Below are 72,089 nucleotides of genomic sequence, written 5' to 3' on the forward strand. Positions count from 1 at the left end.
GTGGCTAAAAAAAAAAAATGCTGTGCAAAGGATGTAGAGCCGTAGCACTGACCTTTTTTGGCCACTGGCCTGCGTGGAATAAGCAGCGAAAGGATGAAAATCTGGACCAAGTTAAGGTGAAAAGAGTACGCTTTCTTGTATGTCACTTGAACACATTATACCGATATAAAAATAAATAATATGCAAGAATATGTGTGTGGTTAAGGGTGAGATGAGGGTAGTAGGGTGTGGATGAGAGCGTGTGTGCTGAGTGAGTGAGAGGTGGAGGTATGGATGGCAACAGAGTGAAAATATGGGTGAGGATGTAAGTGTAGATGTGGGTGCTGGCAAAAATTTAACCCATTCAGTTCAAGGACGTCATCTGCAATTTATTCTTGTTTATTCTTGACTTTATTCAACTTAGGATAGATCTGTAGTAGTGAAAAGGATTAATTAAGCTATCTCTAACCCTCAAGTTAGAAAAATTGCTACTGAGCTGAATACAAGCATCATAAGGTAGCAAAAATTAAGAAGTAATTAACTGGAAAGAAAAGGGTTATTTTGGGTGAGAGTGAGAGGTGACTGACTATATGAATGGAAACAACAGGTAGCAAAGTTAGATTATTACAAAAGCATGAGACTCAAAGTAAAACAGGTGACATGTGAAAAGTATTTAAGAACTGGGGTAATAAAGCGGAAAGGAATTAGATAAAGAGAAAACAAAGAAGTGACGAACAGCTGAAAAAGAGAAAACGATAAGAAAACATGAAAACAAGTTTAAACGACAGAGAAAATTAAAAATGACAGAGGGAGGCCGTATCGGAAAACACAAGAAATCTGGAGGGAAAATAAGATAAACGGTTTATATGGAAAACTAAGGAACGACCGAGTAAGAGGCCAAAGAAGGGAAAAATTATAAGAAAAAGAAACGAAAGAGAAAGTAGAAAGACAATAGAGGATTCAGAGATCGAGGGAAACGTTCAGAAGAAAGGACAAAAAAAAAAAAATAGGAAACAGAATAAGGGCTGGACAAAAAATACAGAGAGAGAGAGAGAGAGAGAGAGCAAGGTCAAAGGAAAGATATATAAGGGAGACTGTGTACTGCCAGCTCACTTTCACGTCACCAGGAGGCACAGTGTATGGCAGTGTGGTGGTGGCTGTAGTGGTGTGCTTGAATGGTCTGGTGATGTGCTGTAGTGGTGTATTGATAATGGTGGTGTGGAGGTGCTGCTATAGTGGTGGTGTATTGTGGTGATGCTGCGGTGGTGTGGTGATGTTATGCTAGTGTTGGTGGTGTTGTGAAATGGAGGTGTTGTTGTGGTGATGGTGTAATGATGGGGTTGTGGTGGTGGTGTATCGTGGTATTACGATGATGTCGTCGTTGAGCTGTTGTAGGTACAGCAAGTGATATGGCGCTGTGTGTGTGTGTGTGTGTGTGTGTGTGTGTGTGTGTGTGTGTGTGTGTGTGTGTGTGTGTGTGTGTGTGTGTGCCGTGAAGGTGGTGTGTTAGTCCAGTATCTTAATAATAGCAAGTGGTATGGAAGCGCTTGCGTGTGTGTGTGTGTATATGTGTGTGTGTGTGTGTGTGTGTGTGTGTGTGTGTGTGTGTGTGTGTGTGTGTGTGTGTGTGTGTGTGTGTGTGATATTAGCAATCCTGCCTAAGAATGGAAGAAGGAAGGGATGATGAGTTGTGACAGACAGGCCAAGAGAGGTTTTTAGAATGACCACCTTTGACGAACTCTGAGCTTGGGTATCAGCAGCAGACAGACAAACAAAATACACTGTACAGAAAGACGGAGATATAAACAGGCAAAATGAAATCACTAAGGATGAAGTATTATAAATTCTCCTAAGCAATCGTATGCACAGCTTAAAGTAAAATCCCGTTGTGTTACAGAATGGATGCTGTGCGAATATTAATAGTGCTGTGCTGGGCGGGGGCTGTCTCGTCCCAGTTACAGCTCGGCAGTCAAGGTTCCAGCCCCCCCGCACCTGTCCCTGCCCCTCTCGATGCCCCGCCCTCAGGTGCAGCTCCCCCCTTCACACCGGTTGACCCTCCCAACGCCTCGCTCCCTGCAGGCCACCCAGGACAAACCAGGTATTTATTTATTTATTTATTTATTATTTTTGTTGCGCATTTTCCCCACGACACACTGTATAGTTTTAAAGTTTGTATTTGTTGATTAACTGAAGCGAATTATGTTGTGTATTTTAACTGGTTACTGTAGTGGTTTCATAATTCCCTTAATTCAGTGTACATTCTGTAATTAATCCTCCGTAGTTAAGCCAGAGTGCTGGACTGAATAGCATTGCTTGGTTCATCCAGAGTGTTACGATGCTTTCAGTGGTCACATAAAAACGCTGTAGTTATGGACTTTGGTTATTACAATTGCCACTCATACTTTGAGTTGGAATACGATTAAGAATTAATGGATATGTTGGTGTTTCATATTGCGGTTGAGGACTTAGGGCCTGTGTTATTCTGTATTAAAAAAAAAAATGTGACACAGGACAAACCTGTGAATAACTTGAAGATCACAGGTGCTCATGAAGAAAGCATGTCGGTACGGATGTGTCACGCTACAGTAAGGGACAGAATGCTGTGTCAGTAACAAAAGGACCCTGGGGTGATGAATGTGTTAATAGGTGATGTGAGAGGGCAGGCTAATGTAGTTCAAACATCTGATGAACAGTGTGAAAGTAGATGGGTGAAGTGCTGTACTGATCTGAACGTAAAGGAGACAGCCATTGATGGGGTTAGAAGACAGCTATTGAATGCTGCCTGAGATCGTGCAGCTTGGCAAACAGCCGTCATGTGAACAAGCCTCACCCATTTAAGCAAGAAACAATTTTTTTTTTTGTTCAGTTATGTATTTAAATATATTTTGGCATAGTACCCTCTTCTGCCATATTGTTATTTGTTCCGCGTTCTCTTATTTTTCCTATATCTTTCTTCTCTCGCCTCTACACCCATTCTTCTCTCTTCTAACTCATTCCCCTCTGGTCCCCATAAGGTTCAGTCCGGGCCTCATAGACAGTGTCGACGTGTTCGGCCTCTTCACCGACAAATGCTCCCGCTGCTCCCCTGCCGACCTCACCCACGCCGCCCACTGTTGCTCCTCCGGCCACGCCCTCTGCTGCTCCCTCCTCCAGGCGCCCGTCCGTCAATTCCCAGGACACGTAACGGGTCTCATACCAGGGGGACACATACCGGGTCCCTTCCCCGCTCAGATATCCGCGCCTCTGCCAGGACATGCGGGTGTGGGCGTGGGTTTGAAAGGAGGGGCGTGTCCTGTGTTCGGCGGGGTTCACAGCGGGTTCAATCGGTTCAGCGGTGGGGCGTGCGTGTCGGAGTGCCAGGGGGACTTCCATTGCCCCGGGGTCCTTAAGTGTTGTCCCGTGGGCTGCTCCGCTGTCTGTCGTACCCCTGTGGGAGGTTAGTGCTTTTCCTTGCTTGCTTGCTTATTTTCTTTCTTGCTTGTCTGCTTACTTACTTAACTTGCTATTTACTTACTTCCTTATTTGCTTATTTACTCATTCACTTACATACTTTTTCAGTGTGTCAATCATCCACTCACATATTTACTCACTCATTACTTGAACCTTCATTTACTGACACATTTTTTACAAATTCATTCACTCTACTCATTCAGTCACTCGTTTACATACCCACTCACCCACTCTAAGTGCGCGACCACACTTGCCCCAACCATGTGATCGACAAGAATAGAAAAGACTCAGGGATGCGTCAACGTTCAGTGCCTCCGCCTGTCTTCATACCCAGTCCCTGTCCTCGCTTCCTGGGATAGGTTAGGTTAAGTTAGATTTTACTCTCTGTTTTTTTCTCATCAGCGCCTCCTCCTCTCTTCAAACACAGTTCATGCCTTTGCTTCATGAGTCAGGTTAGGTTAGGCTAGTTTGGATTAGGCAACATTCAGCTCTCTACCTCTGTTTCTCCCCCTCCAGTACATCCGCCTGTGCTCAAGCCTGGACCCTACCTTCGTTTCTTGAGTTAGGTTAGGTTAAGTTAGGTTTCAGCTCATTTTACTCTTTATCTCCTTTTTATCTCTCTTCAGTGGCCTCGCCTGTCATCAAACCCGGTTCCTGTCCTCGCTTCCTGGGTTTGCGCTCCGCCGCCTCAGCAGCCGAGACACAGGAGGAGAAGCAGAAGCGGCAGGAGCAGAAGCAGGAAGAAAAGGAGAGGCGCGAAGACCGGAAGGAACGGAGGAGAACCAAGAGGGAAGCAGTGGGGGAAAACACCGACCTGGATGAAAATGGAAACCTGGAAGAAAACGGGGACCTGGAAGAAAACGGGGACCTGGAAGAAAATGGGGTCCTGGAGGATCTTGTGAGGGTGTCTCGTTCACCAGTTCACCGAGAAGACAGGAATGACAGGAGGGAAATTAGACAGAACCGACTGGCGAGAAAGAACAGGAGAATCATTCGTTCCCCTGTTCACCGAGAAGACAGGAATGACAGGAGGGAAATTAGACAGAACAGACAGGCAAGGAAGAACAGGAGAGTTATACGTTCGCCTGTTCATCGGGAAGATAGGAATGATAGGAGGGAAATTAGACAGAACAGACAGGCCAGAAAGAACAGGAGAGTTATTCGTTCACCTGTTCATCGGGAAGATAGGAATGATAGAAGAGAAATTAGGCAGAACAGACAGGCGAGGAAGAACAGGAGAGTTATTCGTTCACCAGTTCACCAAGAGGATAGGAACGATCGTAGAGAAATCCGCCAAAACCGCCAGGCCCGCAAAAACCGTCGTGTCCTCCGATCGTCGGCCATCTCTCAGCTGGACGGCAACAGTGACGAATACCCAGACTTCCCCCAGAGATCGAGCAGGCGCGAGAGAGTAGACAAACGCGTAACCAGGCAGACGAAAGACGACATCAAAGGTGAAACCAAGCGCGTGACCAGACAGACTATAGACGAAGCCAGGAACGAGATACAAGACGAGACCAAAGACAAGAACAAACGCGTGACGAGACAGACAAAGGACGAGACCAAAGAAGGAACACCAACACAGAGATTCTTCGTCCATCCTCCCCCCTGCCATGGACAGTGTTTCACCGACTTCGATTGCCCCGCCAGCTTCAAGTGCTGCTCCCAAGGTACAGGCTGTGCCACCTGCGTCAGTCCCGTTTTCCCCTGAGAACTGTTTTTGTGTTTTGGTTTGTTTTTGCACTCCGGCTTGACTCATTTGCATTAGGGAAGCATCCAAGGAGCTTTCTTGAACTTTCTTCTCCTGTTCTTTAAACAGTATACAAGTTGGTCCATATGCTACGCCCTTGTCTCTCTGTTTACAAATTAAGTGTTACAGAGACATTTCAGTCAACATTACCAGTGTCTGTCCTGCAGCATTTCCCTCTACCCATAACCAGTTTCATATCTAGGCTCCTCAGAATGAGCCTGCCCGCTGCATACAAGATAGAACCAGGGGAGTTATCAGGGGAGTGCAATATACGAACAGCCCTGTATTAGACAGCAAATTGTACAAATTCCTTTAGAAAAATCAGCCCAAATGTTGACAGAATTTTGAAAATCCCCTCAAATATTTCTAGCTTATACTTCCTAACGCCTTCACTACGAGGAGTTGTCTTCTAAACGTAAATAGAAACAGTATTAGGGAAGGAAAAAGAAAACTAATGTTCCACCTTACGAAAGGAATAAATGTGGATTATTTCTGACCTCGTCATTACGAGAATATAATAACGTCATCGCTGTGAAGGGGTTACTGATAATAGGTGTGTCGGTATATAAAAAAAAAATCATGTAAGAAAATATTAAGGCGCAATATGCAACAAAAATCTCAAACAAAGAGACGTTACAAAGCCCTCTATGCCATTCAGAGTACAGCTCAAGGTTTCTCCGTTGTGATGGTAAAGCCTGGTGTGTGGTATAATCCGTCCACCTTAACTTGGCAGAAGTTTTTTCGTCTCTTTACAGGTTATTTCCTGTAGTTCAGTGACCGAATAGAATAAGACTACCACCCTACATCCTCTGCATAACGCTTCTTCTTGACTGACAACTTTAATATTATCCTCTTTTTAAAGCTCAGTATTCAAGATGATGATGGAAATATTTTATGCCAAGTTGAAGTGGACTGAGCTTATTTATAAATTACCCATGCAAATAGAGCACATGTCAAGCTCCCTTTTTTTTAAGTATTTATTTTTGATTACTTATATCCATGAGCACAAGAAAATAATAACACATTAACACGGCACCAAATATATTGATACATATATATACATGAGCACATATACCTGTATTTATAATAAAATTTCATAACTTCTTGCAGTTCCATTTTATACCAATGCCTCAAAGTGGTTCATGCGGTACCACTTCAGTCTGATGACGTACTCTTCATCCATTCTTCCCTCCTTCAGACGATTTCATCCAGCGTAGGAGAAACTTTTCGAAATGAAGGGATTGGATACAGCCTGACCCAACATCTGTGTATATTTTAGCCACCTTTGTTCTGAGTTTTTGTAATGCATGAATCCCGGCTGTATAAGGTTGTGGTTTGGAATAGTTACCCCTCCCGCAACGTCCATCTCAGCCCCATCCAACCATTACCAAGGGAAGGGCTGTTAATCTAAGCACGAAAAGACAAGGTGAGGTAGGTGTGAGCAACCGAGTATAGATTATAACAAGGCGTGGTGGATGGTCAGTGTTAACGCGGGGTAGCCTACATGATAACCTTTTTTTTTTTTTTTATGTGTCCGACTCTGGGCATAGGCTTCACAGCCTGCTCTCAAGGCCCAGTAGTCCTACATACTATATACCTCTCTACATGTCACCACTTCGGCGCTAACACCCACCGTCCATATTGAATACATGCTAGGGCTGTCTCATACAGGACTGGTGTATTGGTATTAGCGGGGGTATTTTTACGACATGTCGGCGGGTCATATGGTAGATCAGTAAAGTCTGATTATATGAAATTCAAATCCTTAAACTGTTCCCTGCCCCAGCGGGGATTTGAACCTGGATCCGGTAGGATTGCAGGCCACCTTTCTACCAATTGAGCCACCGCCTCCCCCTGCAGGGATATCTTGTGTTTAGTCACAGGATTGAGGATCAACGGGAAATAAGTACCGATAAGTTAAAGGTGGGTTAGATCACATGAGGCTCTTAGCTGCTATGCCCATCTCCGTAACTTTGGCCTTTGACCCTGTAGCAGGTTATATACCCATTAATCTGGGATACAAGGCCACGGCATCATTCAGGTTAAGAGTTACTTCCCCTAGCTATAACCCTAGGTAAGCCTTTTCGCGTTACCTACCAACCCACAGAGGATGGAGCTGAGCTGCGCCAGTTGCTTTCACATGGCATTTGAACCCTGGAGCTGTCGGACGGACAGCTTCATATCTGGCAGTGCCAACCAGTTAATTGGAAGTTGCGCCAGTGAGTGGTTATGACAGTATCAGCCCATAGTTACACCTAAGGAACTTGAGACAAAACAGCAAAATATGGAGGTAAAATTACACATTCATGTAAGTTCCCAAGCCCGCCAGGGTAGGCCATATATTATGGGATTGTCCTTGTTTACTACTGGCTGATGTTGCTTCTATGCTTAGTTAGAGGAGAGTTATCCTCCTTGACAGGCCCGTAGCCAGACTTCTGGAAGGGAAGGGGGGTCGTTTCTGCTGAATCTGGACTTGTATTGCAGCCGGCTGGTCAAAGGTCTGCTGCATGCCTGGTATGGGGGGATTGGATGGTCGTATAAGCGACGCTGAGAAGTGACACAATATTTCTGAACAACGGGGAGTGACTTTTTGTACTCATATAAAAAAAAAAAAAAAAAAAAAAAAAAACAGTGAGACAGTGAACCTTTAGGCAGGTGTGGGAGTGGTCCGACCCACTCGATCCCCCCATCCCTGGCTATGGGCCTGCTTGTGCCCTCCCAACGAATCCCAAGGGAGTCGGTTGTGTCAGCCCTGACAGGGAGAGCATGCTTGAGTCAGAAAATCTTATCATAATCGAGCATGCAGATTTGCCCAGTTGCCGTGGGAAAAGAGTGAGCTAACTATTTCAGCAGCAAGTCTTTTGTTGTAGTACTCTGGCTGAAATTTACGAAGGCATTAAAAAGCTTCCATGGGTTGAATGGGTTTGAAACAATCTCAGGAAGAGTGTCAAGTAGGAGAGTACTGCATTTACTGTAGACTGGAGGGAAAACGAACTTGGTAGTTAAAAGTGAGTTTGGTCAGGGACGTATATTGTAGGAGGTGGGTGAATAAGAAGAAATGCTCATGGGGAGAGGCGACATGCCACGTTTTATGTAGTGACTCTGTAGTCCTTGTGGGAGGGTAGGACTGTCACTACAGGGATATGAGACGAACTGAAAGTAATATGGCTGCTGTACTTGACAGGACAGGAAGCTAACGTGACCTGTGTCGTTAGCAAACTAATGCCCTCCCTAACCCTTCCTCCCAGTGAAATGTCCAGTGTACAGCCACACTCCACCGCAGGTTGTTCTGTGGAACCTAAAGGCTCACAACAAGCGCAAATACCATACGTAGCCCAAAAAATATTTCCATAACATTATCTACGGCTATATAAAAAAAAAAAAAAAAAAAAAAATCAAGTTTTACAGCTAACTGCTATCAGTTACCCGTAACACGGGTTTTCTATAACTGAAAGCTCCCCGTTGCTAGGAAACGCTTTTTCTTGAAATTTCCTCCATCGTTCTCCTCTCTTCTTCCTCATTCCTTAAAAATAATAATTATAATAATAATCCTTTGTCTCACTCCTCGCACACGCTGCGGAGTGGGAGGCGGAGGGAAAATACTTGGCGAGGGTCTTTCACACCTTTTTCGTGGTAAAGTTAATTTTGTGTACTGTTATAGTTGGTGTGGAAAGTACCAAAATTCTCTCCGAATTAGTGCAGTATTCGCTCCTACTCCAAAGCCATTAAGTGCTATGCAAAGTATGGGTTTGGTATTTCAGTATATATGAGTAGATTTGGTAACTTGTTCTGAATCGTCGTCTTCTTCAAAACAGACCAATGTAAACAAATCTCGTCAAGACGGACGGGGACTCAGGATCTGAGGCAGAGTTTATTACCACGATACGTACACTGCATACAGCTCTCAAGGTTTGTCCCACATAAGAAAGCAAAGGAGATAATCAGGACCTGACAAATTACCATACCAGTATGACAGTTGCCGTTTAGTTGAGTATGGGCCCGAAGTTACAACCAACATCGTCGACAAGTTTTAATTCTGGATCCTTATAAGCTTGCCAGGCATTTTTTGCAGATATTTCGTTTATGGTATCACCATTTTGTATGAATCTGTTGTACACTGATTTTTTAAAGTTATTGTTTGTAAAAGAACTGCCCTTGTCCTTATTTTTTTTTTTTTTTTTCAATGGTGTGTGCAGTTACATTGTTATGTGGCAGGGTTAAGTTTCATTGGTAAAATTTGAATGGATTTTTTTTTTTTTTTTTGTCAGGTAAATTGGCATTGAGGGAGTTACCGTAATCTAAAAGCTGTGGTTTTTAAAGATATCATGACATAATGGTAGATTGTGACAGCCATTATCCACTCACATGATGTAATGCTGCCTACTTCCTGCACCTTTATCATTCTTTTTCTGTGTCTTCCTAGTTCTCCCATCTTTCCTGTCATTTCTTTCCTTTTCACATTGCTTTACAGTGAGTGACAAGTTCAATGATTCCCTGTAAGGCAGGAAACCACTTACAATGCTAGTTGGTATATAACCAACCCATATACTGTATGTCAGCAAGTTGGTTGGTGGAGGGTTAGTGCCCCTCTTTGTAAAACAACTCATTGTCAAACGGCCAGCCCGTACTGGATTAGGGCATCTGGCAATTGGTAGAAGATGTGAATTTGGCACTGGTAAATTCTGATCATGTGCCTTATCTCTTTTCAGATGCCTTACATCTTGAACTGTGTTAGGAGCAAACTTTATGGTGTGAGAATTTTGAGGATTAATGTATGGACTTCAAATTTACCCAGAAAAGTATCTTGTTTGATGTTTCCAAAAGAAACAGACAATAAGGTGTTGAACTGTGAGAGTACTTTAATGCTAAAAAATCAATGTGCCTTTTTAAATAACTCCAGTAGCATCTTGTGTAGATATTATAGTGATGAAGTTAAAAGCGGTATATTTGACTTGCCCAGAACTTGTGTTGATAAAGGAATAAGGCAGGCTAGGGAACGCAAAGAATCCCATGTATTTGCAAGTAATCATGGGGAAAATATTGATAATAAGATGTCCAGAGTGAGGTACAGTGACAGCAAAAATGATCAAAGACACAGAGAAGTCACTGAAAATAAAACTGTAGAATATATCAACAGAGAAACCTGTCATTCACAAACTTCCATGAAATCTCAAAGTGATAGTAATGCAAATCAGGCACTCACAAAAAATCCTGATGAAAATATAGATCCCCAAGTGCATACAGAGAATCAGACACACCCAAACCTCACAGACTACTCCATAGAAAATGAGAGTGTCACAGTGGTTGCTCAGGACCCTTCAAATGAGCTTCCCTTGAGTGAACTGGAAGGCGACTGGTCAAGGGAGATGTCCTGGGTAGCCAGCCAGGAGACTCGAGATGTTTTGTTACCTCCAATAGATGCAGCTGAAATTGACGTTTTTGCTCCAGAACTGAGGCCAAGCTTCAACTTTGCTGCTTACATCAACAAGTAGGAAATTACATTTTTTGCTGTGTGCAAGTTATTTCTTATATTAGCATACTTCTTTCCTGGTGATTTTCATTTCTAAAGTACTGTACATAGATTCTGGTCTTGTCCCATAATTTTTTTTTTCCCTCTCTTTTTCTCTAAAGTTTTCATAGTGTACAGCAGTGCCACATATTGCATTTAACAACTTAATTTTTTATATATGATATGACCATTCTGGAACATTGTTTTAGATTCAAGTTCTCCTTTATGTAGTGGCCTACCAGCATTATATGTAAGTTAAATTGTATGGTATGATAATAAGCTGCTGTGTAATTCATGCTAGATTACCACCTTGCAAGCACTTCAAACAATTTCATGAAATAAAGGTATCACTGTGAGTAATGATTGGCTACTGTACTGTGTTATTATTCACCTCTCCTTTTTCTCAGGTCCCCCACACTGCAGCAGATGGTAAAGCTTGGCGTTGATCTCAGCCAGTGGGAGAAGAGGAGAGAAGTCGGGAACTTTATCCTGAGGCTAGACTTTGAGGCAGACATGAAACATTACATCACGTGAGTGAGGGTTTGGCAAGAGTAGTCATTATGTGAGTGAAAGTAACCATTGCATAGACATTATGTGAGTAACTCTAGAGTTGGCATTACATGAGTGAGAGCAACTCAGAAGTAGACATTATGTGAGAGTGACCTAGAAGTAACATTCATGTGAGAATAACCCAAATGAAGCCATTCTGTGAGTGATGGTCATTTAAGAGTACCCTAGACATTATATGCGTATGAGTGCTAGAAAATAGTACGGTATCCAGTGTCTTTGTTTCCCATTTCATTTTTTTTTTGGAAGTAAGGGTAGGATGATGGTAATGTGTTTGTAAATAATCTGTAGCTTTATGTGAAAGTTAGAATTTTTATTCAGTGGGCTACATGCTGAACTGAAGCTGTGAAGCTTGGAAAGGGAAAGCAAACCCCAAGTTTTAACAATCGTATCTGAACCTCATGACAAATAAAATACTGTATCTGGACTCTAAATTGTTGATGGCTGCATGCTATAATTTGGGATGCAGGCTAAATGCATCTAATAACCTAAGATGTTTAGTAAATGATAACAAAAGAATGGGCCTTGTCTTTCCTTCCACAGCCTCACCTCAAAGAGTACAGCCATTACCGGTACATTAAATACTGGTAAGGGGCTCACCTTCCCTCTCACAGTTTCACTTTAAAGTATACTGTACGGCCATTAATTTACAGTAGCACATTAGAACAGCACAATTGCTTTCCAGGTTTCTGCATGATATCGGAGTACCTGCAGAAGGCCTTGGCCGCTGGCTGACTGTGAACCCATTTATATTCCGGGAGCAGTTGGAGGATCTAGAGGCTCGAGTCAATTACCTGGAGGTCATGGGATTCACACCTGCCCAGATCACACGGATTGTCACTCAGAACCCTTACTGGCTGCTGTTCAGGTTATTTTATGGCTTTTAGTTATGAAAGTTTAGGACTGCAGGTATGTTGTATATGCTTCATAGTGTTGTTCACAAGTCATGGGCTTTATACCTGTCCAGATCACATGGACTGTCACTGATAATTTTTATTGGCTCATGTTTAACTTAAAATAGTTTTCATTGTGAGAACAAAGAACAGCCATTTTGTTTTTTATTTGTGACGCTTTCTATGGCATTGCTAGTTCTTCTGATTAAAACTTATTTTATTGAACAAGGTAGTTTTAAATTCATGGTTGATAAGATGACCATTAGACAGAAAAGCTGCTGAATGGGCTTGTTAAGCTGAATTACTTCTGTCCATTGAATTCACATTTAGTTGATCCGAAGTAATTACATCATCATCACCGTGCTACGGTATATTTTCATCATAAGAGCTGTCTGCAACATTGGGCAGGTTTCATCCTTCATAATCCCTCCCTGTTGACCTTGTTACATGCTTTTATTCAGATCCATATATGATATAAATATCTTAGTCATTTTCCCTTGCATTTTCCTCTGTCTTCCCTGTACCCAGTGTTACCAACATCACTAGGTGAGAGCAGTGCATGCTTTTTTCTTCTTCTTCTTCTTTTTAATGTTTTTCTTGCTGAAGATATTCAAGGAGAAATTGATTCTTAAATTGTTTATAGGTATTCATGTCTTCAACATGCATAGTGAGTAGCATATTTCTGATTCCTTTTTACTGGCCATTCCTTTGAATTTGAAGACCCATCCTTGAGCAAAATATTTTTAATTAATATTTATCCCTTTATGATACAGTACAGTGAAGATAGACCACCGGCTGGGGTTCTTTCAACACACTTTTGAGCTGACTGGGAATGAGGTGCGAGCACTTGCCACCAAACAGCCTCGTCTCATCACAGTCAGGTTCAGCAATATCAAGGTAATCAGTCAGTCTTTTCAGATGACACCATGTTCCTTCTTAGAGTCCCCATATTGAGGCTGACCGTGGTACAGCTATGTTTTCCATAGACTCGGAGCTAAACCAAGTACCAAGACCAGCTAATTTCTTCCAAACAGTTGCCGGAAACTGCTGAGATATCAAAGTTACATCCAAATTATATATCTCATAAGCCTCCAGATTGTAGCAGGGTGGAGTAAAGTGTCAACTGTACATAAATCTTTATGCCAACTTAGGAAAAACTTATGCTACTGAAGGGATTAATGATGAATGTACTCAGGCTTTTTAAATGGAAAAGTCTTCTAAGATGTATATGATTGTCTGAAAGTTGCCAGAACTATATAATTCAAGTGAAGGGATCAACAAGAAAGAATTGTCTGGCTAAATTATTAATAATTTGGGACTGGGAAGTGGACTGTATGAGTGGGATGTGTTGTGTTCAGATAGGTAAATTCAGGTACTGGCAAAAACGTTGCTGCGAATGAACCATATTTTATTTGTGTAGTGTATTCACATCCATTTATGTAATCATATGATGTAAATAAGGCTAATTTAGCAAAAATTAGCATAAGGAGGTGAGATTGCTGATTAATCAAGGTGTGCAGGTTATTCATACTTAAGGATCTCCCTTAATGCCATGATAAGTGAGCATGTGCAGTATGAATAATGTCTGTCACCAGACATTGCATCATGCAAGGGGTGGCCTCTACAAAAGGATCCCTAGGCATATGTGTCTGTACTCAGCAACAACCTATCCTTCCTTATGTCTAGCAATCTCATGTACTGATGGTTTCTAGATAGAATCCCCCCTGTCTACCTGTTGGTGCTGTTCCCTCCACTCACAGGTCATTTTACTCAAGTATCTTTCTTCATTTTCTTCATGTTCTGAATACCTCAGTTTCTCCCCCATGCATTACATTGCTAATGCCATCAATTCCCATCTGATCTCTCAGTTGTTCATTTTCATATCTGACTTTTTAAAGTTTGTCAGTTAAGGAGGCACCACACGCCCATCTAGCCATCCTCATTTCTGTGTAATCATATTTAAGCTCATTCTCCCTTGGAATAATACCCATAATGAAATCATAATTCACATATGGTACATTAGCCAGCACTGAGGGGTTTTCATATCTGTAATTTGGCTCCCCTTTTTAATGTGACAGCATTCGAATTGACACTCGATTCTTGTAGTAGGAGTTAAAGATGAATACAGGGAGTTGATCTTAATTTATTATCTTCAGAGAAAATCTAAGCTGAGCAAGGTATGTCTTACAGAGACTTAATATACTAAGTAAGTCTAGTTGGACCCCCTCGTCTTGTTCACTCTCTCCACTACCTGTCGGTTCTATAGCTAGCCTCCTTCTGAGCTCTGCTTCCTAAATTCTGGTGTAGCAGGGGTGGTGTCACGTGTGTTACGCTGTTGTTGGAATGTTCTAGAAACCTGTGTGTGAGTATGTGTGTATGTGTGTGTATGATCAATAGGCATTGTTCGTATGCTATCTCGCTGACACACTACCTATATCATCCCGTGACTTGCTGCTTCCAGTGTATTGTCGACATTTCCTCAGTTACACTTGCAAGCTCATTTCCCGTTCCCAGGCTTGCCTGGTGCTCTGTCTATCTATTTATCTATCTATCTATCATGTTTTCTATAATTAATTGTATTTATAATATGGAGTCCTAACACAGTATATGTGAAGCTACAGACCGTGGTGAAATTTTTTTTGGTCCATCTGATGGAGCCAGGATTCCGTGGGCTTGAATGATGAGTGAATGGAAGTGTGGCCCATTGAACTGGGCATACTTGGGCTGTCTGGATGTTGTTATTCCTCACCCTGCCCTAAGGTGGGAAAAGAGGTCAGGATGATGATGATGCTGGTGATGAATTCGTTTCGTTTTGTTTCATTTCGTTTTTGAAGGCTCCAACATGCTTGCATGCATTGGCCTTGGTCACCTAATGGCAGCTCTCCACGCTGCACAATCTATGGCAGCCCCCCTGTTCAGTCCCTTAACCCTGAGGTCATACTTAATGACTTCGTCCCACATCTTTCTCGGTCTACCCCCTCGCAACCCCACCCCCAGTATTAACACTTCTCACCTTCTGCACCCAATTTTCATCCCGCATCCTCTCCTCATGCCCAAACCATCTCAATCTACCTCTCCTCATCACAACACCAATACACTCCAGTCCCATCCTACCTCTCAACTCCTCCATCGTAAACTCAGCTCCCCCAGGCCTTGCATGCAGGGACACATTGCACATCCACCTAATCATTGTCATTTCTGCACGTTTGAGCCTGCGAATATCCTCTTCCTTTACTGCCCATGTCTCGCTACCATAAAGCATCACACTCCTAATACATGCCGTATACAAAGACCCCTTAGCACATAGGGAGAGTCCTCTCAATGTCAAGAGAGGCAACAGCTCCCTGAACTTCTTCCAACCACTTCTCACCCTAGCCACAGAGCTAGCTGCAGCCCCACCTCCAGCACATAACTTGTCTCCCGCATTACAAAACTCTTCCAGACACTCAAGAGACTCACCAACAAGTTCAATGCTTTCACGCCTGACAATCTCCACCTGCTTTCCCTGACACACCGCCCACATAAAATCGGCATTATCTTGCAGTCTACCTCTAATACCACTACATCTCTTGTGTACTCATTTATCACAAACACTCCACAAGATGGAATTACTTCCCACGCCCTTTTGGCAAACTGCACATGGCCACTCTCCCTCTTCTTTGACTGTACTGCCACCAACCCTAGATATCATCACTTTTGTTTTATCTGCATTTACCCTTAAGCCCTTGTGCTTACGTACTCTTGAAGCTGTAGTCATACTAACACATATCTTCCTGTTGCAGCAAACATGCTTCTCAGTACTGGAAGAAATGGGATTTACCAAGAGTGAGATGAAGAGCCTACTCTTGTCAAAACCAAGACTGTGGCTGGCAAGTAAGTTCAGTGTACCGTTAAATATCTTCCTCTTTGAAACATTGACCATTATGCTTTGCTGGAGAGACAGTAAAAGGTTATGTACTAATGTTTTTTAAGTTCAGCTGAAAATATGTTAAGGTTATTGTATTTTTAATGTGTTTTATGATTGTCATATATGTTCATAATGAGTAGGTTATCCCACAATTCATATGCTCATGATTAAAGGACCAGTAAAGGATTAGATAATGAATGGAATGTGTCATCATACATTTTTACTGAATTTATCGGGATTGAGTTGTCTTTGTTTTTAACCAAAAAAATCTTAAATGAAGCCTCATCATTTGCGTTAATTAGTTGACTTTTGTAGCATTGCCGTGGGTGTGTAAAGCTGGTTTTGGGAGTAAAGTAGAATATTGTGGGAGTATTTGAGGGCTTTGATCAGGAAGCTGGGATTGAAACAGCCATAGTACAGAAAGCATTATTTCACCATGGTCCCAAAATTACCTGTAAAAGGTTAGTTGGATGTATTGTTTTAACATGCAGCAGCTAAGATTCCCATATGTTTGTTATCCAGATGATCTCAGAAGCATTTGTAGATAGAAAGTATATATGTTGTTATTATACAGATTATAATTAGCCATTTTTGTCCACAGATGGAGTGTCTTTGATGAGGAGGTTTGACTTTGCACACAATGTAATGGGTCTCAGTCATGATCAGTTGTTGCAGTTCCCTCATGTCCTTACATCACGGGAGTTTAGGCTGAAGCAGCGACATTCCTATCTCAAGTATGCTTTTAAGTATGGGATGCTGCTTTCAGCTTAATGAAATCATATAGTAGTACTGTAGATAAAAGTTAACACTAACATATCCTAGTTCTCCTTTAGAAGATGATTAATGCTTTGGCACATCATATTTTGTATCTGCCAGTATATATGAGAATTTTATGTGGCCAGAAAGTTGAGTGGTTGAATGAGAGAAAGTGTTTAAGATGAGAGCAGAGTGAATGAATGACGAGAAGTCTAGAAAATGAAACCTGATTGGAGATGGATGTGACTGAAATCACAAAGAGAAATACAGTATTTTTAGATGAACTGGCTATACAGATGTTTTAGAGTACAATGACTGGGAGAAGAGGATACAGGCTAAGAACCAGGTGGAAGGACAAGTTATGGCTTAGAGGCATAGAGGAGATAAGCCAAGAATCAGACTAGGGGACAATGTATGACTGAGAGATGAGAGAAGAGGAGATAGAACAAGAACCAGACGACAGGACAAAGTGAAGGAACATTGATGGGCAGTGATGTGCCTTGAGAAAAAGGTTATTGCTGAATGAAGACAGAAATCCCTGAAGCTTTTGCCAGACCTGCCCTTTGGTATGAGACGGTAAAAAAAGAAGAGAAACATATACAAAGTGTGTTGAAAAGAAAAGAAAACTTTTTAAATAGCGTGCCAACTAACCAGCATAGCATGATCGTGATGGGAGCACTGAGTAGTGGCAACTTTGAGTTTTAGTCTAACACTTGCCATGTCACTTAATCATCAAGGTAGACCTACACGTGCATGAGTGAATGTGTGTTTAATGCACTTGACAATCTGTTACAAGCTGAGCAGTGAAGGATCTTGAAGAGCCATGTGTTTGTGTGAAATGCGGGAAAAACTTACTTTCTGAAAAATGTCATAATAGGTGATGAAACATGGGTATATGGTTATGATGTTGAAACAGAAAGGCAGTTGTTGCAGTGGGTTGGAACATCATCACTGTGACCAAAAACAGCACATCAGAGTCACTCATATGTGAAGGTGATGTTGATCATCTTTTTTTTATTGGAAGGCAGAAGATTTGACAACTTAGAAGAAATCCAGAAAAAAATGCAGGAGTCTCTGGACAAGGTGACAAAAGATGACTTTAGGAAGTATTTCCAGAAATGGGAAAAGCACTGGGACAAGTTTGTAGCATGCATCTGAAGGAGAGTACTTACTTTGAAGGGAACAAAAATGTGTTTGCTGCAAGTTTTGTAATGAATTTTTTTTCACAATTTTGGGAATTTCGGGGCCCCCCCTCCTCATAGCCAATGGAATGGAGCAGTCTTGAAAACCTAAAGGATACGTGAATGAATATGTGACCTGTTTCACTTGGAACTCTGGTGATAGCTTTCCTACTGTTGAATCCTGCCTTGTCTTTGAAATAATGGGAAAGTTTAGATTGCAATTATTATGTTTATAATCGTGTATTCCAGTAATTAGGCAACTCTTAAGGAACCCCTGTGCTCTTGATGGGATGATAAAATATTGGACAATAGATGTATGGAGTATTTTCAGGATATATATTTTCATTGGCAGGTCCATTGGCCGAGCACAGTACAATCCGAAGCTTCCTGGGTATGTTTCTCCAAAGCAGCTGGTGGCAGGTGACGATGTCTTCTTCTGCACAGTAGTGGCCAAGACATCCGTGCAGGACTTCAATGACTTCCTTAAAACAATTTGAACTTTGATTTTCCCCCCAAGACTCTTGGTGCTTATAAAGTGAACCAGAGATCCTTGGTATTCTTTGTAGTATCAGTTTCATTGATATTGTTTTTATTTTATTTTATTTATTTTTTAGCAGGTTTCCTTAATCCAGATTTCTTAGTCTTATTTCAGTCATATCATTATAATAATAATGGTTACTTGTAAGTCATCATTGTGTACTTCACTGTAAATAATAAAATGGTAATAACTGCAAGTATTATTTATATTTTAAGTTAGTTGATAATAAAGTAGAAGGATAGGGTAGGAGCCAGTGTAAGAATCAGCTGGGCTCAGGACCAGGTACCCAGGATAAAAAAGTGACTGCCACTGGGAAGGGTCATGTTTTGAATATGCATATAATAACAGTTCTTGCAAGGGATAAGGTGGGATACGTTATGAATCAGCAATATATGACATCCATATAAAAGTTGGGTTGCCAGTGTGTTTTAACATCATTCAGCATCATGTAGTGTCTATCATCTTTGATATCATTGCTTTACAAGGAATGGGTACCAGTATATACTGTGTGTGTGTGTGTGTGTGTGTGTGTGTGTGTGTGTGTGTGTGTGTGTGTGTGTGTGTGTGTGTCCTCTAACCATCACTGGACTAAATTGTCTCCATACGGTACATTAGTACAATAATCGGTTACACCATGCAATCCGTCATTCACGTCATTGCATCAGTGTACCTACCCTCAACAAGTGCCACACAAATTGATGTTACTTCCACCTCTCTCCTACTTTAGGCCCAAGGCCACTCACCATGTCTGATGGAAGAATGTGGAAACACGAGCAGCCATTCTGTCTAATCCATGGGACTATATGTCCCCAATATCTTTATTTCAATGAGTGCCATTCCTTTGGCAGCTGTAGTCCATGAAGGTTTTCTCTTCACAAGTGCCATATTCGTCATCTTCCTTTGATATTTGTAGGGGAAAATGGGGCTCATCACTTTCCCACAGTTGCCAGTATCCCCACTCTCCATGGGTGAGCTGAAGTGTTATGTTAGGCTCTTTATGGTAAACTGGGAAGGCAGGATGACAATAGCAGCTAACGCAGGAACTGGCACAGTATGTGAGACAGGAACTTGTTATACTAATGAAACAAGAAGTAGTTAGGTGAGGTAAGAATTTGCACACCACCCAAGTGTATGGAGGGCATTCCAGATCAGTGAAGGGAAAAGATGCAGCTCGGGTTGCAGGGCATCCTTGCCTCGCATCGTTTACCATGGGTCAAGGAGCATTTGTCTCCACGACTAAAGTATTAATAGAATTCAAGAAATGTACAGTAAAACAGTATAGAACATGGGATATTATGAGCCAGACTCAATCCTGTAACAAAGAAAAAGTAGTCAGAGAATGCAACATCCCTGCCTTACAATTAAGGCCTGTCCATGCGATTAGTTAGCACAAGTGATGTTGGAGTGTGATAAAGAAAAATAATTGGAAAATAATCATGCATCATGTGACAAACTGAACACAGTTCCAGCTTCTGATCTCTTGTTTATAGCACGAGTCATTACCATACCTGATAAGCAATGTGCTTGGATATGGCAGGTGCCCACAAACATGTGGAAGGGCCATGAAGGCCAAACATTTGGCCCTACCTTGTGTCCTTGACCTCTGGCTGATTGGCCTAAAATATGACTTACTTCATCCTCACCTGACTCTCACCCCATCCTCCAAATTTCGTTCAAATCATAGTAAAAAAAGTTGAACGTGCCTATGAATCTTGACCTTTGACCTATTGTTTTGAAAGTATTTTACTGATTTGCTAACCTCCAACCTTTCCACCAAGTTTGATTCAGACTGAATCAGACCTATTTGAATTAAATGGCAGACCCTTTGACCTTGACCTCTGACCACATGTTTTCAAAATTGAATCACTACACCCGTTCCTGTCCCTCAACCCAACCATCAAGTTTGGTCAAAATTGGATGAAAATTGTTTGAGTTGATCTTCCCTTGTCCTATGACCTTTCCACCCCCCTCCTCTCTCTCTCTCTCTCTCTCTCTCTCTCTCTTTTCCAAATATCAGTCACCTCTTCCTCTGATGGTCCTCTGTCATTATGCCAAATTTGGTGCAGTTCCGACCGATAGTTTTTTCCACAACATTGCTGACAGACAGACAGACAAACTGCCTACTTAATGAATGAGCGCGCACACACACACACACACACACACACACACACATTGTCTCTCATCATATCGCCATTCAGCTGTGTTTTAATCCACGTAGCTCCAGTCTAGCAAATCCAGTCACCTTCGCAGTCTCCCTCAGGCATCATACGTTCCCTTAAGATTCCAAGTCATGTTCGCAGGAAGAACGAGAGACATGGGAAATTTTGGGTCACTTCCTCGCCGAGACCATTGGCCAGAAGAGGAAGGTGGAGGTTCTTCTTTTGTCTCAAGTTCTTCCTGCGATAGGGATTTGATTCGTTATTTTGTACGGCAGCAAAAGCCTGTCTCTTCCTGTACCGTCATCATTATAGGATCTCTTCACATTCAAATGGTCTCTTATTGTTTTTTTTTATAATTTCACGACAAGTTTATGCTGGGTGAGTTGGTGTTTGAGCCTAGAGCCAGCCAATATTACTCCCACAGAGATTTAAAGCACTGATAGGGGCAACAAAAGTCGTCTGGTGTGTGTGTGTGTGTGTGTGTGTGTGTTAGGGATTTAATATTACTCCCACAAAGATTAAAGTGACAGTCCCGTATAGGAATATATTAAATGTGTCCGTACTCGAGTATATGGTCATGAAAGCAGCCTTAACATTATGGCCGTTAACTGCATTATGATCATTAAGACAGACTATCAGTTTTTCTTAAGTCCCACTCTTTCTCTAGAACACGATTCTCAACAGTCCCTATTACCACGGGCTCGTGGTCAGGACCAACAGAATTTCGCCTACCACTTACAAAATAGACCACAATTATTAGTCATTGTTGTGGCTGACTGACGGGTATCTTATCTCGTGTGGCTCAGTGCTCTTCCCTCCGTGGTTCCGCCTTGACAGTGGTGATGGTGCGAGAAGGTGATTGGGAGAGAACTCGTGGTTGTGTCCTTAAAACAGTACGCGAAGGTGATTACCACGGCTTTGTGGTTGGGAAGACTGTTGGTGCAATATTAATGAGCGGTGGCAGCGTGAAAAGGTGGCTGGGAGTGGAGCACTAGCTCCTGTATTCTTAAAACTGAGAGCCTGAAGGGGCAGAAGTAAGGTGTATACAGTGTTGGTGGTGTGAGGTGACGGGGGTTATTTTCGTCGGTCAAAGAAGTCTCTTAGTACTTCTTCCTTATCAGTTCATTTCTCATCTGATGCGTTGATATATTTTTATAGGATATTTAAGCAATTTGTGCCCGTATTGAAATTACGTAAGTAACATAAAAGAGAATATAAAGATGTAATATGCAAAATAAATCGCTAAGGAAGAGATGTTACGAAGCCTCCGAAACCGAGAAGAGTGGCGTTTTTAATCTTTCAGCTGGGACTGAAGGTGTATGCATAGGTTTCCAATTATCTGACTCACCTACTGACCATTCGCGAGCATAAAGTCCAGTCCACACCAACTGCTTGCTGGCGCGATTGAGTGGGGAAGGGAGTTTTGCAGCATTGTAACCTATTAAAGTGACACAACTGGACGCAAGCAGATGCGGGCGAGAACTTCAATGGGTTACAGTGATGCAGAACTCCCGCCTACCCAGTAAGTGGTTGGTGTGGACGCGGCATAAAACGTGATTAACTTGCATGCCACGTTGAAGTTCGTAATCAACAATGAGGTAGGAAGGCAATGCACTTTCCCAGTAGTTCATAAATATTGGGGAACTGCCATTTTTCCCTTCACAGTGTTAGCTTGCGAAAGCCGGTTGTAAAATTATGATATAGGTGCCGTGTGTGTGTGTGTGTGTGTGTGTGTGTGTGTGTGTGTGTGTGTAATACTGGGTGGGTTGATTGATGTTCACGGCTTTGTATTCTCGTCGGCTATGGGCTATTATGTAAATTTTTTCTTGCAAGTGGCGCGTTAATATTCCCTTGTATGTTTTTTTGCAACCTATTTCTATATCTCAAAGGCATGAAGAACATCCAAGAGAAGTGTAAGACGCAATATAAATATATGAATAATAAATAAATAAATAAACTGGTAAGATGTTAGGGAGTCTCCTTTGCCGAAGAGAATATTGCCCGCGGAGAGAAGCAGCTGTCCCTGTTCCTTGATTTTGCCAGGCTTGTAGAAGACTAGTAGCAGGAGGAGGAGGAGGTCCGTATGGTGACTAAACTGTATGTAATACGAGTATAATTCGTTCACTTAAATTTAGCAGAGAGTTTCATCCCTCTGCTGCCTGTTTCACGCTTCAGTGGCAGAATACGCCAGTACTTTAGCTCTAAAGCCTTTCAGTAGTACTTCTCCATGATATTCTAGTATTAATCATCTGCTATAACTAAGCACTCAAGATAGAGAGATGGTAATCTTAGGACAAGGTAATGTGAAAAGAGTATATTAATACAGTAATACGTGATACTATTGATCCAACAGGTAAGAAAACAGCACAAGATGCAGGACAGTCACTGCCACACCACCTGTGTGTCATCGTGTCCGTCCAGCTCTAACAGCAACAGTGTCAGCAGCAGCCACACAGATGACGCCAAATGTTACAGAGGTATGGTCATAGTCTGAATTAGCCCTCCAAATTATGTGCCATTAACATCATCCTCGTTGTTACCTTCGCCCACGGAAGTTGGGGCAGGTTATGTATTCACTCCTGTTTGTCTGTTTCTCCACATTATATCTCAAAAAGTAATTGATGGATTTCAAAGAATTTTTGTGGATATGTGGGTCATAGGCCAAGGAAGAGTTGAATAAATACTGGAGGTGATCTGAGTTCGAGTTCCGGCTGGACTTCTTTGTTTATTTGCTTGTCCAAAACACTTCTCAATATATATATATATATATATATATATATATATATATATATATATATATATATATATATATATATATATATATATATATATATATATATATATATATATATCGAAGGATTTCAATAAAATTTTGTGGATATGTGGGTCATGGGCCAAGGATGAGTTTATTAAATTTTGGTTGTGATCGGAGTTGTTTGGTGTTGGCGTTGGCGGTATGCACTCGGTGTACTGTATCCTTGTTGTCCTTGTCATTCACTCATCCATCCATTCATTCATCCCACACCGCCATCACCACCACCACCACCATCATCATCATCATCATCTTCATCATCATCTACGTCAATATTATCATTTATTCATCACTACCATCATCATCATCATCATCATCATCATCATCAGCAGCAGCAACAACAACAACAACAACAACAACAACAACAACATTTATCATCATAATCGTCGTCACCACCATCATCATCATCAGCAGCAGCAGCATCATTTATCATCATCATCATCATCAGCAGCAGCAGCAGCAGCAGCAGCACCATTTATCATCATCATCATCATCATCATCAGCAGCAGCAGCAGCAGCAGCAGCAGCAACAACAACAACAACAACAACAACAACAACAACATTTATCCTCCTCCTCCTCCTCATCATCATCATCAGTAGCAGCATCAATCATCATCATCATCAGCAGCAGCAGCATTTATCATCATCATCATCAGCAGCAGCAGCAGCAACAACAACATTTATCATCATCATCAGCAGCAGCAGCAGCATTTATCATCATCATCATCATCAGCAGCAGCAGCAGCAACAACAACATTTATCATCATCATCATCATCAACCTCGTCCTCATCAACATTATTAGTTCTGCATTAATATAGTCATTATAACTGTTATAACCTCTGGTATGGACGTGATCACTTCATTATTCACACATCAGAAAATGAACAAACCAAAGTTCGATTCTGAGGTTAGAGTTAGACAAAATTTGCTTCACCCCAGGCCCCTGTTCACCAAAGTGTAAATTGGGACCTGGATGTAATTTCGATTGTTGCATGTCGTTTTCGAAGACTGGAACTTAGAAAACAGAGGATGTCTGCCCTAGTAAACCTTCGTGCAACTGATAGGTATTTTCTTCTTTTTTTACTGTGAATGCAGTGTGACCACAAAAAGGCGCAACACGTTAAGAAAATGTAAATACTGATTACATGCAAGCATGATTGGGGACAGATGTAGCAATACAAACAATGGCGCGCGCGCGCGCGTGCTTTTGTGTGTGTGTGTGTGTGTGTGTGTGTGTGTGTGTGTGTGTGTGTGTGTGTGTGTGTGTGTGTGTGTGTGTGTGTGTGTGTGTGTGTGTGTGTGTAATCAATATACATACCCACTTAAAGCAAGTGATCCTTTATGCTATTCCTCCCCCTCCCCCTCCCCGTGTGTGGTATAGGTGGTATATGCCAGGTGCGGATACGGATGGTGTTGCTGGTGTTGGGGCTCGTGGGGACGGCGGTGGAGTTCATTCTACGGTCAAGTCTCAGTGTGGCGATAGTGGCAATGGTCAACTCTACAGACACCACCACCACCACCACACAAAACCACTCCCATGAAGGCGTCTGTCCCGCTGCCCTCGACGCCTCTACCAACACCGACAGTTCTGAGGTAGGGTTGTCAGTTTAATTACACAGTTTAATCACACACAGACACACACAAAAATACAGGTAGCCTAAAAATGCGACACACACACTGCCACACACAGCCTCACAGTCACGTAGCCAAACACATCCACATACCGCCACACACAGTTGCATACAGCCACAGACAGGTACAGAGAGCCATGCACAGCCACACACAACCACACACAGCTGAGCACAAAACCATGTACCGCCACACACAACCTCGCACAACCACACACAGCAAAACACACACACACACACACACACACACACACACACACACACACACACACACACACACAGCCACACCTGGAACAAGTGTATTTGAAGACGTAGTGTATCCTATCTTTCCGCCATTCACTGATGATTGATGTGATATTTCCTTTGCAAATAATTTTCCTTCCACTGGCGCAACCTAATAGCTTGGACAATTTCACTCCGATGGCGTACTTTGTATTTTGCTCCTGCCAAATTTATTCAACTTAGGAGTGATTTTTTTCGAACTGGAAGGGTGAGGTACAGTCTTCATGGACCCACTCAGTACAAGCGATCTTTCCTAGTTTGAATACGAATGTCTGGAGGCAGCAAGAATAAACCAGCATTATACTCGCAGGTTTCCAGATTCAAGGGTTTTGTGGAAGTTAATTTTCATGACGACTGACATGGCAGACTCTCTATCCAACCTTTCATTATGACAGTAAGGGTATTAAGGGACAGAAACAGCCTGAATTGAAGTCTGTCTATCATTCGTCGTATGCCATTCTTTAACTCGAAAGTAGATGAAACCGAGCTAGATTTTAATAACCTGAAATTAACTCACAAATTCACCCTTTTTTTCATTCACAATACTAAAAATGGAACTAATTATTGGTGTCGTGGTGAACAGAGTGGCGTGGTGTACAACTGGACTTTGCAGCAACAAGGCTTCGTCCTCGGCACATTCTTCTGGGGATACCTCTTCACCAAGTGTGTGGGTGAGGATTCGGCGCAAATCATCATCATCATCATCATCATCATCATCATCATCATCATTATTATCATCATCAGCGTATCATCTTCAGCATCAGCATATCACTTCATCTTCATCATCAGTATCATAACCCAATTTACCTCTAAGTAACGAAGTGGGAGGCTCCAGAAGCAGGAAAAGGGATGCAAACTAATATTAGAACCATCAGAGCTTATATTGCATTTTTTTTCATCTTAACTTGGCTCAGATTTTTGCCCTTTTGCAGCTTATTTCACGAAGGTCAGTGGCAGAATCCGACAATACTACGGCTCTACATCCTTTCCACAGCGCTTCTTCGTGGTTAGCATCATATTCCAGTGTTATTCTCTCGTTACAACTCATCATTTAGGATGGGGAATGGTAAATTTAGCTCTAGTGAGAGTAAAAGGAGTATAGTCATATATCTTTTTCGTCTCGTCTCACTACTAGGGGCTGACGGCTTTTCGCAGGAACTTCTTTCCTCACGTCTTCCTCCGCCAAAGCAAACTCCCTCACATATTTCTCCACGCTATTTCAGTCCGAATTTCTGTCACTACTCATTTCACAGTCAGTATTCAAAAATGAAGATAAACGAGCGATAAAAGGAAGATCTGCAAACTGACCAGGTATCTTGGCACAAAGTATAGAATAAAAAAAATCACTGTAGACCAAGCACTCATAAATCTTTCAAATACACGTAAAATGAGTTCACATGAAAACAAAAGTATTTATAGGTCTGTAGTGGCCATTGTATCTGATGATTAATATGTTCGGCAATCAGGAATTCTGCCTTTTTTTTCTTCTTCTTTTTTTTTTTTCCTTTTCATTCGTGTTGGGTACTTTTTTTTCCCCAACAGGTGGCCGTATCGCTGAGGTGGTGGGTGGACGCATCACAATGGGCGTGACGCTGGGGCTGTGTGGGGTCATGTCAGTGCTGTGTCCCTTCGCCGCCAGCCTACACCCCTATGCCCTGGCTGCGGTGAGGCTGGTGATGGGGTTGCTGCAGGGCCCATCCATCCCCGCCCTGTACAGCGTCATCGTCAGGTGGGCGCGCCAGGAGGAACTCACCGTCATGGTACTTGTCACTTACGCAGGTTAGTCGCTCTCTCTCTCTCTCTCTCTGCTTTGTTTACCTGGCCCTTTCTCTTACTTACTCTTGGCACGTATCATTAGTTGTGCTGAACATTTAGGTGTACATTGAATCTCTATCGTTCAATGTTTTAATTTTTCTTCTACTAGACAATTAAGCTTAGTGAAGGTCTTAGAAACAAACTCATTTTACCTCTACAGTATAAGTAATTTTTTTTTTTTTTATAGTTCTCACATGTAGATTATCAGCCTAGGAGAGAGTTATTTACATGAAGGGATTAATGAAGTTTTTAAATGAAAGGTTTTATATAAATGAAGGGTTTTAAAATGAAGAGTTTTAAAATGAAGGGATTTAAATGAAGAGTTTTGAATCAAGGGTTTTCAGTGAAGGGTTTTACAATGAAGGGTTTTAAATGAAGAGTTTTAAATGAAGAGTTTAAAATGAAGGGTTTTAAATGAAGTTTTAAATAAAGTTTTAAATGAAGGGTTTTAAATGACGGGTTTTAAAGGAAGAGTTTTAAATGAAGGGTTTTAAATGAAGGATTTTAAAGGAAGAGTTTTAAATGAAGGGTTTTAAATGAAGGGTTTTAAAGGAAGAGTTTTAAATGAAGGGATTTAAATGAAGAGTTTTAAGTCCTTGCATACCGTCCTAACTCAGCCATCACCTTGTTTACCTTCTTGTTGCCTAATACCTCAGTCTAGGGTTCTTGTCTAGGTGCCATTTGAGACTTCGCAGTGCTTCCTTGCCGATTTACTCCCCATATGACACTTTACCTTGTCCATTATGCGGTTTCTGTCGTTTAAACAGCAGCACTATTAACATCAACGACACACGAGTGGATATTGCAATGTAACGCGCAAGAATCAGTCGCTTATGGAGATGTGTTACGACGTCTCCACTGTCACTTAGAATGCAACCCTAGATCTATTTTTTCTCTCTGTCTATCTTCCTGTCTATAAATCTGTCTATCTATCCACCAATTTTTCTATCTATTTACCTGTCTTTTTCTGTCTGCCTATCTCCTTTCAGGCACGGGATTAGGTATGGTATTAGGTCTGGGATGTACTGGGTATGTGGTGGAGGCTTTAGGATGGCAGTGGGTTTTCTACGGCGGGGGCTTGATCGCCTTCGCCTGGACGCCCCTCTGGTTCCTGCTGGTTAGGGACTGCCCGGCTCGTCACCCTTTCGCATCGGCCGAAGAGAAGCGCCTGCTCTCTGGCATCACCATCCAGCCCAGGGTGAGATGGACGTGTATGTGTGTGTGTGTGTGTGTGTGTGTGTGTGTGTGTGTTTAAGTCTGCATAAACATCAGTTACACCTCTTTTATTGTGTATATGTCTCTTTGCCGTCATTATCATTCTTTTGTTCACCGTTCCATCTATAATGTTTTGCACAGTACACACTGGTATACTGTAAGTGGTTTACAGTTGCCTGGCTGATTTCTGGCTTCACCACGCCTGTCTCTCCACCACACCCTTCTTCCTTCACCAAACCTGTTCCTCCACCACACCTGTCCTACCATTACACCTGTCCGCCTCCACCACACCTGTCCCTCCACCACACCTGTACCCCCACCACACCCATCCCCCACTACACCTGTTCCCCCACCACATTTGCCTGACCACACCTTTCCCCTCACACTTTTTCCTCACCACACCTGGCTCCCCAAACTGCCTCATCATACCTGCCTCCCCCCCTCAGAAACGCGTGCCCTGGTGTCGCCTTGCCCGCTGCCCCACAATCTACATTCTCATCCTGGCGGAGTTTTCGTTTGGATGGGTACTCGTGCTGATTACTGTTGAGGCACCTACGTTCCTTGCCATCCAGGTATGGAGTGAGAGAGAGAGAGAGAGAGAGAGAGAGAGAGAGAGAGAGAGAGAGGCCTTTGTTGAAGTAGTTACTTTCTTGATCAGGTATGTTGATGATTTAGCTATGTTTTAGTTACTATCAGCTCACTCAGGTATTATATTCTTTGCTGATTAGTTATGTTATTAGTTATTTCCTTTTACTATTATGAACCCACTCAGATATTTCAGTCTCTCTCTCTCTCTCTCTCTCTCTCTCTCTCTCTCTATCTCTCATTATATATATATATATATATATATATATATATATATATATATATATATAAAACTAGCCGTTTATCTCTGCCTATCTATCTATCTTTCTGTCTATATATCTGTCTATTTATCTTCTTTTCTTTCATTCCATCCATCTGTCAAACTGTCTATATCTTTCTACATATTCATAGGCAAACCTCATCTGTTCCTTCGTCCAGAGTAGCGTGTCATCTACCACTTCCGGAATGTTGAGGATGGTGATGACTGTGTATGGACCCTTAATGGCTGGGGTGTATCCTTCTCTTCTCTGTTCTTCGGCTTAGAATATCTTTGTTCATCATCACGTCCAGAATTCCCTCACGACTCTGCTCACATTTAATTCCCTCATCATCACGTCTACAATTCGCTTTCTACACTAGTCACTGTTTCTTTCCTCCTCGTCGTATCTACAACTCATTTCTACTCAGTTCACCGTGACCTTCCGCCTCGTCACGTCTATAATTCCTTTCCAGCTCTATTCATTGTCACTTCCTTCCCTCCCTCCTGCAGATCGGCATGTCCTCCACCACCTCCAGCTTAGTGATGATGGTGGCCGCTGGTATAAGCACCATCAGTTGCATGTTCTTCGGCTGCTTGTCTGACTATCTATACCGAAGGGAACTGCTCTCCAAGTTAGCCATTCGGAGGCTTGTTTATTCCATTGGTTAGTGAATGATCTTTCTTATATATCACCATTCTGTCGTAGTGGTAGGTGCAAACCCAGGCTCATCTGAGCGTGAACCCGGTGGACTGTAGGCTAAAGTTGCCCGTTTCCTGCAGTCCACCATATCCTCCTTTCGGGGGTAATAGGGAGGCAGTGAAGAAACGTTTGTATAGCCCGGCAGCGGAGCCCACCGGTTATATAAGTGCCACTACATGAAGGCATCCCTCCTCAGCACCAACTGCATTCTATCGTCCTTTCTCATCACAGCACCTCTTGACTCATTCCTCTCTCACTCTTCCTGATATTACCCCAACTCTACCCCACACCACCCCCTGCCACACCTTACACTACCTAACACCACCTTTCCCTACCCCACTCTACCCCACATCACCACCTGCCACACCTTACACTACCTCAAAACACCTTTCCCTACCCCACTCTACCCCACACTCTCTCTCCCTCCTGACTCTTACTTAGGTTTCCTTCACTTTCCATCATCAGCTTTCTCTGCCTTAGTGTACTCTGCTGTCTTTTCTTCATTCTACTTATACCTACCTTATTCTGATCTACTCCCCTCCTCTCACCACCTCTTCCCCCCCCCCTGCTCTTCTCCCTTTTCTCACAACCCTATTCTTACCCTCACCACCTCTAATTACTCTACTCCCTCTTCCTCCACCTCTCCTCCCGGTCTTGGTTCCTCTGCTACTCCTCATTCCTCTTACCCTACTCTGTCATCCTTCCCTCGCCCCCTTCCCTCTCAGTTTCACTTAACCCCTCATCATATCTCACCACCCTACTGCCTCCCTCCCTATTCTCCTTTACTACCCTTCTCTCCCTCCCTATTCTACTTTACTACCCTTCTCTCCCTCCCTGTCCTACGGTACCACCCTTCTCTCCCTTCCTACCTTACATTATTATTCTTCTCCCTCCACCTTTCCTACTTCACACTCCCTCCCGTCTCCCTGTCCAACCTTGCTCCCTTCTCCATCCTTCCCTACCCTTCTTTATACCTTCTCCCCCTCCCTATACAACCTTACTCCCTACTCCATCCTTCCCTACCCTTCTGTATGCCTACTCACCCCACCCTATCCTCCTTTGCTCCCTACTTGACACCCCTCCCCCAGCAATGGTGATGACGGTGGGGTGCTGCGTGGGTATGGTACTGGCTGGGTGTAATCAAGTATGGGTGTCGGTCCTGTGCTTTCTACTGGGTTTCGCCGTGCCGTCCCAGGCCGCAGCCTACCAGATGACACCCATGGACATCGCGCCGAACTACTCAGGTGCCTCACACTGTTTTACTTTCTTGGCCTTTAATCCCGAATACCAATGTTTTGATCTTCTACTCAGGTCCCTCACACATCAGTAATCTCGTTCCCTTTAAATCCGGTCAGCAGTTATTAGATTTTTATTTTTCAGATATGGTGTTTAGATTAATTGCAGAACATACATTTTTTTTAGCATGATCTACAACGTTATGTATTCAGAATCTTTTATTTTTTTATGAAACGGACGAGAATCATCCTCAAAAACATATTGTTAGCTATTTATAAGAGTTTGATTTTACATACGTCAGTATTTCACCAGACATTCTTGCTTGTGTTTTCTAATAAAAATGCCACATAACAGGCGACTGGGGTGTCATTAGAGGGAGTTCCTTTCCTTCATAATGACGTCCCTTAGGCTCGTATTGTCGCCGGTTGAAGAAGCTCCCTAACACCCGCTCTTAACGAGTTATTTTTGGATATGGCTGGTTAATATCCTTCTATACGTTAATTTTGCACAGTATGGGGATATTGGAAGGATTTATGTAACACAAAATAAGACAGTAAGGTGTAATAAACAAAACAGATCGCTTAGGATTTGGCTCTCTTTTGTATTTTTGTTTTTTTCTTGGAAGGAACGGTTTGTGGGATCAGCCTTTGGTTCCTTCTTTCTTGCATTAAAAAAATAAAAAAAGGAAAAGGTGTTAGGGAGCTTCCTCACCTGACAAGAATACGGGGTTTAGTCTGCAAGCTTTGACTCATTTCATTTTCCTTTCATCTTTGCAGTAACGAAATTCAGGCGATCTTCTAATTTACTGTGACCACCAGCGGATTATTTTATAGTATATAGCGACTAACACCAGGCTAATGTATATTTCTGCCCTGCCCCCCGCCTAGGCACGATCATCGGCCTGATTGGGTTAGGTCAGCTCGGCTCATTCCTTGCCCCAATCATCAACTCCTACCTCATTCCTCTGGTACGGCACTTCTTGATCAAGGTTTACAGAGTGTGTGTGTGTGTGTGTGTGTGTGTGTGTGTGTGTGTGTGTGTGTGTGTGTGTTTAATCTTTAACCTTTTCAGCCCGAGCACGTAATTTTTTTTAATTCCTAATGTCTCCTGTTGATTATACTGAGAACTGACTGGAAAAGTTACATGGAGCAGTCACAAACCCTTTCAATGTGGTCAGCCTTTCCCAAATTGTATAAAACCGTCTGAAAGTAGCGAGAATAAAAAAATAATAATGAAGACGACACGAACTAAGCGACTTTCTGACCAGGTGAGTTTCAGTGACCACAACCATAACAGTGCTCAGAAAGAATCATTTAACATACTGATTCCTGGAGTGTTCTTTTTCCTTTATTCTTTAGCCTTCCTTGACGATTTTCCTCAGGTTTAGAGAGGCTTTTCAAACTGGAGGGGTTAGATATGGCCTTAATAAACCCCGTCAGTGCAAGAGGCGTTTTATAAGTTTGTAAAATCGTCTGGTGGTAAAGAGAATAGACCCAAAATGACGTCACCTGGCTTCAGAGGGTTAAATCTCCCTAACACTTCAAGACTGGGAGTTTTTTTTTTTCTTACGTTGAATGAAGTTGTTCTTACGTCAGCCAGATTAAAACATAAACACCTCCACGGGCTGAAGAGTTAAGTGGGAGGGAACAAGCTAGGGTCCTATGCATAAACCTGATATCGCAAAGTGGGATGCGCGCCTTTAAATATCTGACGATTTTTTTTGAAGTACTTGATGATAATGATGATGGGAAGTATCTGGCCTTTCGATTTGGTTGCCGACTGCATTTCTTAATATAGGATGCAGGCTAACTGTGCATTATAAACACAGGCGTTCCTAAAATCCTGTCTATAATTCTAATCATTCCAGTCCTCGTCCTATTATCACACAGTTCTCCCTAAAATCCTATCTAGAATAATCTAATCCTCCCATTTCTATTCCTAACATGCTTACTGTAATTTCCACCCTACAGTTTCAGTCCTAAAATGACACAATCTAACCAGAAAAACGGGTGGAGTTTGGTGTTCCTGGTGGCGGCCGTGGTGTACTTGGTGGTGGGGGTCGTGTACGTGTGTGGGGTCACGGACGAGGAGCAAGAGTGGAACATGTACGTGGAGGTGGACGAGGATGACACAGAAGAGAAAGAATGAAGTCGTCAGGTGGGAGGAGACGTGAAGTTATCAGTCGAAGGACGTAGGAAAGGAAAAATGAAGTTATTAGTGACAGCAGAACACAGAAGTTATCACTGAGAAGACAAAGAAGAGGGGAAATGAAGTTAATAATGAAGGAGGAGGAAACAGGGAAGTGAAGACATTGGTGGAGAAGGAGACATGAAGTAGATGTGACAGAAGTGAAGTCATAGGTGGAGAGACACAGAGGAGAAGAAATGAAGTCACCAGTGGAAGGAAAGGAGCATCGCAGCCCGGGAAGTGAAATCATAAATGTGATTACAACTACTATGATCACGTATAGTGTCTAGTCTAGTCAGATCTTAAGGCAGATGTGATTCATGGGACCGTTCATATTATAATAATGTAAAATCCTTCAAGTGTGACGTGAGGAAACCTGCCTTATCTTTTCAGTGAATACAATTTCTAGACATAAGCCTTCCACTTCAGGTCTTGTTTATGCTGAAGTACACTAGTGGCATTGTGATGAGACTTGAGACACGTAAGTCAACTTCAGCTTGTGTGTGTGTGTGTGTGTGTGTGTGTGTGTGTGTGTGTGTGTGTGTGTGTGTGTGTGTGTGTGTGTGTGTGTGTGTGTGTGTGTGTGTGTGTGTGTGTGACAGCACTCGGCCATGTCTTCTTCCCTGCCTGTCCCTCTGCCAACCATCCTGCCTGCCTGTCAAACAGTCTGCCTGCCGGCCTGCCAGCCTGCCAACCTGTCTGCCTACCATTGTGGCTGCTTACTTACCAGCCTGCTTGACTGATTTCTTGCCTGCCTACCTGTCAAACAGACCATTAGACCGTCAGAGAATCACGGAGGAAAGAGGCGTAAAACACCCGTAGACTTAACTGATCAATGACTTCCCCCTATTCTACCTATTGAACCCAGTCATTTTCTGGAAAATTATTGAATACCATTTTTAGATAAACCCAAGATCTATCTGGGGTTTCAATTTGAGCTTGATATCTCCTTTGGTTTGCTCTATATTGATGGTTTAAAAAACCTGACCCATTGTCCCTATTTCCCTGTGGAGGTTTTGTTGACGAGACCAGGCCTACAGATGGAGGACACGGATATAGAGTACTAGGTAGAGGGAGCGGTTTCACCGCTTATATTTGCTTTAAAATGCACCGTTTTCGAGATATTTGCGATTTTGTGTTTTTCAAGCAAGACTGTGGCTGAATTTGGGCTCAGCGCACTTCAGACGCAAGGCGAGCTACAGGGTACGTATGGAAAGAGACGAGGACGAGCTTGAAAAACGCAAAATCGCAAATATCTCGAAAACGGTGCATTTTAGAGCAAATCTGAGCGGTGAAACCGCTCCTTTCAAAGTACTACCCTATATCCGTGTCCTCCATCTATAGGCCTGGTCTCGTCAACAAAACCTCCACAGGGAAATAGGGACAATGGGTCAGGTTTTTTAAACCATCAATATAGAGCAAACCAAAGGAGATATCAAGCTCAAATTGAAACCCCAGATAGATCTTGGGTTTATCTAAAAATGGTATTCAATAATTTTCCAGAAAATGACTGGGTTCAATAGGTAGAATAGGGGGAAGTCATTGATCAGTTAAGTCTACGGGTGTTTCATACTTCTTTCCATACGACCAGGCAGGATGGGTCCAAGTGGAATGACAGGCGAGGAGACAGATAGCCAGGATGGCAGGGTGGCAGACAGGATGGGTAACCGGCAGGCAGGCAGGAGGGCTGGGTAGCAGGAGTACGCGAAGAGCAAGCTGGCCGGCAGGTAAGCAGGAAAAGTGGCAGACAGTTGGATGGTTGACAGGCAGGAAGGTTGCAGGAAGGTCGGTAGGAGGGCTAGCAAGCATACAGGCACACATATAGGAAAACTGGCAGTCACCCAATTGTCATCTCCCATCCTCTCCATATACACAAACCATCTCAGTCTACCTCTCCTCATGACAGCACCAATACACTCCAGTCCCATCCTTCCTTTCAACTCTTCCATCGTAAACCTCCCCCCTCCCCCAGGCCTCTGATTCAAGAACGCACTGCACACCACCTAATCATTGTCATTTCTGTGCGTTTGAACCTACGAGTATCCTCTTCCTTTACTGCCCAGGTCTCACAACCACACACCATTACACTGCTGACGCATGCCGCATACGAATATCCCTTAGCAACGACACACACACACACACACGCGCACGCACACACACACACACACACACACACACACACACACACACACACACACACACACACACACACACACACACACACACACACACACACACACACACACATCCCAGTTAAGACATGAATTTGATCGTAAGTGTGTTTGTGAATCCGTCCCCTGCATGATAAGATAATTTGTACCTGTTGGCGGGCAGGTAACACACATGGTTCTTCCTGCAGCAGACTTATATTTACCCCTTCAATATTATGTTAGTAGTAGTAGTAGTAGTATCATTGTTATTTCCACTACTACTACTATCAAGTTAGGGCAGACTTGTAGTACTCAGATGGGTTAATGAAGGCCAGTTCCTTACATGATGTACCGTTCTGTACCTGTAGGACCGTCCCCAAAGAAGCAGTTGCTTGCCTGGGGTCGACGGGTCTACTCGACCAGATAGAATGGGGTTAAGCATCAACAACAATAACACCTCGCAGGGGGTAAAATGGGAATGGCAAGTACCATTTTGCATGGGTGGAATCAAGTATCAGGTGTGATTTACTCTGACACAACCGTCATGTTTGATAACCTTAGTCATGTTGGGGCATGTATTTGGCCTCGCTATCATTCATATCGTGCATCACAGAACACTTGCACTGTCCTGTTCTCCAGTAACTGTAATGTTGTGTACGATTGGAGGCAAAAGTTTATCTATTGTTGTATTTCATCTCTTCTGTTTCTCACTTTCCTCTGGTGGCTAATATTCCTAAGGTGAGGGAGGCTTGGTATGATTCTCTGCCCATAAGTGAGTCTCATTGATATGCTACGTCAAGGTGGACAGTGACGAACATTCCCTAAGCGTGAAGTAGAAGCAGGCGAACCTTTTGTCCCAGACTGTACCTTGCTGCTGCCCTCACAAACATGCCTCTGGTTCAAACGCTATATTTCTTTCACTTAAACTTGGCAAAAAATTAGTCTCACTGCAGCCTTTATCCCGTAGTTCACAGGCAGAAAATTATGGTGATACAGCTCTACATCTTTTCCACAACATTTCTTCGTGACTAGCATCATATTGTAGTGTTAATCCCTTGTTACAACTCAGCATTCGAGATGGCGGGATGAAAGTTTTAGGCCAAGTTAGAAGAGAAAGACTGTAGTTGCTTCTCACGTCTGTATCATAACATTATAGTATCATCACCATCATCATCATCATCATCATCATCCTACACATCCTGCTTCTCCCCCTCTCCTCCTTCTCCTCCTCCTCATCATCATCATCATCACACTTGTTATCACCTCTCCTTTTTTCTCCCACAATCGTTTATTCCTTCATCACTTTTATCTTAATACCCAGATAAGTTTTTAATCAGGCAGGTGTGACGTCAAGTATGGCCTGTGTGTGTGTGTGTGTGTGTGTGTGTGTGTGTGTGTGTGTAATTCACCGAGTCGGTCAGGCTCACTTGATGGTCGTGATTGTCAGCTTTTACCCTCCCGGAAGGGAGCTGAGAGCTCATATAGTCCGATCTAAGGGCAAGGCTGTGACCTTCACACACGCACACACCCGTCCCCTTGCTCAAGGGGGACAGTAACCACCCACTTCGTCAGTGAAACTTTTCGCAACCTGAGCGAGGAGCGAACTCCTGCCCACCAGTTGGCAAGCGAGAGCGTTACCACTGTGTGTGTGTGTGTGTGTGTGTGTGTGTGTGTGTGTGTGTGTGTGTGTGTGTGTGTGTGTGTTTGTGCCAAAAGAAGCCTGCAACCACGACACATCTCTCCTGATAATTTTAAGTCTCTATCTCAAACGGTTTGGAATGCCAACCTACTAGATCTCCCCCCCCCACCAAAAAAAGAAAAAGAATTATATCTACAGTATGAATAAAAACTCCACAGAATTAGGAGTTCTTAATAATAATAACTTGATTATAGACATTGAAGCCGAAAGTTATGATCATACTACCAAGCTCAACAGACAAAACATGAAGGGGAATGCTGGCATGGGCAAACAAGCACACAGCACATAAACGTGACAGATAAAAATGGAACTTTCGAGATAGGACGTAGCAGCCTATCAGACAAGCAGGTAAATAAGCAAGACGAAACAAAGACTCGTTCAAGACAGCTGATTAGGTTGATGACAGGTAAGTTCTCCATGCTACGACCTTCCACAGAATACTATTACCACTCTACAGACATTTGCTTATAACAGACAGGACACCAGACACAGGTAAACATCTGTGGTTAATCTGCAACAAAAGTAATTACATTGAGGTACCTAGTCCGAGTCGACACACTATAGCAATTACGATAAGAGCTGATAACACAGGCATTCCCTCGACAAGTTATCCCGGTGTGGTCTTAACGAAGACTGATAACTACTGATTAGATAACCTCTTTATCCACTCGTTCATCCACTGGCAACAAGACATAACCATCGTGTTTGTAAGGGCTAGTTAGGCTAATATAATGCATGTAAAAAGCGCCCTACTTGTACTGTGTGGCTTGTGGTAGTTTTGATTCTGATATCGTATTCTAGTCGGCGTAAGAGACCTCATGGCACATTATTCTATTTTGCCTACTGCGCCTTTACATCCCTTAGCTTGCTATTTATGAGTTTTTTAATATCGATATACTTTGCATCAGGGACACACAAGGAGATATGAAGGAACATCAGACAAAACAAATCGCTGAGGAAAAGGTGTGACGATGCCTCCCTAAGCCAGCAAGAATACGGCTCACCAATTGATAAGCTTGGTGAGGAATTTAATTAGATTTTGGGGCCGCAGTCTCTCCCTGGCAGCCTTGTGTACAGTGTTGAGGTGGAAGGAACGGTAACCATCATCATCACTACCGCTGGCAAAACACAGCAGGATGAGGGCTGCTGTTGAGGCGCTGTTTCTGCTGCTGTTCATAGGTAGGGTGGTGAAGGCCGTGCTGTATGAGACTACCAAACAACTAATCGTGGTGGGAAATAAAAGTGGGCGACATATCAAATAACACAGTCTAAACACCTGCCACCTAAGACCTCGCCGCACTCCTGTCATATCTGTGAGGCAGTAATGGTGGGGATGCTTGATATTCATGCTCTTTTGTTTTCATCTGACGGAACTAGGCTACTTTCACAACTCAAATTCTGAGTAGTGGTTGCTGGAATTCGATGGGAATTAGATAAGAGGAACGAATGTGTCTCCTTTGTTACTAAACCCTTTTAACTCTAACTTGGCCTTAAGTGGCCAGAATGGACTTACAGTGACCTGGATGGACCTAGCTGAATCTGAATGACCCTGAACAGACCTTCATGACCCAAAACTGACCTGACTCTATTGAACTGGCAGGAACGGGCAGTTGTGGTCTCTTAGTGCTCCTTCTTGTGTTTACTTTGTGTTATACCTGCAGGGGCGACCGTCCAAGGGGGCAGCGGTAGCTTGGACTGGGAGGAGTGCAAATGTCCTCAACTAGAGACGGACTATACCTGTGTGTGTACGGCCCCGAAAGGATACATCACCACCAGCCCTAATGTGGTCAGTATTGGGGTCGTATTTTTGTTGGTACTGGGTAGGAAAAAAAGTATTATTTCTTCCTGAACGATATATTTTTCACAACATGTCCTTAAATAGTGGCTTGAATGTTACCTGCAGTATATATCTTCAGAGTTCGTATTAGTTATCTAGTATAGTAGTCCCAGGCCGCTCTACCTGTCTCCCTATCGCTTCATTGCATCCGTAAATATAAAAGAGGATATGGAGGTGTAATGTGCAGAAGAATTGTTGCGAAATCTCCAGTGCCACCATCTGGATTACGACCCCTAATTCTGCCCTGTGTGGAGTCTAATGTATACATCTGCGTGGCTCTTTGTGTGAGTGCAGTTTTTCTTACATGAATAAAATCCTCTGGTTCAAAAAGTCCTGTCTACGCACGGTACTTTTTTATTTCTTTATTTAGTAGTTTATTAATTCATTCCATTTATTTACTTACACTTTTTGCCATTAAATCCACAGTGAATTACGAAGGCCCTATACTAGTTTCTCTGCTACCTATTTGAATTGCCAGTTTCCCGTCAATTTCAGCAAGTAAAAAATCATAATATTTCAGCACACATCACTAGCACATAACAAGGAACTGCTATATTATCTAGAAATTCATTCTTGTGGTTCCAAAACGACGGAAAGAGTAAATCGAGACAGGTGTAGAGATTAAGTTCTGCGGTTCTATGGCTTTCTCATTTTATCTTTGTCTTGCCGTAATGTACAAACAATATATTTCCCCCCCGCTCTTGAGAGACATTCCAGCTGGAGACATTAGATACAGCGTTCCTTTACCTTCAGTACAAGAGGTCTACCTAAAGTTAAATAAATCATCTGGAGGTAAGAAGACGTCAATAAATCAAGTCGCCGGATGGAAGGGATTAACCCCCGTCAACCCAGTGACGTTGGTTTCAGTTCTTGCTATCTCCAGACGCGGAAAAAAAAAAAAAAAAAATTGTATAAAGTCTTCCCAAGCTGAATAATTCCTCTGTAGATAAAATTAATAAAATAATTAAAAATATGCTTCAGCGGACTGAGAGACTTAAACGTTACTGTCGCGTCATCTTCCCCCACCAGAGTGACGCGGAGCTGGAGTACTGGATCGACCCTGGTTACTACGGTGTGGTCCTCTTCACCCACACCGACCTGGCTCTCACACCATCCCCTTCCTCCCCCTCTTCCCCTTCCTCTTCCCCCTCGCTTTCCCTCTACCCCTGCCGCGTGAGCCTGGGAGAAAGGACCTACTACAGCGGTGAAGAGAGCGATGTGGAGGAAGACATGATAGTTTCAGACACCTACACACCAGTCACCATCCTACGTAGCCACCCTGACTGTCGCTACACCATCCACTACGTCATCTATGAACTGGGTATGCTGTCTGACGCGAACTTGACCTACAATTTCTCTCTCTCCGTGTCAAATGCTCTTAACAATAGACTGACGCTAAAATATAATGCTAGTCACGAAGAAGAGCTGTGGCAATAATGTAGCGCCGTACCATTCTCTTTTTCTGAGCTACACGGAATAAGCTGCAGAAGGAGAAAATCTGGACCAAGTTAGCGTAAAAGGCGCTGGATCTGCCACGTATTCCCTTCGGTTGACACTCTTAGACTACTGGGACTCAGGCTCGTGTGCTAAGTGGCTTTGAAGATGCCATAACACCTTTTCTTTTGCGAATTATTCTTCACATTACATCACAGGATTCTACTTGTTCCATACTTAAGCAAACAGTTTCGATTTTAATACGATATACATAATCACTTAAATAAATGTCATAGTGTAATACGCAAAATAAATCGCCAAGGAAAAGGAGAAAAGAAGCCACTCAGAGCAAGGGGGTCTTTCAGTTGAGTAAAATCGTCTGGTGTCAGCTGGAACAGAATGGTGTAGTTGCTCCCACCGCACTGCCCTTGTCTCATTCAGTTATTGTCTTATTTCCAAGCAATTTTATTCGGCTTTGGAATTACTTGTTAGATTTAAAGGCATGAGAACTGTTGGATTTAAAGGGATGAGAACTGTTGGATTTAAAGGGATGAGAACTGTTGATTTAAAGGGATGTGAACTGTTGGATTTAAAGGGTTGAGAACTGTTGAATTTAAAGGGATGAGAACTGTTGGATTTAAAGGGTTGAGAACTGTTGGATTTAAAGGGATGAGAACTGTTGAATTTAAAGGGATGAGAACTGTTGGATTTAAAGGGACGAGAACTGCTGGATTTAAAGGGACGAGAACCGCTGGATTTACAGGGACGAGAACTGTTGGATTTACAGGGATGAGAACTAATATCCGTTTACATAATTATTAAAACACATCCCCCCTCTCTCTCTCTCCCCCACAGAATGCAACAGCAAGAACACCAGCCACACTGAATCAAGCGGTACCATAACAGCCCCACCCGACCCCAACCACCTCTTCAACTACCAGCCCTTCTCCCGCTGCCTGCACATCATCAACGTCACCTCCCACCAGGGCGACACTGAGGGCCAGGGGCAGCACAAGGTGGATTTTTATCTAGATCACGTAGACCTTGGCGGACCCTCCTATACGATCAACAATGGCTCCAACAATGGCTCGCAGTGGAACAATTATACAGCTGGGGACTTCTTGCTGATTGGCGCAGGTGGGGAAAATAGCTCTCTCTCTCTCTCTCTCTCTGCATTATGTCAAATGTATAGATACTACATACATACAAGTAAATATATGGATGTGTGTGTGTGTGTGTGTGTGTACTTTCCCTTATCCTTCCGTGTGTGCCTGTAGGCGTTAACGTGCTGAGCGGGGACGAGGTGATGTACTATGGGAGGGAAGCGACGCAGGCAGGTGGTCAAGGCGTGACGGTGGTGGGGGGGCTGGCACACGTCCTCTTCCACGCAGACGGCAGTATAGACAACGCTACCGGCTTCACCATCTCCTACAACACCACGCGTGAGTATTGTAGCACCACGTAGGCTAATCTTCCACCTAACACCACGTAAGTATATTAACACCACGTACTCTTCCACCTAACACCACCCAAGCAGAGTAACACCACGTAATCTTTAACACCACGTAAGTATAGTAACACCACGTACTCTTCCACTTAACACCACTTAAGCAGAGTAGCACCACGTAATCTTGAACACAACGTAATCGTCCAATTAACACCACGTACGTAGAGAAACACCACATAATCTTTCACATAACACCAGTTTTAAGTAAAGCCTACACAAAACCACGCATGAGTGTGTAAGTCTGCACACCATGCGTAACCATGCACACCATAGTACTTAATAGTGCACATCATCAATTACGTATACACAACACCACATACGCCTGCACATCACAACGCGTAGATATGCAAGACTTAACGTAACCCTGCACAACACAATACCCGTACATAAGTAACACACAAGTTTGTACTGAAAACCAGCTCAGGGAAATTCGCAAGCCATGACAAGCGACCCACCTCTACCACGACCAATCTTCCGACGCGGGATGTGAAGGATATTACTACTGATATGGGTTTGGTACTCGGCTGAAGACAACTAATGATTCGTTTGTTGTACACACACACATACAAACACACACAATATATATATACAGGTATATATATATATATATATATATATGTGTGTGTGTGTGTGTGTGTGTTATATGTGTGTGTGTGTGTAATTCACCGGGTCGGTCAGGATCACTTGATGGTCGTGATCGTCAGCATTTTACCCTCCCGGAAGGGAGCTGAGAGCTCATATAGTCCGATCTAAGGGCAAGGCTGTGACCTTCACACACCCACACACCCGTCCCCTTGCTCAAGGGGGACAGTAACCACCCACTTCGTCATTGAAACTTATCGCAACCTGAGCGAGGCGCGAACTCCCGTCTACCAGATGGCAAGCGAGAACGTTACCACTGCGCCAGCGAGCGGTGTGTGTGTGTGTGTGTGTGTGTGTGTGCAGGGGGGTAAGATTGCTTATTAGTGTATGGTTCTCTCACCCCTACCTACTGTCACCCCCCAGAGCAAGTGACAACCCAGGCGCCCCCCACCACCACCCCCGCCGCTCTTGACCTGCCACACACCTTCGTATCCATCAACGGCATTCCAGTCGACCAGGTCAGTATAGCTCCTCTCTCTCTCTCTCTCTCTCTCTCTCTCTCTCTCTCTCTCTCTCTCTCTCCATATAATAGCATATATATATATATATATATATATATATATATATATATATATATATATATATATATATATTGTGAATCTTTGAGTTCCTCTTTTACTATGAATTTATTGTTTAGTGGCTTTGTCTGACCTTGTATCCTTTAAATACCACCTCACTCAGGTAGCCAAAACCTTCCACTAATGTTAAGAATAGTGATAACTCATAGCCAGCAAGAAGTAACCAAAGCCTTTGAACTCAGTGATTTTATATTATCAAAATCACTCCCTTTGCTTTCACTCTTTTCCCTACAACGTCTATGGTGGCCAAAACTACCGTAACACTTTGAAGGAAAAAATGCTAACTTCATCCATAGAAATTATTGTACTAGCTATGCCTAGGGATTACATATGTTGAATAAGAACGATAAACTACAGTCGACGGCAGAAAACGCAAAGCAGTGTACGTTACCCGAGCAGAGAAATAATATCACCAGGGTTGCAATGAACAGCATCTTTACTGCAATACTTCATATATTTAACTTTCATTTATTAATGCCTTCGTTAAAAAATGTCGAAACATCTGGAATTTAAGGTTGATGTTCATGACAACCCTGGTGATGTAATTTCTCTGGAAGACAATATTCCTTAAGACCACCCCTGTGTCTAATGAATTTCCATGTGCATTTCATGGTACTAATCCCATTTTTACCTCCTTCTCCCTCTGCCACGACTGCCGCCCTATGCTACCACCCCTACCCCTGCTGCCACTACCCTGATACCACTTCAACCCTTGCTGCCTACTGCCATGCTACCACCTCTACCCTTTCTGCCTCAACCCTGCTATCATACTCTCTGCTGCCACCCCTACCGTGCTGCGTCTACCCTGCCACCCCTACCATTACTACCACCCTCTGCTACCACTCCTGTCCCTACTGCCCCTACCCTGCTGGCCGGATATCAGTGGCAGAACGCAACGGCCAGGGTAAAAGAAGCTCTGGCCAACATGTCAACAGATTACCTTCACAACTACATGGACAGACCCGAGTTACCGCCTGTCACGTGAGTATATTAATTTCTTACTATTTTCACCCTTTTCTCTTTCCCTTTCTCCACCGCCCTATCTCCCCGCTTCCACCTTCCTTCCTTCCATCCTTCCTGCCTTCTTTCATCCTTTTTCCTAACCCTTTTATCTCCTGTTTATCTCTGCTCTTCTTCACTCCTGCTTCCTTCCTTCCTTCATCATTTTCCCTCCCTCAGCTCCCTCCTCTTTCTTTCATACTTTTCCCTCCTTCATGATCTTCCATATTATTTCCCCATCTTGGTCACTCCCTTCCTTCCTTACTTCCTTCGTTTTTTAAATTTCTTCATCGTCCTTCTCAAATTTTGGCCACTCCCTTCCTTCCTTCCTTCCTCTCTTCCCTCTCTGTTTTATATCTCTTCACTGTCCTTCTCACTTCCTCATTTTATATACATTTGTGCCTCCTTTACCTCCTACATATCTCCTTCTCTCCTGTCTTCCCTCCTCCTTTTCTCTCCCTCTTTCTCCTACTACTTATCTCCACATCTAGTTTCATTCATTGTTTATCTCTGCCACTTTCTTTGGGTGGATTCTTTCTTCCTTTAACCTATTCTCTCTTGTTCTTCTCTAGTCTGTTTCTGCCTGTCTGTCTATAGCTTTTCTTCCTTCTGCAGTCTCTCTCTCTCTCTCTCACACACACACACACACACACACACACACACACACACACATGGATTTTTACCTCATTCTCCCGTTCCTTGACCTCCTCACCTCCACTTCTTTCTTCGTCTCCTTAGTTTATGAAGACTATGTAACCCTTTCAGTACGAGGACGAGCTTCTATATTTTGCAATCAACTTTTTTTTTAATGGAGAGATTTGATAATGTGAAGAAATTTTGCCCTCCTCACTAAGCATTCACTAAAACTCATTAATTCACGTTGGAAAATTACTCAAATAAAACACTATATTAACCAGATTTTTTTTCATCTGACGGAACTGAGCCACTCCCAGAATTTGAATATTAAGTCGTAGTTGCATGGAATTCAATGGACTTTAGTTATGAGGTGGGAATGAGTCTCCTTGGTTACTAGTCAAAGCAACCCTCGAGTGTAGCTATATCTGGCCATCAACTGAGCCGAAGAGGGTTAGGGATCTTGATTTGAGTTGAAGAAACGCACAAGTTATAGATTCCTAAGCCTAAAACAAACAGATAAATAGGCAGATAGATAGTCAGACAGACAGGGAGCGAGACACACGTAGACAGAATGAAACAGCCAAGCAGATAAAGACAATCATGCAGAGAGACAGAGATAATCAAGATGCCAGGCGGAGATCAGACAGTTTTTCACATCCCCATTTCTTTACAGGTCAGAGGACATCACTATAACAGACATCGGTACCTGCGACCCGTTCCGATGTCGCCAGGGTGTGTGTGTGGCCTACGACTTCGGTGTGGCCGTGTGGGAGGAGCAGGAGCCGGTGTTCACGAAGGAGAAGCTGAATAACATGCTGGCGGAACCGAGCCTACAACACTACATACAGGAGATTGGCCGGGACTGTGAGGTGGGTTGGGTGAAGAGAGAAGGGTGTGAGGCGGGGAAGAGAGAGAGAGAGAGAGAGAGAGGTGGGTGTACGTGGTGGTTATAGAGTTTATTTTATTGTTTCCAAATACTGATACGTAACTAAGAGCTCACTATTCACCCCAGCTTTATCATGACACAACAGTTACCATTCAGTCTATAGTTTGGTGCTACAATTTCAGATCTGCCGAGAGGACGAGAAGAGGGCGGTGTGGCTGTACATAGCAGTGCCCGTGGCGGTGGTGCTGGTGGCTCTCATAGTGTCACTCGTCTTCTGGAAATACAGCGCGACGGATACAACCAAAGAGTAGGTCAAGTTATAGCTAAAGGGAACACGTGCCATAAGTGTAGAGGTCTCCAAATGTCTATAGTTCGTTCATCTTAACTTGGCGGAGGTTATCATTCTTTTGCAGTCCCTTATCACGTAGCTCAGTGGCAGAATAAGACAATACTACGGCCCTGCATCTTTTCCATGGCACTTTTTCCTGACTAGCACCATATTCCAGTGCTGGTCTACGGTTATAAATGGGCGCTCGGGATATAGATATGGCAATTTAAAGACAAGTTAGAGTGAAATGAGTACAGAAACAGATAGACCCGGGGGTAATCCTAAAAGTTAAAAAAAAAAAAATCGTCGAACGGTAGCCTAAACAGAATGATGAAAACACTACGGGTAAGAATGAAATATACAGCACATACCACTATCTCATCCCACGGTACAGTAGCTTAAATAAACTTCTAAAGACACTACGGGCAAGAATAAGATATAAATCACTTACCTCCTGCCATCTCCTTCCTCCAGGGCCCAGCAGAGGTACGAGCAGGAGGCCATGGAGAAGAAAGCAGACCAAAAGCGACGCAGTTCAGGAGACATCAGTATACTGGGTCTAGGGATGGGGGATTCCTTTGCATCACAGGGCACCTTCTCGTCCAGGAGGTTCACTATGCCATTTCCCAAGCACGACAGGCTGCAGGAGGAGGAGGAGGAGGACGATGAGGAGGTGGAGGTGAGTGGTGAGATGACTGTGAGGGTGGGGATGGCGAAGGAATGAGTGGAAGGTATGGGGTGTGAAGGTTATTGGATGGGTTTGGAAGGGATAAGGAGTGTCGAGGAGGGAGTGAGAGGAAGTTAGTAACAGGGTGGGGAAATGAGTGGTAAGGTGGATGGAAAAAGTTAGAAGGTAAATGGAACAAACAGGAAACAGTAGAATTGAGTGTGAGTGTGGAGTGGGAAGGTGGGTAGAGGAGTGGGAGGGTTGGGAGGTGGGTGGGAAGGGTAGGGAAGTCTAATCATCCTTCCACACATCCTTCCATCCAACTAACCATCCACCTACCTACCTACTTACCTACCAATAAGTACATAGCGCAATACATCCATCCACTAGCATAATATCCAGTTAATCATCCAATCTTTATTCCGCTAGCTTCCACCAACCATCCATCCATCAAACCATCCACACAACCATCCAACTATCCACCTAACCAACTATCCATGCATCTAATATCCACCCTCGTATTTCAGGACGTGAGTGGCTTCCGGGAATACGACCCTGATTTAGGCCACATCCACCCGCACCAGCTTGGACTTTCTGGAGGTAACAACAGTATTTCACTTATTTCACAACACACACACACACACACACACACACACACACACACACGCACACATGCCTGAACATCACCCTTTATATAGTTTCTGACCGTTGTAGTAACTGTATTTGTATAAAGTTTCGTATTTTTCGCGGGGTTGGGTATGCAGTGTTAACATCAGACATGTACTTCACTCTGATTACTTCCTATTCACACTAGTGCCCATCAACACCTTACACATACCTCACTCTAATTGCCTCCTATTCACAGCTTCCACGTAGTTTATTCCTAAAATTTCTTATTCACGCCTTCCTTGTACCTCACCCAGATCACTTCCTATTCACTCCAGTGCCAATCAACGCCCTTCACGTCCTTCACTAATTGCTTCCCATTCCCACCAGTGCCCACCTCCAACTTCCTATCACCACAAGGGCGCACCAACCTTGCCTTCGTGGGTGATGAGGGGCAGGCGGTGAAGATCCAGAGGGCCAGCTTCCAAGACTCCGACACGGACGACTCGGAGGGGGGTCATGCCGTGTCCTTCCAGCTGCCGACCAAGACCAGGTGCGGGGCGGGGGGCACGGGGGAGTCTGCGGGGGGAAAGTGATGTGGAATATTAGGGTGTGAATATTAGGGACTGGAATACTGTACAGCGAATAGTAGGTGTGGAATATTAAGGTGTGAATAGTAGAGCGTGTAATGCAAGGGTGTGGAATTGAAAGGTGTGGAATGGGATATTACGGGATGAATTTTTGAGGTGGAATTGAATATTAGAATGTGGAATTTAAGAGGGGGCGGCATGTAAGGATGTGGAATATTAGGGAGTGGAATGATACAGGCTGGAACATACGGGCAGTGGGCATCTCTGAGTGGGGACGTTAAATACAATCCAGCAACCTACACATCTAAATAATAATAATAATAATAATAATAATAATAATAATAATAATAATAATAATAATAGCTTCTCTTTCCTTTTTTACCCCTACAGGACAAACAAGACCTCTCTCGTCGTACCTGCCGACGTGCATACTATTGATGACGACGTGGGGGAGACGGCGCTCTAGAACACAGCATTTGTTATTAAGCTTGTACATGATAGCACAGAGACACCGTCCTTTGTAACCTCTCTCTCTCTCTCTCTCTCTCTCTCTCTCTCTCTCTCTCTCTCTCTCTCACACACACACACACACACACACACACACACACACACACACACACACACACACACACACACACACACATGCCTTCTAGACTACCAAATATAATCCCAATATTAGCCTTTATCATTCTTTTTCTGTGCCTGCCCTCCTCTCTTCCTATTTCTCCTATCTTTCCTGTCACTTCTTATTGCTTTTCTTTCATTTACAGGTGGCTCTACATTGAGTGACAAGCCAAATGGTTTCCTGTAAGCCAAGAAACCATTTACAACGCAGGGTGGTAACCATATAACCAAACCATACGTGCTCCCTACGTGTCAACAAGTGGGTTGGTGGAGGGTTAGTGTCCTTCCCTGTAAAACAAATAACTCGAAGTCAAATGGCCACCCCTCACAGGATTATGGCGTCTGGTAATAGATAGATAGATAGAGATCTTCTCTTACAGTAGTCCTTTTAGCTGTTGGTTGCCACAGGAAACATTACTTTTGTTACGTTTATTTGATGTGTGTTTAGCTTTTACTGGACATGATTTGGACTCACTGAAGCTGACACTTATATCTTACCATCTTTTTGTAATGGAAACGTAATTAAAGAAATTTCCGTGTATTCTTGACAGTATTATCTTAGCGGTTTAGGAGGCTTCACACTACAATATCTTTCTTGGTGACCTTATTTCCGTTTCGTAACACCTCTTTCTCAGCGATTTTGTTTTGCATTTGACACCCTGATATTCTATTAACCTTCATGTGCTCGTATCTCAGAATATTAATTACGTTGCATCAGTAACACACAAAAGGATATTATGGTGATGTGTGCAAAATAAATCGCTGAGAAAGATTTGTTACGACATTTCCTAAGGCAACAAAAATACGGCCCAATAAATCCAATACATTTAGAAGTAACGAATTTGCTGCTAGGAGGCGCTGGCGTCGTTTGGCAGAATTACTATACTTCTTTCATCTCAACTTGGCCCAGATTTTCGTCATTTTGCAGCTTGTTTCACGTACCTCAGTGGCAAAAAGGCAATGCTAAAACTCTACATTATTTCCACTGAACTTCTTCGCGACTAGCATCATATTCTAGCGTCAATCTATTGTTACAACTCAGCATTCAAGATGTAGAGGTGGCAATTTTAGGCCTATACTCTGTTCACTTCAACTAGTCTAAACAAAAAAATACCATTCCTCCTTCAATGCTGAGCTGTAGATAGACACTGATACTAGAATATGGTGCTAGTCACGAGGAAGTGCTATGGAAAGGATGTTGAGACGTAGTACTGTCTTAACCTGTCATTGAGCTGCGGGATATGAGGAGCAAGAAGACGAAATCTGGGCCATGTTAAGGTGAAAGAAGTATAGGAAGGGAAAAGGGCGGGATTTTCCAACATATTTGTGATTTATTTTCTTGTAGTTTAAGAATTATTTTTTGCATGAAGGACTAAAGACGTAGGAAGACACTGTTCTCTCTCTCTCTCTCTCTCTCTCTCTCTCTCTCTCAGAACAAATGTACGTAAATCCAACAATACAGTAATTTTCCTCTCACAACGAAGATTTTTTTTTTTTTTTTTTTTTAAGTACAGCCATGAGCAAAAGTTCGACGCTTCTCTACCGACAATGGCAATGGAAGATATCACGCGACCTATTTCGATTTACCAATAATTTAAAACAGAAACAAAAAAAGGAGCATGGAAAGAAAGAATACTCTCTGTTCTTTAGGGAGGAATGAGACACAGGGAAAGCAGGGTACAATGCTGGCTGAGGCTTGTCCCTGAACATTTGCTTATGATTGTACGGGGGACGGGAGGACTTTGCATTCGCCTTCCCGTCTCCTCAATGATTCGTGTTAAAATGTCTCCTTTACCCTGTCATTCTTCTGTCCATACTGTCACATTTATTCTTCTGTTTTTTTTTTTCTCTTCGGAATAAAGAGATATATATGAGATGGTTATGGGTGTTTTAATTTACTATACCTAATGTTATGGTTGTGTGTTTGAATTGTTGTTGTTGTTGTTGTGGCTTCTGGTTCACGTAGAGGATTTGTGTGTGTGTGTGTGTGTGTGTGTGTGTGTGTGTGTGTGTGTGTGTGTGTGAACGTCCTTTTTCATTTCATTCGTGCTTTCTCCGGACGATTTTCTTCAGCTTAAGGAGGCTTTTCGAACTGGAGGGGTTAGATGTAGCCTTCATTAAGACTTTAACGACTAAGGTACTCTTCTAACTTGAATTAAATTGTTTCCCAAGCTAGATGCAAAAACCAAATGCATATATAACGTCTTAGTAGTAGTAGTAGTAGTAGTAGTAGTAGTAGGAGGAGGAGGAGGAGGAGGAGGAGGAGGAGGAGGAGGACGACGACGACGACGACGACGACGACGAGGACAAGGACGAGGACGAGGACAAAGACGAGGAATAGCCCCTGGTTCATCTGAAATGTGAACCCAGTGGACTGCAGGCTGAAGCTGCCCACCTACTACAGTTCACCATCGCTCTCTGGAGGCGATAGGATGGAAACAGAGGGACGTTTGTACAACCGGGTAGTGGAGGCACCCAGTTAGTTATATCGGGCGACCACGTGAAGGCACCTTTATGTCCTCGAGCTGCTATTATAGCGGAATAGGCAGTTTGGTGCTGGAGATGGACGCCATCGTGTAGTGGCATCGATATAACCGGGCAGGGGAGAAGCCCGGTTATACAGACGTCCCTCATCTCCCTCTCCATCCCCCCAGAAGGAGGGTAGGGGTGTGCAAAAGAGGGTTCACATTCAGATGAGCCTGGGGTTGCACTTACCACTACCACTACTACTACTACCACCACGACCACCACCACAACTACTACTGCTGCTGTCACTACCACTACTACCACCACCACCACTAAGGAACTCTTAATCTGAATATAATCGCCTGGCAGTAGAAGGAACAAATTAAAAGAAATGATCCATAGCAGTGAAATGACTATAATCCTCTGTTTACTTTAACTTGGCCTAAAATTACCATCCCTCCATTTTGAATACTGGGCTATAGCAATAGTTTTGAGCCTAAATACGATGCTAGTCACGAAGGAGTGCCATGTAAAAGCTATAGCGCCCTAATACTGTCTTTATTCCGTCACAGAACCTCGTGAAAAAACTGGATGAGGACGAAAATCTAGGCCAAGTTAAGATGAATCCCTCCATTACCATGACGTCATTTCTTCCAGTACCGTGACGTCACTTCCGTTTCATTCCCGCCATCTCCGGACGATTTCACTCGCCCCAGAGGAAACATATCTGCATTCTTGGGGTAGTTCTTATCAGCTTATCAATGCCTTAACAAGCGCGCCTTGAGGAAATCTAACATCAGAGTCGACGGAGATAGAGATGTTGAGAGGCAGTGGAGGAGAGACGGTGGCAAAGTGGTTACGTCAGTGTTTGAGGGGAAATCTTGTGAAATTAAGCCATTAAGTACGAGTGTTATTTCTGCTCTATTTTCTAGCTGTCTCCGGACGGTTTTATTCAGCTTAAGGGAGATTTTTTTTTCGAACCGAGGAGGTTATAGAGATAGCCCTGATTTACTTCCTTCACAATTAAATATAATCGTCCTACCTCCAGACGGTTTCATTCAGCTCAGGAGAGACTTTTCGAGCTTTGATTAAGCCCTTCACTGAGAGTTAAATAAAATAGTCGAGTAAACTCTTCTGGTGGCAGCTTGCTTGTGACTAACCAGACGCCAGTGTAGTGTAATGAGCTGGGCGATTGTAAGGTGAAGCGTAGTAGAGGATCTCTTGCCTGACGCCGCATGCTGTGAGGGATGATCAACCGGGGGGGGGGGATTAATCCCCGAGCTAAACCTCATCAGGTCATAAAGCCCTGCTAGGGTTACAGGAGAGCGCTACCCCTTCCAGCACAGCAGCCACCGGGCGGGGCGCGAACTTGCAACCTCACGATTACGAGCCCGACACCCTACCACTGAGCTACCGCGCTCCCCAAGAAAGGTGATCAAGCGGAGATCGAAAAGAAAAAGATGGACCTGAAATTCATGGTGTCTCTGGTCATCGCTGCAGCAGGTACGTAATCCCATCGTCTCTATCAAATCTGACTGTTTTTATCGGCCATTCAGTACAAAGCCCCTTCTGCCTGGGTTAATGATCATCAGTCTTGCTCTTAACCCTTCCACAAAGATGTACGATGACCATTTTTAAGTAACGCAAGACCCGTAAACCATTTTTATTTTAGGTACCACAAGATCAATTCAGTCATCCCACAGAAAGATACACAAACACACTTACCATCGACTCCATGACGTATCTGGGATGTGTTTCTGCAGGACGAACAAGAGACGTTGGGAGATTCGACACCCTCCTTTTCTTGTCCCTCCTGCAAATCGATATAACTTACGACAGCATTTTTCTCGGAACTAAGATCTGCCATTACAAGGGCAAACTATATGGGAACATTCTGCTTCCTCCTGATTCTTCCTGGAGAAAAAAATAAAACCACAGTTCAATATAACTATATATTGCCAGACTCCTCAATCGGCTCCACGTTGCTCTGTCTTCTGCAATGTTACTACCCTCCCCCCAACTCACACCCCACGTCTCTCACAAATCCCTCCACTCCATCCCTCAATCACAGCCTGTGTCTCCCCCTCCCCCTCTCCCCCTCCACCACTCTCACATATCTCTCCACTTCATCCCTTCATCTCAGTCTGGGTCTCCTCCTACTCTTCACTCATGCTCTTCCCCGTATACCTTTTCCTAAGAGATTTATTTTGACTATTACGCCTTACCATCCTACTTTGTGTCATATAAATCCTTCCAATATCGCCATACTCTGCATAAATAACATATAAAAGGATAATAACCAGCCATATCCAAAAACAAATCGCTAAAGGACAAATGTTGGGGAGCTACCCTACCCAACGAAAATTCAGGCCTTAATCACTTCACCGCGATGACGCCTTTTTATATAGTAGTTTTGTTGCTATCGGAAAATTTTATAGGAGAGTCCCCCCTAGTAAAAACGAGGCCAAAGAGAGCACTAATTAACCCCTCTAAACTGAAACAAAAAAAATCTATCCAAAATTGAATAAAATCGTCTGAAGGTAGCAAGAATAAAATATAAGACAAAAATGTGCTAATGCTTTCGATACAAGGGCTATTTCCAAAGTTGAATTTATCGTTAGGAAGCAAATGAAGTAAAACTGTAAACCGTCACCTTACTGTATGTGTGTTGGCAGGTGTGGTGGCGGGAAGTGTGGTTGTTGATGGTAGAGGGCAAGAGACAGGACCCGCCACAGCAACTACCACAGCAACCGATACCTCCAGTGCCATCTCCACCTCCACTGACAACACCATCAATACCATCTCTAGCACCACTGACAACACCAGCATCGCCGCTAACTCTGACACCCCCGGCGTTACTACCATCATCCCCATCGACTCAGCCGTGAGTAAACCAGACTTGGTGTGTGTGTGTGTGTGTGTGTGAGAGAGAGAGAGAGAGAGAGAAAGAGAGAGAGAGAGCATGAGGTAACAGATTCAAGTGGATGCATCAGTTATCACGATTCGCGGACTTGTTTCTTGTCACAAGATAACTGTTATCGCCGACACAAAGATATCAGTTTTAAATACCGTGATAAAAGTTTTCATTATATACAAAAAGCATTAATATCCAGATTTATATGTAACAACTCCTCGTATTCATTGCACCAAATCTCCACGCTGTTTAACTTCTTTATTTTCATATGCTGGGATTCAACGGGTGTTGTGTTTGTTTACAGATTCGACGGGCGATCAGAATCCTTTAACCAGACTGCCTGCATTTTGTGTTTGAGAAGGACGCCTTCACGTGGTGGCATCCATATTATCCCACATACAAGCGTAGTTATACAAACGTCCCTAATATCACCAGGCTTACCAAATTAGTTATACAACCATCCCTCAACTCCCTCCCTATCCCCGAAAGGAAGATGGTGGACTGGACCGCAGAAAAACAGCGAATTCAGCCTACAGTCCATCGGGTTCACGTAAATTAGTCTGAAGCCACAACAACAGCAATAACTTTCACCAACTATGTATTTTACCGACACAGACAGAGGCATGGGGCCCGGAAGAGTGTAAAAACAGCAGCTCGAATGTGACCTACCGGTACCTCCACAACACCACCTCCACCCTCCACCTCCACACAGCGGACCTAGAGAAGCCGCAGTGTGGAGGGCAGTGGCTGTGGGTGGTGGATCTGAGCAACGAGACGGAGCACCAGTACATCCACCTCGCCATCGCCTCCCTCCGCCTCCGCACCGCCTCCTTCATCCACGTTACACATAATCAGACCTACACTATGGGGGACTTTCTTCTGATTGGCACAGGTAGGGCGTGTGTGTGTGTGGTGTGTGTGTGTGCCGCCCTATGTCACTTAACATCCAGTTTCAGTAATTCACCACGATTTCAGCCATTTACTACTCCATTTCAGGCATTTAGCATCTTTTTTCAGCTGTTTACCACTCTCCGTCATTTCCCACCAAAATGCATTCATTCCTCACCCAATTTCAGTCATTTGCTACCCTATTTTTAGACGTTTTCCACCCTGTTTCAAATATTGCCATCCTATTTCAGTCATTTTCCACCCTGTTTCAGTCATTTACCACCCTGTTTGACTAATTTTCACCCTAGTTCAATCATTCTAAATTTCACTCATTCTCCATTCTATTTTCGTCATTTACCTCCTAATTTCAGTACCTCCTCACCCACTCCTTCAGGCAGCTCCGTGCTCTCCGGGGACGAGGCTTTATACTACGGGGGGCGTGATGAAGGGCGGGCAGGAGGGGAGGTGATTGTGGCCGAGTCCGTAGCGCATGTCTATCTACGCCTCCACCCCGCCATCTTCGTCAACGGCAGCACAAACTTCTCTCTCACCATTAATTACATTAGCCAAGGTAAGAGAGAGAGAGAGAGAGAGAGAGAGAGAGAGAGAGAGCGAAATGGGATAATCTACTGACTTAGACAAGGGAAGTACTGATGGCGGTATCTCTCTTTTGTGATATAGTTAACCCGGACATCACCAGTGAGGGGGAGTATCAAAGAAGTCGCCCCGCCTATCTGATAACCCCGTCCTCCACTTGATATAACTCGCTCTCTCTCTCTCTCTCTCTCTCTCTCTCTCTCTCTCTCTCTCTCTCTCTCAGGTTTCCCACTATCACCGCATCATGTCTGCCACTGAGAAACGGAATGCCCCGAACCTGGCCCCATGAAACGGAGTGTTCTTGTGCCAACGTTTACCCGTCCTACAAAATCGGACAGTTTGAGTCAGAATATGTGTGATTCCTACTTCAGTCCTAAAGGCCTCAAAAACTTAAGCTGTAAATCGGTCAGAGAAGTTTTTATTTTATATGTTTATCTATTTGTTCTGCTTATCTCACTGCCTGTTATCCCCTGTACCAGATATCCCTACCACCACCATCCCGCCCGTCACCCTGCCTCCACCCGGGCCCAACTACACCACATGGGTTGACTTGGACGGCCTCCGCCCTCCTTATAACGTACGTAGCTTCTCTCTATTTTTTTTCATACTAGGATAATTCAGCGGACGTGTTGACTCCCTCAGCCAGACACCTTATTTTTTTCGTTATTTATCTTTATTTCTTCGCTCACTTACACACCTTTCTCTCACAACGCAGACAAATCTTCAGCGTCAGTGTGATGGTGGAAAATTTGTGTTGTGATATTAAATGTTGTGAAAAGGTTGAGCGTGATTGTGATAAATGTAAGTGCTGTATGTTTTAATGTTGTGGAAAATTTGCCTTGTAAAATTTAGTGTTGTGGTGGTAAATTTGTGTTGTAAATTTCAGTGTTGTAGCCGTAGATTCAAGTGTTGTGGTGGTGAATTTAAGTGTTAAGGTACGTTGTGTAAGTGTTCTCGTTTTATGTAATGTGGTATAAATTTAAGTGTTATTCTGGCACAGGCGAGCGAGGATGACCACGTGGAAGGAGTTAAGGAAGCTGTGGCAAATATCACATCCCAGTACGCCAGTCAGCAACTCTCTATTGATATCAACATCACGTGAGCACCCCCTCCCAGGCTTGTCGCTATAATAATAATAGTAATAATAATAATAATAATAATAATAATAATAATAAAAATAATAATCAGTAGTAGTAGTAGTAGTAGCAGTAGTAGTTGTAGTAGTCGTGGTGGTAGTAGTAGTAGTAGTAGTAGTAGTCGTAGTAGCAAGAGTAGCAACAATAGCCTAACCCAATGAAACCTAACCTAACTCAACCAGCTAAACACCCTGCAGGTGCGATGACGTTCTGGTGCACGGGTTAAGGACATGTTCGGTCGGCTGTTCCCCCGAGTGCACCTCTTACAACGTCTCCGTCAGCTTCGTGAACCCTTGGAGCGAAGAGAGGGTGTTCACAGGCACACTCCTCGAAGAAGCCCTTACAGATCCCGCCTACGCCACCGTCTGGGCCTCACACCTCACCCCGGAGACACAGGTATTATTTTGGACATAAATTTTGATCCACTACCTTAATTTAAACAGCGAGACAGCGAACAATGACTTCCAAAACCCAGTAACGTAAACAGAAAAAAATCTACCCATGTTTTGATTTATACAGCTGAACATACTTTGCATTTTGGTTAAGCAATGTATAACTGTTAAATGCCGTACCTGTTACAATAACCTGACGCCTGCAGACTCATACCATGGAAACTTAATAGCTCTCTTAAAACCCTTAATGGTTCGATAAAAGTGTACGATATTGTTTGCCATGCCTGCACATACGCAAACAGCTCTTTATTCCCAGCGAAGCAAAAAGTACATATAACCACAGAGACAACGGGAAATATGAACGGCATCGGAACTACGGGATTTGCTCCAGATATTTCAAGCCTCGTCTTTCTAAATTTTAAAAACTAGCGGCCTCATCTGTCAGTACTGCAATACCCGAGATCTTGGAAAGGAAGGTAAACCCCAATTATTGCCATGATTATTAAACTACATGACAGAAAATACAGGTTTGTTTATTCTGTAGGCCTAAGTTATACCTGAGAGGGGGAGGTATGTCTCTTTGTTATTTTCCTGATCGTTATGGGAGAGGGGGGGGGGTGAGACGGGAAGGAGACAATTATTCCTAATCTTCACTGAGAAGCGTGTGCGTGTACTAATAACCCATCCTAACCTTACCAAATCAAACTAACCTAACCTGCCTCAACCTAACCTAACCTAGCCTAACCCAACCTAACCTCATATGAAATGTGTCAGTGCAGGTTATGAGATGTGGGTGTTCGGGGCATGGTGGTGGCTGGTGGTGTCTGTGGTGGTGGCTGTGGTTGTGGTGCACTGTACTGTGTTGTGGTGTACTGTACTTTGAGGTGTATCGATGCAGGTGTGTCATGTATGGGAGTACGGTGGGAGGTGGTGGAAGGTGATAGCTGTGGTGTTCGGAGGGGCTGTGGTGGTCAACTTGGCGTTCCTGGCTGCCTCATCCTTCTGGCAACGCAGTTGGTAAGTACCCATGGTACATACATACATACATATATACATACAGAAGCAGTAAGCACCCATCATCCATCCATCCAGTTATCTGGCCATCATTCCGTGCATACATATATACAGTACATCGACCTATCTATCTATCCATCCATTCATACATACATACTGTATATATATACACACACAAGCAGTAAGTACCCACCTTGCATACATGCATTTATACATACATACATAATGCTTTTACTAGTAAGTCCTGGTCTCGTTAGCATGGGAGAGCTACTAGCACTTCTTCCTTGGCGATTTATGTTACATATTAGCCTCCATCTCAGTACTCACTTCTTACTGTATATTTGCCTCTTCACTTCCGACATAGTTTTCATCAGTAATATGCCAAGGGAACATAACACAGGATATTCATGTATAATACGCAAAATAATTCAACGAGGAAAAGGTGCTACAAAATTTTAAAGTCATCGAAAATGCTGCCACCAGTCTCAAAAGACACTGGTAACGCTGACTGAAGCCTCCCCGCAACACACAAGAATCCATCATTTGAAAGGCAAAGAAATAGCAATATATGAACCATCCTGTATCATTGCAAATACTACACCCACTTCTGCATGTTTATTATACAGTATATTCTAAAGCTGTCAACTTCTTTAACCCAAAGATGTCTTCTGTACTTACGTATCCCAAAGAGAAAAGGCTTTATTCTGTGTTTCTTAACGGTTTTGGTGTTTTTCTTGCCAGAGCTAGTTGATATATTTCTTTGCCCATGGATGATGCTCTTTTGCATGATGAGTCAAAGAGGAAATTGACGGACAAGGCCGTGTGAAGCACAGATTGTACTATAGATGCTGAAATTTAATCCCTGTCTGTACATTCACCGTCTTCCCTGCCCTCCTTTTCTCTATCTCAGGCGACGGCGGCTGTACAAGCAGTGGCTGAGAGACGCGGAGGGGAGGTCTGGGTCCATACTGGGGTTCACATGCGCCTCTGTCGCCTCCAGGGCCTCAATACACAAAGCCATACCCTTCCAGAGGCGCCACCAGGAGTTCGACGAGCAGGAGGAGGAGGATGTGGATGAGGTGAGATGCTTAGCTATTATTATTATTTTTATTAATTATTATTATTATTATTATTATTATTATTATTGGCCCCTGGTGAATTAGTGGGTAATTAAAGTGTTCCAGTCGGACTGAGCTTGTGAAGGTTTACATCCAAGGGGTGATTGGAGTTTATTGCTCACCTAATGCCACTCAGGGATGAGTGAGGCTGGTCACTCTCATCTTAAATGTCAGGACCAACTTGCCTACCCCCGGGTTTCTGCGCTCCTCATGGGGCAACACAGGATTAGACGTTGTATGTATGAATGATTTATTCTTATTATTATTATTTATTTATTTATTATTATTATTATTATTATTATTATTATTATTATCATCATCATCATCATCATTAATTTACGAAGATACTGTATTTATTTTCTCTGTATGCTTGTGTTGAAGTTCTCGCATCTTCTTTTTCTTTTCTTTCCTTCGCTTCTTCTCTTTCCTCCACTTCTTCTTCATCATCTTCTTTTCGTCGTCGTCGTCGTCGTCGTCGTCCTCCTCCTCCTCCTCCTCCTCCTCCTCCTCCCCTCCTCCTCCTCCTCCTCCTCCTCCTCCTCCTCCCCTCCTCCTCCTCCTCCTCCTCCTCCTCCTCCTCCTCCTCCTCCTCCTCCTCCTCCTCCTACTCCTCCTCTTCTCTGTTCATGTCATCAAGGGGGAGAGAGAGAGAGAGAGAGAGAGAGAGAGAGAGAGGATCATCTTACCACAAAGCTTGTAATAACTGTTGTCCCTGTAAGCACCTACTAACCCACTGACTCACAAACCCACTGACTCACAAACACACTGACTTACTAACCCAATGACTCACAAACCCACTGTCATACTCTCTCACTCCCCGCAGGACGCCACATACTACAGAGAGTTTGACGCCCACTCCATGAACTTCCACCCACCTAGACGCTACCCTCATCTCGGTAAGACCTTAAAAACAGGGACCGAGCACGGCTGCGGCAAAGTTAACTAAATATCCAAAATGAAACCACATTATACTATACTTACTGTAAAGACATTGTCTGTTAGTTGTTTGTACAGTGTGGCCAAAACAAATAATATCAGGCGAGAGAGGAGTGACAAAGGCGATTTACTAATGGTATATGATGAATGTGTGGATATAAGGACCATTGCGGGGGCTGCCGGTAAACTAATCGTAGCCAAAAACTACTTAAATTACAATGAATTAGAAATCAGACGAAATCAAGAAAAGTAGTTGAAATACTTAGCAGGGTGAACAGATAGAAGAATTTAGGAGAGTGTTTAGAAAGAAGAAGAACGCGTAGGAACTCCTCACACTGAGCAGGTGTTCTCCTCCATCAGTGGCTCCCTTAGGTGATGCGGCGGGGATGCTGTCAGGCTCAGGGTGGTTAGTAGTCTTAACGGAGGATTTCGAGAAATTTGTCCATGTGGCCATCTTAGCAAAGGCATGTCTTGGCTGAAGGGACGGAAGACCTTCAGACCTTCCCTGATGCAGAAGGCAGAGGGGGGGAGCCTTTGCAGAATGGTTGGTGGGCCAGCTCAATGTGACTCACATGCTGCTGCTTAAGCTGATCAATTGCACTAACCTTTGCCGGCCACTACATAAGCAAATGCCTGTGGTATGCCCATTGGTGTTCCTCACAGACTCTAACATTCTGAAAAACGAAGAAGGGCCCAATTTCTCCTCTCTTGGTCCGACTGGGTATTCGTTCCACAATGCTCCTTCAGCTTCTTTTATCCCCAGTATCGCCAGGGGTTACCGAGTCCCAGCATTGTCGTCATCGGCATAATAGGTGTGCTTGGGTGACAAAGTACCATTGGACCATTAGGAAAGGTAGAAGTTGACGTGCCTCGTAAGTATCGCTGCTACTGAGCACAGGTGTGTCCAGGCTGCCTCAGTGATAAAACCTCAAGCAGAATTTCAAGCGCAGCCAGATTTTATTTCTCTCTCTGCCTTATCCATGTTACATCTCTGCTGTCACGCCTTCAGTCTAACTTTGGGCTATGCACTCCGACTACCATCTCTAATACATCTACTACCACTACCACAGGGGGAGGGCAGAGAGAGAGAGAGAGGGAGGGCGGAGAGAGAGAGAGAGAGAGAGAGAGAGAGAGAGAGAGAGAGTGTGTGTGTGTGTGTGTGTGTGTGTGTGTGTGTGTGTGTGTGTGTGTGTGTGTGTGTGTGTGTGTGTGTGTGTGTGTGCTTCCAGCAATACACTCCTCTTTCTCCCTTAACCCACAGAAACCATCCTCCTCCGTCCGCAGTACCACGTCAGGCCAACCTTAGTGGATGATGGCACCGTGCAGGGAGAGTTGATGAGACGGGGTGGGGGTGAGGAGAGAGGCGGTGATGGATCCGACACTCAATACTTTCACCGGCCACACAGGTTGGTTACGTGGAAATTTTTTTATTATTATATTGTTCACGTAATGCCACTCGGGGATGAGCGAGGTTGGTCACTCAAATGTCAGGACCAACTTGCCTCGCCCCGGGCTCCTACGTTATTCATGGGGCAGCACTTGGATTAGATGATGAATGAATGAATTATTATTATTATTATTATTATTATTATTATTATTATTATTATTAATAGCAGTAGTTGTACTAGTAGCAGCAGTAGCAGTAGTAGTATTTCCTCTCCTTAATCCAATCGGCCAGTAGAAAAGATGTTTCATTGTTGTTTTTGCTTTTGTTAGTGTGTGTGTGTGTGTGTGTGTGTGTGTGTGTGTGTGTGTGTGTGTGTGTGTGTGTGTGTGTGTGTGTGTGTGTGTGTGTGTGTGTGTGTGTGTGTGTGTTCGTGGTTAAAGTCTAAATTACATTTCCTCCAACAACAACAAAAGCAAAAGATAAAAGAAAAATGGTAGGCAGAAACTGCTATCACATACTCCTGCCTTCCAAAGCAGGTAAAAAGGTAAACAAATGGTTACCACAGGTCAGAGCTGGTCGAGATTCACGAGCACACTTAAAACCTTTTTTCTCATTTTTCATACATATTTTTCTAGGACGGACATTTTTTTTTTTTTTTTTACGTGTCCGTACAAGGAAATTGCTGAATTTATTCATATATCGTGCTCTTTCTGCGTGAACAGTTCTCAGTTGCGAGAGAAATATCATATTATTATTTCTGCAGGAAAGAGAAGGAAGGGAGAATGCTGAATCTTCCCGTAACGTTTGTTCTTTCTATAAATCAAACCTGAGTTATGAGAGGTGGTGGTAAGTTCAGTTGTAAAGGGCCCCCTAAACCTTCTAATGTGGCATTGTTAAGACGACCCTCACCGCAGCCTCCTGACATGGCACTACACATGCTCTGTAGCCAAATTCGGGGACGCAAAAATCCTATTCTTGAAGCGTATTTGGTCATGGCTGATTAAGATTGAGCCTGAATTTCATAACTTTAGCTCGGACAATATTTTCGCGGATGCGCATTTTGGGATCGAGAGCAAAGCCCCTAGCTGCGACAGTCTGAATTCTCTCGTAATTGTCATGGCCCAAGGAAAACCACCTCCTTCTTACCCCAGCTCTCAAACAGCAATGGTGACGACTTGATCAAAGGGCCAGACACCTCCAGGACGTAAACACTGCCCTCCATCTCCACTCCATGAGCCCCAAATGCAGCAGCTGGTATTCATGGATTCATCCCGAACTGACCTGGAGAAGAAGGACTGGGAGATGGAGGTTGACGTCTTTCCTGACAACAAAGATTGGTACGAGGAAAATGGAGGGCGCTACTCACCAAGGACAACGCAATAAAATAAGTGACAGCTGGGTCCACAGCATCAGTGGATAGATTTAGGACAGACATAAAAATTACTGATTGTACTGGTTAGTCTCTGTATCCACCCACCCGAACAGCATCACACAGTGTAGCCCTTCTGTAAGGGAGCACAGGTGATACTGGTCCCTGTATGCATGGGCCACATTTCCAACTGAGTCAACATATGGCAGCTGTCATATATGTTTGTTGCTATATCTGTACGTCACTAGTCATGAACCCATTTTTCGCTCCGCAGGTCTGATATGTACTGGACTAGTAATTCACCTAAGGCTCTTGTTGAATCATCATTGTAACCGGGTGAGTACCGGTAAGTTATAGACTACGCTAATCTACCAAAATTATCTGTACCGTAGTGATAGGTGGTCGCAATCATCAACCATCCACTTTCCTACTTCTTCCTTTATCTTTTATCATTGTTTTTTCTAAGTCTGCTCTCCTCGTTTCCTATTTCTTCCATCCTTCCTGTCAGTTTTTATTACTCTTCTCTTCTTTTCACGCGGCTCTACACTGAGTGGCTATCTTAATGGTTTTCTGTAATTCAGGAAACCATTTGCAACCTTGGGTGTAACCATAAAACCAAATAATGGGGTGATGCGGAGCTTGCAGTCGTACCCCTAATAACTCAGTGGAGAGACGCAAATGAGGAGTCCATCCGGGAACCAAACGGCCCTGCAGGGGCGGTTGCTTGCCTATGGTTGATGGGTCTGCTCGACCAGACAGACTGGGGTTGTGCAACAACAGTAACAACCGGTACCGTATTCCCTATTGTATGTCCTTTTCTTGTGGTATAATTACCCATGAATATATACAAATTTCGCAGCTATCCCTCTAATCCACCAAAAAGGAGGATGGTGAGCTGCAGATGGGCAACTTCAGCTTGCAGTCCACCGGGTTCATGTCCAGTTGAGCATGGGCAACAAAAACCACAGGCACAGTCAGGATTTTGTTATGGGGGGGCCTCATTTCTGAATGTTATTATTCGTGAGATACAGCTGCTTGAAAAGTATTGTAACTGCATCTAGATCAACAATTAAAAAGGGGTGGGGGTTATCTTGTGTTAACAGTAAATGAAGTAACCCACGAAACAATCTTTAATACTTAAATAACTACAAATATAAATGACCCAATGACTGCCTCAAAGGGTATAAATGAAGTATCCCCATGAAATACTCTCTAATACCTAAATGAATAAATGAAAATATAAATGACTAGATGACTGTCTTCTCGTTCAACTTAAGGGGGACAGGGCCCTTCGTCAGCTCCTCCCCCCTTCCCCCCCCCCCTTTTTGCATGCCCCACCACCAACAACAACGGTGCACAGAGCAGGGCTGTTTAAAATAAAATCATAATACCAAATATTTCTAGCTAGTATGTTATTTCTGTTTTACTACAAAAATACTGTAAGAAAACGATGGGAAGAAAAATAAGAAAACAAGTCTGATAAAATTACTATTTAGATTCTCGTTTGGTTTGTTTACATTTTCTCGGGCTCTCCCTCGGAAATCTGTCGAGGGTGTTTGGAGGGGTTGGGCCACTTATGAAATAGCAAAATTTACCATGCCATGGATAGAAGAGGCCAAATTCATGTGAAAATGGAGGAGACAGCGACAATAGTGAGTCTTCCGTACGAGGTCCTGGAAAGAATATTGAGCAACAAGTGTGTGAGTGTGGAGGACGTGGTCAGCTGCTCAGCCACTTGCAAATATTTCAACAGTGTTTGCCAGAGGAACTCGTTGTGGAAGGCGAAATTCATACAGCAGTACCCATATACATACGAGTACTGTGAATCAGGCAGCAAAGAGAAGAAGGATTGGAAAGCCAAGTATCTGTCACTGTACCGTTGCAAGAAGAAGTTAGAGCAGTGTGTGTTGGCTCTCTCGAGGACTTTTGTTTGGTCCATGTATCACGATTATGAATGGCCAGATATACCTAGACGAGCACTGGCACTCTATGAAGGTCTCCTGAATGAAGATTTGGGTGAGTCAGGCAGTTATTTTATACTTGATGAGTGCTACAGCATGCTGCATTCCAGCCCTCAGTGTATGGAGCTGACTCTCAAGTACTATGCCGAGAAGCTGTACCGCCACTTGTATGATCGGCTAGTGATAGTTGATAAATGGATGGCGTTCCTGACAAATCCTTCTGAGGGAGACAAGTATAGTTATGAGGATGGGTTATTATGGGTTGCAATTGCCCTTAGACCTGTCCCTGCCAAATGGGATGAAAGTGAAGTGAGATTTTACCTTGGCAACTTAGTAAATGAAACACTTAACTATATGCAAGAGAAATGTCCTGAAAACCCAGTATGTACAAATATTAATCAGTTAGACTTTTCAAAGTGCAACACAAGCACGTGGCAGGGTGAACACTGCCGTGAAATAATGCAGGCTGTACATCATGTGGTGAAGCATAAGTGTGGTTTTATAGTAAATAACAGTTTATATGAGAGTGAACCAGATCATTACTGCATTGACCATGTTCTAAAACACAGAAAAGGTAGCTCTAAGCTTCTGTTAATCATTGAGTCATGTATTGCAAACCGGCTTGGGGTTTATTCTGAGATTCATGAAAATTCCACAGAGCATATCCTTGCTACCTGGAAACTTTGTTATATAGGTCAAGATGGGTCAAAGGGTTACTTGGACTCATGTGAGCTATGTACCGGCAGGAAGGATCTGTCATCTGTGAGCGTGGTGGCAGAAGAATGGCAAGAAGGGAAAACTGTGAATGCCTTGGGGATGTGTCGTGCAATTCTGCGACAGGTTGTTTTCTTGACTGAATGCTGGTTGAAAGGAGACAGGTGGCAAGCTGGGGAACCTGTCCTTTATGACCTGTATGATGAAGAGACCTACAACCAACCTATCCGTCTTCTCTTCACTGCCTGGCAACATGTGGAACACTGGAAGATGAGCCAGTTGTACCATTACATGCACCAGCTGCTGAGAATTTCTGATCATCCCCAGAATCAAGGCAAAGTACTCCATCTGAGCATCCTCCTACGTATCAACTCCAAACTGACTTTAGAAAAGCTGCTAATTTTTAGAAAGAGGATGGACCAAACTCCAAAGACGATGTGGGACCTGTTACGGATGCTGGCTAGTGTTGACAAACGAGCTCGAACCAGAGTCACAGAACTGAGGAGTCTTCTGTTGTCTGGCATGGCTAATTCTTCAAGTCTTAATCCTCTTGCCAGTGTGCCTTGGCCACACGGCTGGCCAGGAGGTGAAATGGTACAGAAGAGACGAGTGGATCGCAAAAGCTGGCAGGTGCAGTTTGCAGTAGGGGAGGTGCTTGAGCAGAGAGGTAGTGACCTGTGTGTCGTCTATGACTGGGATTCCATATGTGTGGAAACCGAGGACACCTTAATGCTGATGGGTGAGACAGGCCTTTCATATGGTACGGACCAGCCCTTCTACCGAGTTTTGACTGACGGTGGGTCCTGCCGTTACCTTGCTCAGGAGAACCTGCGCCATGCCAGACGTCCTCGCCACATCAGGAACCCACTTATAGGACGCTATTTCACTGCCTTCATCCATCCCTTCTACCTCCCCAACCCTCAGAAAGCATATGAATACCCAGAAGATGCCAACATTCGTGAACAGAATGCACTTACACTGAAACTAAAGTTTGCAACAAGTGAGTAAATTATGGAAAATGCCAAACTGTGTTAACATAAGACATGAGCAGCCACTTTTTATCAAAATTGTTTTTACAGTAACCCATGTAAATGTCCATTAGCTAATGAAAGAATTTTGTATTATTTAACTTTTTGATCGTAAAATTAAATGAAATAAGCTTACCGGGGTATACCAGTACTGAGTTCTTTGTGGATTGTTAACCATTGGTACTGCTAAGTACTGCTGTACTGTACTGAACTAAGAATACAGTATACAGTATATAGCTAGCTCCTGTACAATTCCATCATTTTACACGTCATGCAAAATAAACTGCAGTATGGATACCATATGTTACCAGTAATACTATTTTAAACGATACATTAATACTGTACTCTGCTTATAATTTAACATTAATCACTGGAGTGTAAAATAACCATTAGCCTAAAGCACCTTATCGTACACTCTAATGCAATAATATGTATCCCTTAAGCAGAAAGCCATGAATTATCGAATGTTCCATTCATCCAAAGGTGATATAACCTTCAAAGTTAGATGGCAATGAGGGTGTGTTCACAGTCAGCTGAGTATTTAGTGTTTTTTTTTTTTTTTTTCCCCACAATAAATGGGGAATACCTATTATTGCTTTTGTCTGTAGCCAACATAAGAAGCCCTTGTTATAAACTTCATTTTTTCCTGTTAGCTGCCTCTTTTTCTGATCAGGTGTACAATACCATAAATTACAGACTGGTAAAAGTTTCAGTTCTTATACTGCCAATTTGCCACTATCCTTAAAGTTCCAGTACTGTTGTGGTACTATTTAAAATGGTTGGGGTGCTCACCAACCACTCACTCAATGCAGTGCTGCTTTGGGTGTCTGCCCTTTTCTCTCTTCCTTCCTTCCTCTTCTGTCTTTCTTTCCTTCATTCTTTTCTATTCTGCCCTAGGTGACTTTATACTCCCTCTTCTGTCTTTCTTTCCTCTTCCTTCTGCCTGTAGGCAATTCTACACTGAGTGACAATCCAAATGGTTTCCTGTACACCGAGAAACCATTTATTACGCTGGGTGATAACCATATACCCAAATTATGGTGCCTGGTGGTTTAGTGGGTAATTAAGGTGCTCCAATCTGATTGAGCTTGTGTATGCCTAAATCCAAGGGGTGGTTGGGGTTTATTGCTCACGTAATGCCACTCGGGGATGAGTGGGGCTGGTCACTCCCATCTTAAATGTCAGGACCAACTTGCCCAGCCCTGGGCTTCTACGCTCCTCATGGAGCGACGTAGGATTGGATGATGGATGGATAGATGGAAAACTTGTGGTAATTTGAAAAACATCCCTGTCTTATAATAAGGATTGCTTGTAATCATATAGGGTATTGGTATAGCCTACCATATGTTAGCCTGTATCAGAAATTTGGGGGATGGAAAACCTTGGAGAGCTCCTACTCATAAAATACAGTATTTTCTTTTTCCTACTGAGATGTAACTTGATTATCAAAGTACCTGGTAATGGTTTTAACAGATTTGCAGAAATGAACAGTTTTGAAAGTAGCTATTAATTAGGTGTAGAAACCAATCATTTGTACATGTGAACCAATCCATTCAGAACCTAACCTAGCCATGAAAACACTAAATGAATGTCATAAATTTTTCAGGCTATACTGGTATGTGAATGGGAGCTCTCTTTGATTTTATCCTTTTTTTTGGGGGGGAGGGGAGGAGCAGTTATATGATAGCTTAGCTGCTGACTGCAGTGATATAAAGGCTTAACTCTAGACTTGCAGTTTAATAGGAGGATAGTAATACTGGTAGTGAGCTGTAGCGGATAACAATAACCTGTGTAATTTTATGTATGACACACAGTACCTGTGCAGATAGTACCTGTACTTTAATCTTTTCTTTCTCATGGTGCTGAGTTACAGTTTTCTGTAAAAGATACATACACTAGCTTTTATATGTACAGTATATTAAACCAGTGCTGTAAAAACACAGTTAAAGTGCAGTATGTCATATTCTAGTGTATATGCAATATCAATATGTAATGTAAGAGAGTCATATCCAAGAACACTTATTCCCAGATATATGCATTGAGGATTGTACTGTATATAGCAGTATTTATTCAGATGAGCTGCCCTGTTTCCTGTTCACCTTAAACCCCTATCAATACATCAGTAATCAGCATAGGCTACCTACAATGTGTGTAGCTAAGGTATGGTACCTGCACTTTATATGGGTAGCCATGAGTTTCTCCCTATGTAAATAATACTGTTTTATCTTAGTCTTAATAAAGACATTTCAGAGTATGACAATTTTGTTTGGTTATTCCTTGAGGAATTTTTCTGTGATATTTTTGTTACCCCATCAGTATGACCTCTCATACTTTATTCTGGCTACTGCCATGCAGTTTCATTCATCTTTGGAGAAACCATAGCGAATGAATTATTGGACATAGTTATTATCTCTTTCACTGAGAAGTCAGTCTTAGTCTGAACAAAATCATTTGGTGATAGCTGAGGGGGTTCAGCAATGTTGAAACATTACAGGTAGGTCCAAGAATATTGAGCATGATAAGGAAGATAAAATGCTGTACTATTATTTTCAGTATTAGCCTATCTCTTTCATTTACTATGGGCTTATGAAAAGATAGTAAACATGTCCAACAAAATGTGTTGCATGTTCCCATATGACAGTCCAACGATGTCATAAACATCGTGGATAGTTTGTCTACGATGAGCTAGGATAGTCTGACGAACATTTCCGACGTTTGCTGGTGTTGTTGCCGTTGACGGTTGTCCAGAACTGTCATTGTCTTCGACGGACATTCGTCCTTCCTTGAACCGATTGTACCAGAAAACTGTTCTGCTTTGGGACATGGCATTGTCACCAAAGGCTTGCTGAAGCAACCGGTGAGTTTCTGCAGCCGTCTTGTCGATCCTGAAGTAGAACTTGATGCAGGTTCTTTGTTCCGTGAGGTCTGCCCTTGCAAAATCGCCAAACCACCTACACACCACATTACAATAGTATGCATAGCTCAACAACACGTCTGTGCACAGACAAGGCCTGGGCCACACCAATGCACAATGGGTGCTGCTGACTCCTCCTAGTGGCAAAAGGCAAAACTGCAAATGTTTAACTCCCTCTGTTCAAATTACTGGAACTTTTGGATAGCACCTTGTATATGTATATGGACACATTCTATCTCACTTTGACAACACAGTCACTTCTGCAAAACATCAATGGAACTGGATTTCTGAGGTAGAACCAGTGGTGCACTGGTAGTACATGTGGCTGTTGCCCCAAGTTTATTTAAAACATGAATCTGGTGGACTGCAGGCTGAAACTGCCTTTCTCTAGCATCTCATCATCTACCATTTTGTGAGACAGGGAGGAAACTGAGGGCATTTGTATAGTCTCTGCTGCCTAGTTATACTGTATGAGTGCCACTGCATAAAGGCATCCATCTCCAGCACTGGCTAGCACATCCGACTAGCAGCTTGAAATACCTACATTCAGTTCTTGGATCAAACTGGTGAACTAAGTTTGTTTTCTTCATTGACCCTATTCACCCAGCAGCACAGAATGGGATATGGAGAGAACCTGATTATTGCTGGTGGATCTTTTGCCATAATTACCCTTCTGCAATCAATGGGCAATAACTTAAACTTTTGGCTTTCCACAGTGTCTAAGTTGAATGAAATCACCTGGAGGTAGTAAGAATAAAATAAGGAGCACTCACAGAGTGCAACACCCACACCCACCAGCTAGTCTAAGGGCAAAATATCTGACTGACCAGTGACCTCGACCTTCAACAGATTACTCTCATAATCGACATACTTCATTCACGCCTAAACCTTAACCCCACCACCAACTTTGGCTCGTATTTAATCAAAACTGAGTTGAGTTTGCCCAGTGCTTTGACCTGTGACAATGACTGATTATTCTCAAAATCTCTATTCTTTACCTTTGTTTTAACATGTGTCATTCTAAAAAGTTTAGCCTACATCAGATATAAACTGTTTAAGTTGACCTTATTGTGTGACACTGACCTTTGACCTATCTTTCAGGATGATAGGTCCTCTTGGGTGATCCTCAACTCATACATCAAGTTTTATCCAAATCAGATCAACACTCTTTTAGTTTTGCTCACACACATAAACTCACAGACTGAACTTTGACCTTGTCCTGTAACCTTGACCTTTGACTGATTGTTCTAAAATTGATACAATATATATACATTCGTTCTTGCCTGACCTTTAACGCCTTCATCAAGTTTGGTTCAAATCAAATGAAAACTGCTAAAGTTGACCTTGCCCTGTAACCTTATCCTTGACCTTCCCATGTGGCCTTGACTTTTGGCTGTTCTCAAAATCGATTCCTTATTCTTACCTTATCCTCAACACCTCCGGAATGTTTGGTCAAAATCACATGAAATTTTTTAAGCTTAAAGCTTACCTTGTCCAATGACCTTGACCTTTAACCTGGTGTTCTAAAAAATATTGGGATTACTCCATGGCTAACCCTCAACCCTTCCACCTTATTTAATTACAATCGAAGAAAAACTGACTTAATTTATTAACAAACACACGCCAGTCGAATTATTATTTTGTTCTGTGACCTTGATCTTAAACCTATTGTTCTAAAAATCAACAGGTTTATTCACTGGCTGACCCTCAACGCTTCCATCAAGTTTGGTTAAAACCGGATGAAAACTATATTTCACACACACACACACACACACACACACACACACACACACACACACACACACACCGCTCGCTGGTGCAGTGGTAACGTTCTCGCTTGCCAACTGGTGGACGGGAGTTCACGCCTCGCTCAGGTTGCGAAAAGTTTCATTGACGAAGTGGGTGGTTACTGTCCCCCTTGAGCAAGGGGACGGGTGTGTGCTTGTGTGAAGGTCACAGCCTTGCTCTTAGACCGGACTATATGAGCTCTCAGCTCCCTTCCGGGATGGTAAAAGCTGACGATCACGACCATCACGTGATCCTGACCGACCCGGTGAATTACACACACAGACGCGTTCAAAGCATAAAACCCGCTCCCCTTCGCGACAGCGGGTGTAACAATGAGTATATCGTGCAGTCAGGGGATAAAAAAGGAATAATGACGTCAGTAAGTGACTTTGGAAATATCGTAACACCCCTTCCTTAGATATTTATTCTCCACATTACACCTCATTATTTTTTTGTATGTTACTTATGCAAACTTTGTCTATATTATAACCACAATCATTGCATACAACGCAATGTTAAGGTGTAATATACAAAGCAAATCGCTAAGGAAGGGGTGTTACGAAGCTCTAATGTCACTATAAGGGCGTCCCACGAGTTCCTATCTTTGGAGCATCCACCCACCTCCAGCTTTCTTCCCTAAACTACGACGACACAACTTTATATTATTCTCAATGCTCCCAGAATAATTTAGTTTAGGGAAGACTTTCGTACTGAAGTCTTTAACACCTGAATGTCAACTTTTTTTTTTTCTTTTTTTTTTTTTGAAGTGTTTGACTTTTACTAATTTCAAACTATTACAGTACGGTATATATATCTCAGGCAAGCCTCTGTTTTTTGAGGAGAGGGTGAATGAAGGCCATATCTAACCTCGAAGT

General features: G+C 43.2%; 4 protein-coding genes across 4 annotated transcripts; all 4 read left to right on the plus strand.

Annotated features, from left to right (window-relative positions):
• The first annotated feature begins 1,877 nt into the window (after nucleotides 1–1,877).
• LOC145403767 (uncharacterized) lies at nucleotides 1,878–9,914 on the plus strand. Its single transcript, XM_080275445.1, has 4 exons — nucleotides 1,878–2,077; nucleotides 2,994–3,415; nucleotides 4,056–5,099; nucleotides 9,889–9,914. Exons 1-4 carry the CDS (start codon nucleotides 1,878–1,880, stop codon nucleotides 9,912–9,914), a joined length of 1,692 nt encoding a protein of 563 aa, XP_080131571.1.
• A 57-nt stretch (nucleotides 9,915–9,971) lies between these two features.
• On the plus strand, nucleotides 9,972–18,503 carry mTerf3 (mitochondrial transcription termination factor 3). The gene is made up of 7 exons (XM_080275341.1): nucleotides 9,972–10,667; nucleotides 11,096–11,218; nucleotides 11,941–12,123; nucleotides 12,922–13,045; nucleotides 15,931–16,021; nucleotides 16,657–16,789; nucleotides 18,345–18,503. Exons 1-7 carry the CDS (start codon nucleotides 9,991–9,993, stop codon nucleotides 18,487–18,489), a joined length of 1,476 nt encoding a protein of 491 aa, XP_080131467.1. The 5' UTR covers nucleotides 9,972–9,990; the 3' UTR covers nucleotides 18,490–18,503.
• Nucleotides 18,504–19,449: 946 nt separating this feature from the next.
• On the plus strand, nucleotides 19,450–33,370 carry LOC145403768 (sialin-like). The gene is made up of 10 exons (XM_080275446.1): nucleotides 19,450–19,530; nucleotides 23,043–23,166; nucleotides 24,884–25,095; nucleotides 25,996–26,083; nucleotides 26,955–27,191; nucleotides 28,217–28,425; nucleotides 28,889–29,014; nucleotides 29,797–29,950; nucleotides 31,075–31,312; nucleotides 33,193–33,370. The coding sequence occupies exons 1-10, from the start codon at nucleotides 19,450–19,452 to the stop codon at nucleotides 33,368–33,370; spliced, it is 1,647 nt and encodes a 548-aa protein (XP_080131572.1).
• Nucleotides 33,371–64,369: 30,999 nt separating this feature from the next.
• On the plus strand, nucleotides 64,370–66,528 carry LOC145403655 (F-box only protein 21-like). The gene has a single exon (XM_080275342.1). It carries the CDS (start codon nucleotides 64,411–64,413, stop codon nucleotides 66,490–66,492), a length of 2,082 nt encoding a protein of 693 aa, XP_080131468.1. The 5' UTR covers nucleotides 64,370–64,410; the 3' UTR covers nucleotides 66,493–66,528.
• Nucleotides 66,529–72,089: the final 5,561 nt, after the last annotated feature.

Source organism: Coenobita brevimanus, chromosome 61 (genome assembly GCF_032717465.1).
Source record: "Coenobita brevimanus isolate Jiangsu-jjx chromosome 61, ASM3271746v2, whole genome shotgun sequence".
In the NCBI taxonomy this organism is placed as follows: domain Eukaryota; kingdom Metazoa; phylum Arthropoda; class Malacostraca; order Decapoda; family Coenobitidae; genus Coenobita; species Coenobita brevimanus.

What these genes read in the sequence shown, in the direction of transcription:
- mTerf3 (XM_080275341.1), top strand. Translation starts at nt 9,991, where the DNA reads ATGTTTCCAAAAGAAACAGACAATAAGGTGTTGAACTGTGAGAGTACT. An exon ending in CCTTACTGGCTGCTGTTCAG is followed by an intron (nt 12,124 to 12,921) that starts GTTATTTTATGG and finishes TTTATGATACAG; the next exon opens with TACAGTGAAGATAGACCACC. An exon ending in ACCAAGACTGTGGCTGGCAA is followed by an intron (nt 16,022 to 16,656) that starts GTAAGTTCAGTG and finishes TTTTGTCCACAG; the next exon opens with ATGGAGTGTCTTTGATGAGG.
- LOC145403768 (XM_080275446.1), top strand. Translation starts at nt 19,450, where the DNA reads ATGGGGCTCATCACTTTCCCACAGTTGCCAGTATCCCCACTCTCCATG. An exon ending in CCAACACCGACAGTTCTGAG is followed by an intron (nt 25,096 to 25,995) that starts GTAGGGTTGTCA and finishes CGTGGTGAACAG; the next exon opens with AGTGGCGTGGTGTACAACTG. An exon ending in GGTACTTGTCACTTACGCAG is followed by an intron (nt 27,192 to 28,216) that starts GTTAGTCGCTCT and finishes ATCTCCTTTCAG; the next exon opens with GCACGGGATTAGGTATGGTA.
- LOC145403767 (XM_080275445.1), top strand. Translation starts at nt 1,878, where the DNA reads ATGGATGCTGTGCGAATATTAATAGTGCTGTGCTGGGCGGGGGCTGTC. An exon ending in GGCCACCCAGGACAAACCAG is followed by an intron (nt 2,078 to 2,993) that starts GTATTTATTTAT and finishes GGTCCCCATAAG; the next exon opens with GTTCAGTCCGGGCCTCATAG. An exon ending in CTGTCGTACCCCTGTGGGAG is followed by an intron (nt 3,416 to 4,055) that starts GTTAGTGCTTTT and finishes ATCTCTCTTCAG; the next exon opens with TGGCCTCGCCTGTCATCAAA.
- LOC145403655 (XM_080275342.1), top strand. Translation starts at nt 64,411, where the DNA reads ATGGATAGAAGAGGCCAAATTCATGTGAAAATGGAGGAGACAGCGACA.